Genomic DNA, 72,089 nt, shown 5'->3' on the forward strand with positions numbered 1-72,089 from the left:
ATATTGTTGAAAATAAAAAAACATAGGAACATTATAGCTGAATTATAGCTGAATTACGTTTGTCATCTCACAAATTATTTATTGAAACGGGTTTACACCAGAACAATGTTAGAGATTATCGTAAATGTGTTTTATGCAACCTTAATGATATTGAGGATAAATATCACTTTGTTCTTACATGTCCTTACTATGCCGATGTTAGGAAAACTTTAATTCCAAAGTATTACAGATGTCGCCCAAATATGTTTAAGTTTATCGAATTACTTAATAGTTCAAAGAAAAATGTGTTAAGAAAATTAGCCATGTTTTGTTCAAAAGGCTTTGACATGCGAGAAAATGTCTTATACATGTGAACATGTTTCATTGTAGTATATTTTATTTACTTGATTGTATTTGTAATTCATAGATGCACTTTGACTATACTGTGTTTACTTGTTTGTCAATGGTAAATGGCGTTTTGCCGATTTTTCCAACAAAAAAACTTGAAACTTGCTATATATTATATATCTTTCATAGTGCCACTAAGCGTATAATAATGCAATACGTGTTACAAGCATTAAACAACGTTTTTACAGTATGTGGTCACCCAGTATTAACCTCTTCCATGTGACATTCTCACTTAAACATGTTGTATTTCATTCTTTTTTGAATCGATCTTCCTTCGAATGATGTATATTTTGTATTTAATTGTAAAGCATGCTGTTATTGTATATGAATGTTAACGACGATGAGCTGTATATGCTTAAGTCAAATAAACTATTCTGTTCTGTTCTGTATTATCCTTTAAGAATTACGTGCATTTAGTTTGTTGATTAATAACAATTTTCAATTAGCATAAATATATTTTTCAAATGGGCATAGTGGTTTCCAAACCTCTGTTGTTAAGGCCTGTTTATACTCAATGTCTATAAAAGGGCGTTTAAGTTTGCAATAGTTGTTAAAACAACAGTGATCGGGTGTAATCAAAATGTCCAGCTTTATTGATTTTATCAAGCAATTGTAGTCAACACAATGGCTAAATAAACACACTGCAGAGTAGGTGCTCATTGCTTGCTCATTAATCCACTCCACCCCGATGGTTTACAACTCTAATCGCTTTTGATCCACATGGGTGGTAATTGTCGATAATTTGCGATAAGTTAACCGGATTAGACAATACATTGAAATGAAGTCAAACAAAACTAACAATTAAAGCATTTATTGCATTCAACCAAAAATAGTGTTTTATGCAAGAGTAATCGAATATTAATTTTGTAACCGGTTAACCTCCTTAAGAAACGGATAACCGGTTAACCGATTAACCGTTGTCATCCCTTGTTACTATGATAATCTAAAATGCTTACGGTCTGTTGAAAAACATTGCCGCCAGGGGGCAGGACATTTTTCCTTATATGGTTTATTGTAAAACCTTTGCACATTCTAAAAGTCCCATCTATAGTCCAATCTTTACAAAATTTGGTCAGAACAAATATTCTTGTACTGTCTTGTATGCTATGGCTACAGTAAAACCTTGTTTACTCTCTTTAAGTCACATTTATTGTCCAATCTTTATTAAAGTTTGTCAGAACAGTTGTTTATATGATAGTTTGACTCAGTTAAAAAAAGATATGGTTTGTTGATATAAAATGGTCGCCATGAGGCGGATAAATTTTCCTCAAACGGCTATAGTAAAACTTATTAACACTCACGTTTTTAGTCCAATCTTTTTTAAACTTGGTCAAAACAGTTTGACTAATGATATCTGTACTGATTTCAAAAATGGTTTTACTTCCTTTAAAAAAACATGTCCAGCAGGGTCTGTGCATTTTGTTTTATATGGCTATAGTAAAACCTTCTTAACTCTATAGTTAGTATTTTGGCAAAGTTTAAAAATGGTTTCAGAAACATCTCAAAATTTGCTGATCGTTTCATTGATGTTTAATGTGTGTACAAAGCTCGGCTATTTTACAATTAGCTTTTCTTATTTTCGATGATTTAAAATTACTTATTTATAATAGTTAATAAACATAAAAACCGCATCTGCTCATGCAGTCTTAAAGGGGCCGTCCAACAGATTTTTGCATTTATTGAAGCATGTCATTAAATGCTTTATATTAATAAGTTTGAACATTTGACCTAAAAATCTCCAGCAAAAAAAAACAGAATATAATTTTAAAAAAGGAAAAAAAAGAAATCCTCAACAGGGCTTGAACCACTGACCCCTGGAGTCCTGGAGTAAAATGTCTCCCGCCTAGACCACTCGACCATCCATGCTAATGCTTAGACCGGATGTATTTTGTACCTATATAAGCAATCCTCGTAGTTTCCCAAAATATAACTACAACAACAGAAATTTACAAATTATTCAATCGTTTCGCGGCGCGATGAGCAGATATGTATGTTGTCTGAATTTGTCTGATGATAAAGACGATGTTCATCCTATTTCATCTGCTTTCCATGTACCAATCAGTCGCTCTCAAAAAGCCTTTCGATATTATCTGCGAGGTCCAGGATATAAAGTGCATTAATACAATAACCACGGTTAGTGCAATTATTGATAAGTAAAGTGTTTATGTAATTGATGTAGAATGTACTTAGATGCGGATTCATTGTTGATGTGGACGAAGAAAGAGATTTAATGTTGGAACAAGGCTTGCTATAGTAAGTGACGTTTGCCTTAGCATCACACATTATTGCTGTCGGAGATCGTAAAACATATATAACGTATCATGAAAACGGACTGAACTGACCATGAACTGTGAAGAGCATGTGATACATTATAATAAGTTGCATAATATTCGTTGGGAGGTATAGGAAACAAAACAACAAAAAACACAACCATTGTTAACATTTTGAATTGAAATGTGAATGATTTTTGTAAATGCACCGGCACCAACAACGAAGAACACGAACTCGCAGAATTTCAAGATTTTCTTCATAGACCTATTGATGTTTGACAAATTGACAAGATAAACAGTTTTATATTGTGTGTTCATATGTTGATATCAACAACTAACAAAACGAACTCGCATAATTTCAAGTTTTTACTTGATGGATCTATCAAAGTTCTACAGAGTGACACGAGTTAAATGTTTTAAGTATGTGCCCATTTTTTTGTATTTATTATGTTATGTTTATGCTCGAATTGATCTGGTCTCAGACAATGCTAGGTTTGTTTACATATTATATCGGCGCGTGACATTAATTAGTTAAAAACCTGCAGAACTTACATTGCGGATGCAAGTATCGCCTCAACTGTTTGGTTTCAGTGCTTGCTGGAAATGTATGAGCTCCGTCCATAATTATTGTAACCAATTATTAATTGTATTCGTTGATTATAAATCTTCATAGACATTCATATTTACCGGCTGAGCACATTTCTATTTGTGGACACGTGTATAATTCAAGAAATTTAAAAATGGAAAACCGAACAGCTGAAAAACTTAATGAGGACATGCTTCCTAAAATTATGTGGGTGTTGGTGTTTACAGGAATCGAGATAATTGTGGGCTTGATTGGAAATGTACTCGTTATTTTAGTGTTTGCCTTTCGCTATCACAAATGCAGCTTCAGATATTTTGTGATGTGTTTAGCGTTTTATGACCTTTTGAGTGTGTTAACAACGCTGCCGGGAGAAATGATCACTCAGATATATTAATACGTCTATCCGCCGATAAAAACATTTTGCAAGTTAAAGTCATTCTGTAACATTTTCACAGTGGGTGGAGAAGCATTCTGTCTTCTGATTATTGCCGTCGACAGGTATAGAAAACTGTGCAGGCCGCATGGCTGGCAAATACATGCACGCCATGCTCTGATTGCATGCTTAGGTACTATTCTGATATCTGGACTCATATCTATCCCAATTCCAATTATTTGGGGTATACACACCTTTCAAGATAATGAATTAAACGTATCGATTACCGTCTGTGAAAAGGACGAAGATTATGTTGACAGCGGCGTTCACAAACGGTATGCTTTAACAATTGGAGCTATATTGGTTGTTGTCCTCATCGCTACTGTCGGGTTATATGTACCGATAACTAGTGTACTTGTACGTGTACTGCAACAAAGACTACCCAAGGATCAAAGGCTCTCGAAAAACGACACAACGTCACCTGAAGCAAAACATTCTTCTGCATATGTATCGCATGAAAACCTTCATAAAATTGACCACAGAATCACGAGCTCAGTAACCATGGTTGAAATATGTCCTCTCCCAGACGACAGCTCCGTATTTCATGCAACGGACACCGATATCTGTGAGAATGTGTTATCTCAGAGCATCAGAAGCACTCAAGAATCGTTCGAAGACACCATTGATACAGATGGCAAAACCACTGCCGAGAGTCGGGAAACAAAAGAAACAAAACAAAAACGGAATACTCAAGAGATGAAACAAACTAAACGTCTGCAAGCAACAAAAGGTCCTATTGTACTAAGTATTATTTTCACAGTCACAGTGGTACTGTATTTGGCGTTATTAGCCGTACTAGGTCAAAATCAACGGTTTCTTCGTGATATGTCCGACGACGCCAGATCGGCCTTTTTCTTCGGGCTCCGATTAGTGTTCATAAACCATGTCATCAACCCGTTGGTTTATTTCGTACTAGACAGAGAATTCAAACAGATTGTTAAACGGATTTCTGCCAGATGTTTTGAGAACATAATGGCAATCCTACCAAATGTAAAAGGATCCAAGTGAATAATGTGTTATTATTTTTAAATATTACGTACATTTACCATAGAAAATACTTTCTTGCACTTCACAAGACCAAAATTAGTAGTTGTTTTAATTAGCATGCATAAACACATTTGAGAAAAGTACAGTTTCAATATTCAGCCGACATATGTTTATTTGACCTATTATTTAAAGGGGCCTTTTCACGTTTGGGAAAATTGACAAAATTGAAAAAAGTTGTTTCAGATTCGCAAATTTTCGTTTTAGTTATGATATTTGTGACAAAAAAGTAATACTGAACATTTACCAAGCTCTAAAATAGCCATTATATGCATCTTTTGACGATTTCAAAACCTGAAAATTATAAAGTGTTGCAACGCGAAACGAATTAATAATTTGGAGAGTTCTGTTGTTGTCGTTATATTTTGTGAAACTACGAGGATTGCTTATATGAAGTATAAAATACATCTAATGTTGTATCAAGAAGGATGGCCGAGTGGTCTAAGTCGTTTTTACTTCAGGACTCCAGGGGTCAGTGGTTCGGGTCCTGCTGAGGTTACCCTTTTTTTTCTTTTTTTTAATTTGAATTCTTGAATTTTTACTGGTGCTTTATGAATCCAATGTTTACATTTATCAATATAAAGCATTTAATGACAAACTTCAAAGCATGCCAATATATGTGAAAAGGCCCCTTTAAATAACAAAACAATGAAAATGAAAGTGTGAGTGTCAATCGATTCAAATGATCAATCGTCTGATCGCTTATTTAGGTAAAAACTTAAATGTTCAGTTTTAATGTTTGAGTGCTTAAAACAAAGCAAGTTACACAATTTCACAATGTGAGCGTACGCATGATTTCTGATATGAAAAGCACATAATTATCTGTATAGTATACACAGACATGGTTGATCACAGTTATAAATATTTTGAAGTGTAATTGTCATTGAATATTAACGTTTATATATTAATTATTATTGTTGTTGAGTAATTGGATACTTAACTTAAAATGCTGCAATGTTAACTTCCTGTTATACAATCTTTTTATATACTTGCTAAGTTGGTATGAATATTTTCGACATATTAAGAAGTAATTTGAAGTTTCAATTATTATTTGATGACAATTATTAGTTTAGATTAGTTTAAACCTAATAAAAACCTAATAAATTAGCTCGATTGCATCGAAAGCCTCATGCTTATTGAAACGCTCTTGCGTCGGTTACCCTGGCCTAGAACCAGTGGGGTTCGAACCAGTGACCTCTCGGTCGATAGGCGAACACTATAGCCATGTCACCACGGCGACTGTTATTTTCTTTTAGGCTAATGTGTTTGGCTAAAACTCGTCGTTTAAATAATGGCGTATGACAATATGAAAGTACTTTTACTTTAATAAGTCATGTTTAATTACCAACATATTGTTTCTTATCATTATCATGACACTTCGGCGAGGGCTTTAGCATTTAACTTCCATTTGTTCTATTGTTTAATAATTATTTTTAATGTTCTCAAATCTTATTTTTATTGCTATCATATATTTCACATTCGTTATCGTCTCAAGATGACGAACACTCGAATAAAAAGACACTGACGATTTAAATTGTACTATTATGTTTGTTATTAATAGTATTTTGCCGCATTGTATCATACTGTTAATGTTTGAAACTACTAGACAATCATTTTGTATTTCTAACACTTTGTTTTGTAGACATAATATTACAAAAATTAAATTGCATTATTATATTAAAAGACTGACTTATTTCTGTGTATATAATCTGTGACTTTAAACAGGTGCTGACGTTGAAAGTCGTTTTATATTTTATTTTTTCGTGTTTCCAATTGCATATCATGAAATATAGAATGTCTGCGGCTGTATTTAAATACCCGAATCCTGTTTTGTTGAATGTAAATCATTGCAAACTAGATTATACGTCTTTTCCAGTTGGATAAACTGTAGTTGTTTACTCATTTGAACGATAAATGATGTCATACTGATGCTGCTTAAAACGTTAACCCTTTGCATGCTGGGAAATTTGTCGTCTGCTAAAATGTCGTCTGCTGAATTTCTAAAATTAGCATTTTCTTCGATTTGTTTCAAAGAATATTATCAGAATAGCAAACAGTTTGGATCCTGATGAGACGCCACGTTCTGTGGCGTCTCATCTGGAGCCAAACTGTTTGCAAAGGACTTCAAAATTCGGTTCCCGCACTGAAAGGGTTAAACAGATATGGCGAACTGTGTCCATCATTTATCACAAATAATATTAACCTCATAACAGTGTCACTCATCTGAAGAGCCAATCAAAGAAAATAACAGAGAGTACATATCAAAAAGAATGAACTAATTACTCAAGCATTTAATGTTAACAAGAGTAACATACTTACCGATGTATATATTATTTTGTACCAAATACGATTTCTCAGAGAGCATTTATGTTCTCATAGAGGCTGTGTGATGATAAGGCTTAAATTACTGTTTAAGAAATATCACAAATATAAGTCATAACATCTTTACATGTTAAATCCATCTTCTGAATGGATTTGCACTATGGTATCACTATTTCATTGACATAATTAAAAAACAAAACAAAACATAATACTATTTAAAAAGTGTAAACTTATACCATTATTCTTTCATGCGTCTGAAAAAATTATAAAATGTCTACGAGAAAAGCCTCTTAAGCGTGAGTTTTATGATATAAACTCATTTTAATTAAAATAAAAAATGCCGTTGTTGGAAAATAATGAGTAATAGTATTATCATTTGACTTCTTGTCTTTCATTTGCAAGTCCGATACGGCGCGAACACGCCAAAAGTCTGAAAACTAAGCAAGACGGTACAAACTCGGAAACTATGCAAAAATCGCGGCAAATATAAGACTCTACCAATAACAATTAAACATAAGCTCAGTCTCCATGACATTTGCCCAATCCAATTTCAAAATTAGCTGAGCACATATCGGTTAACATTCTTGGACTGCATTTTGAAAACGCTCCATTATTATAACCAAAGGTAAAAGCTTGGAACGTATGTCGATTTCATACGGAAAACTTTACAAGGATAAGTCGGTTTACAAGTTGTTCCAATGTAATTTCCGAAGTCAAGTTTGGTTTATTGGTTTAAAAACAATTTACTAAATTGTTATTAAACTGGATTATATAGTCTTCTTTTTAAATAAGATTACACAAGCGTTAAAATATTTGTATTTTAGTTCTCCTAAGCAAAATGTGCGCATGGTGTCCTTTTTGATTTCCTTTTGTACGTAGTGCGTCGTACGTCGTGCGACGTCAACGTTTGCATTGGCAACACACTAGAGGCAACATTTCTAGTCCAATCTACATGAAACCTGGTCACAAAATGTGTCCAAATAATGTCTTGGACGAGTTTGAAACTGGTTCCGGTTGGTTGAAAAACATGGCCGACAGGGGCGGGACCTTTTTCTTGTATGGCTTAATGGGGCATTTTCACAGTTTTTTGCATGTTTTGAAGTTTGTCATTAAATGCTTTATATTGATAATTGTAAACATTGGAAATAAAAAGCTCCAGTGAAAAATCGAGCATAAAATTTACAAAAGATAAAAAAAGTAACCCATAACTGGTTCGAAGGACTGACCCCTTCAGTCCTGGAGTAAAAGTATAAACCAAACAGACCACTCGACCATCCATGCTCACGCACTGTAGGAAGTATTTTATACTTTATATAAGCAATCCGCGTAGTTTTACAAAATATAACGACAACAACAGAACTCTCCAAATTATACAATCGTTTCGCGTTGCAACGCTTTATAATTTTCAGGTTTTTAAATCGTCAAAAGATGCATATATTGGCTATTTAAGAGCTTGGTAAATGTTTAGTATTAACGTTTCTTCACAAATATCATAACTTAAACGAAAATTTGCGAATCTGAAACAACTTTTTTAAATGTTGTCAATTTACCAAAGCGTGAAAAGGCCCCTTTAAGTAAAACCTTGTTAACACACTAGAGGCCACATTTATTGTTCGATCTTCATGAAACTTACTCATAAGATTTGTTCCAATGATATCTTTGTGTTTGATAATGTTTCCGGTTGGTTGAAAAACATGGCCACCAGGGGACGGATTATTTTTCCTTTAATGTCAAACCTTGTTAACCCTCAAAAAGTCACATTTATAGTTCAATATTCAAGAATCTTGGTCAGAACATTTCCTCTAAACGATGTTTTAGTAAAACGCGTGTATTTTTCTTTCTTGTTTCACCGTAAACAAACTAGAAAATCAAGGTTTAGATGTTTCTCCTTCAAAAAAAAAACATGTTCATCTCGGTAGACAATTGTGTTTCTCGCGTTTCATGGTAAAAATCTTAGACTCGATGTTATGCGGTTTCATTTTAGATAACAAGCTAAAGACGTTTCTCTTTTTAACCAATCGGTCTAACTAAATGCTTTTCGATGACTGTAAAGTATGAAAGCTTAACAATTTGTATGAATACATACAAATCTAATTTTCTAACTTTTTAGACGTTTATGTTGGTAAATAATACGATTAAATAACCAATTTTGATGCTAACAACCGTATCCTTAAACGACTCGCAAAAAAATCAAGTCCTTCAGCTGGTCTTGACATAAATGGGACCCCGTAAAAAAAGAATTAAACGAAGAATATCGACACCGGAATGTGTTGACGTGATTGATATTCACTGTTTGCTTTTTAAGTTTGTGCTTATCTGCATTCTTGCTTTGCTATTATTGTCATTAAGTTTTAGCGATCTGAAATATGGTTCTCACATAAACGGTCTTGCATACTTAATAATGTATATCCACACAACATAGTTTTAATGTGGTATAGAACTGGAATGTGGAGTCCTGTTTTCCGGGGCATACTTAAACAATTATCAACTTAAAATGTCAAAGTCTATCAGATCTTAAGTAAACGCGGTCATTAATATTGCCTTCCATAGTTAAGACTTATTGTTCGTAATTACTCTTAATGTATATAACTATAAGAGGCATATTTAACCCATTTATGTCAAGCGTCTAGAAAAAAGGCCTTGGCAAACAGCGTAGACCCAGATAAGACGCCGCATGATGCGGCGTCTCATCAGGGTCTGGGCTGTTTTCATAAAGGAATTTCTGTAAGAAATTATCTAAATATAGAAATTAATATACTAGACATCCCTAATTTTGGAAATAAATTGATCCAATTTAGAAGGATGGGAGAGTCCACTAGGCATAAATGGGTTAAAAAGGATATGAAACCAAACTAGTATTGCTTAATAACACAGGTGTAAGCCGCTTGAGGGGGATATAGTTTTTCAGGCAACACATGTTAATGCGTTCACCGTCAACACTACAAAGGGCGAGTTTTCAATGTACTGCAGGTGTATTTTTATGTTGACAACAGATGTGCAAAAGTTGACAGAATATTATCGTGGACACTTATCCTCTCAATACGCGTTTGTTTGTCTTTACAAGACATCTCTCAAGATTCTCGCTGCGTTGTTCATCAAGCCTTAGTATCCAGGGGACCGTTTCAATAAACATCGTAGTACACATTTACGATACGATAATTTTTTTGAAGATACATAATTGCTAAAGTCCATATAATTTTTTTCAGTACTTAATCAATTACATTAGCATCTCAAGCGCCGTATATATTTGACGAGCATTGCGAGTTAGTTCGTCTACTTATTAAGATTACAAAATTCTTTCGGAAGTTTAAATTGCCATACGATTGTTTATGAAACGGCACCCTAGTCGGTGCGAGAATATCTGCAACGCAGTTTTTGTTGTAAATGAATCTGCAAAAAGACGTGACATTGTATCCTGCATATTCGAGATGTACTTTAGGTTAGACAAAGACATGGGTTACAGAGCAGGCTTCGTCAACCTTGCCTGCGTATCACACGATTCATCGGGCCGATGATTAGAACAAATTTGGATTTCAAGAAATATTTCAAGTGCTTTATGTTGGTAACTTGAAAGGAAAAGGATACACAAATGCTTTGCAGTTGTATTATGACGAAACCGCATAATGATGTTTTTGTACATGTATAATAAATTAATGCCATCGATTGCAGAGATGAAAATGCAGTCTCGTTGTTTCTACATTTAGTTTACACAGAAGTGATAGTAATTATAACATAACGTAGCTATATACTTTGTAAGAAAATGTAATATAAGTAAAAACAACAGTAATTTCGCACAATCAATTGAAAATGAAAAAGTGCCAATATGTCATCTGGTTTACATACATGTTTAGAACATTTCCGTAAATACTATTTCCGAGCCGCTTCTCCAGTGATTGCTTTACAACTCATGTCGCATATGCACATAGTTGCATTAATGTGAACGACGACGTTTATGATATGCTTTTTAAATTTTCATATTGCACCGCGAGTATGTTAGAAAAGGCACACTAAAGCAACGTATAAAAGCGTCAAAATTAATAAGATTGGTTATTTATAAAGCACCGAAAGTTCTTTAGAATAATTAACGAATCAAGAAATTGCAAGTTTTTTTAGAACTTTTCCCAGTCTACTCGATACTTTTCTCACAAAATTGACCCAATATTAAGTAAAAAAGGCCTGACATGTACCAAACCGTGAATTGGTAAAAAACCAAGTGGTTGCATAATCCAATCGATACAACATTGAACCGTTGGGCGAACAAACGACATGAAGGCGGTTAAATTTATGGCAACTTGGTGAGTAATATCGCGTTTAAACAGCTGGAATGTGTGGGCTATGTATTCTGACGTCATTGGCGGACACGTGTCATTAACTTAGGGCCAGCTCTCAACCTCTTCGTATTTGTTTAATTAATCGTTAATAGTGCAAACATATCAAACAAATAGGCCCTAAAGGCCCAGTTCGATTAAATGAGGCATGTAGAAAACATACATTGTGTAATAACTGTGTTTGTTTTGAGCTCTTCACTCTGTATGATACACATTTGATATTGTGTGAGACAAAATAACGTTTTCACTATAGGCATGTACAAAACAAAATCAATTAACCTCTATGATGGGGCCAACTTTAACCCTCGGGTTAATACTTAAACAAATTTAGTAGAAGACCAACACATTATCCTTTCGTATCATTGACGATTGTTTAGAGTTCATTACAACTTATACATGGCGTGTTTATTTTGACACCACTGTCATGATTAAAGAGTTGAACAACTTATTAGAGGAAAACCATGCATGTAACACACACAATATTTAATCTCTAGCCATCGCGGTTTCAGAGATGCTGAAGTCATTTACTTTATTAATCTATATTATTCAATTGACAACTGAGGCGTGACAAGTTTTGGTCAAAGGGACATAAATTCAACAAAAGTTCGTAGAGAACTTTTATAAGATGTGACATGCCAAATAACCAACCCCTGGGGCTTTCGGTTTCGGAAAAGATGAAGTTATCACCATATAAATATAAGTAAACCAAATAATCACTTGGGCGGCCAAATTTGGGTATCATTGTAACCAAATTGGTAAAGTGTCACTATACAGACAGACTCTGGTCCCTGGCCGTCTTTGCCTTATATGGCAATCCTAACCATATATGTAACAACACAAACATCTATAAATAAACGTTATGAATGATTGTAGTATGACCATATATGGAGAAATCGTAAACCGATAACGTTCGAGAAGAATCAATCGCAGAATAAAATCAAAGCGCTGAAGGCACTGAAGATGTTCTCTATTGCATAATTTAACACGCAATTCATTTTTCAAAACCAATCGCAAGTTTAAAATGAACACACGCCATTCAACTTTATAAAGTGTGTGCCATAGCGTACGGGTCGAGTTTTGTGTGCACTTTTATCATCCTTATTATTTCATAGAAATAACTTAGACAAAATAAAAACAACATGCTTTTTGGACGTTCTGAAAGCATAGAAAGTATGATGAAAATGGTAATGAGAACTTAATATAAAGAAAATTTGCAGTCACCATCATATTAAAGGAATATTTTTTTCTAATATCAAATAACTATCTTACCAAGAATATAAATTCATAATGAAAGTTCCGTGTACAAAACTATTGATTGTTGACACCATATACAAATTCAAAATATACAATAATCTTCGTATCTTGTATGTGGAGGAATAGAAGTATATAAACATTGCTGTTTATGCTTTACTTGTTACCCGAGCAGTTCACACGGTGTCAACAACGCTGATATAAACATAGGTATAGAGCACTAATGCGCTTTTAGGCATAGCTGTTTTACTCAGTTTTCATCTTAGTGACTTTAACTTAACGCTAACAGACACGCATGAATATATTTTCGAATATTTAATAAGCTGATTCGAGAAACAACCTCTGAAGTTTTGCTACATCACTGCGTATGTGCTCAATTCAAAGGATGTTCAGTGTAAGGAATTCCGAACTACTCTCTGTATGCTCAAACGACACAAATTGTGGCCCTGTTACAATTACGCGTTACAATCCATCTCGCAGAATTTCACTTTCGCCTCCAAGATGAGAAAACAATCATAAGCTAAATAGTATAGTGTCACGATAAGAGAAAATCGTTTAATTATCATACCACAATGTTTGCCGTACTTGGTCAGCACGTCTGGAAATCATTCCTTAATGAGTGGATAGGCTGCCATTATTAACAAGTTTGCTATTTTGAATTCAATTTTGTATCAAAAAGCATTGTTCTTAAATGTGGCATTTTCAGTTCGCAATGAGATTTGTAATGACCCTCGTCATGCGAAAATGGGTCTTATTCCATATGCGCCCATCATATAAATAGCCAACTCAGCTATCTCTCTTTCTGGTAAGGAGAAACATAACATATTGAGTGATTTTATAGCGAACAGCATCGCCTATGGCCTGACTGCGCAAAGCACATGTTGGGTTTAACAAACGCTTTCCGAAACGCATAAGACCCATTTTCGCATGACGGCGCTATTGACGTGTGATTTAAATGTGTCGAAAGAAAACTGCGTTTAAATCAAATATCAACATACGATATATTTCGATAAAGAAGAAAGATGCTCATAACAAGCATATGAGGACACATATGAAGTGCTCTCCCGTAGTATATTTTTTTATCTACTCACACTTATGTGTGGTTTGACAATGTTAACACACATTTCATGCGGTGAATATGCAACTTACAAGTGAAAAACACAACACAATAGTTTAACTTTTGTTTAATTGTATTTATTTATTTAGAAAAGTAAATTGCAAACTTTATTTCAAAGTCAGCGTATACGCCGATTACATTTTTAAAAGATATTTATTGTTATAAATATATTTAATATAATATATTTAGTTGTTTTCGGTTTTAGCGATTATAAAGCATTTTCGAGGTTGCCTATAGTATGCCTGTAGCAATTGATGAACTCATATCCAACTGTCTATGTAATGCGAATTGTGAATATAAACAAGCATAACCTTCTACTAACGTTCTACTATTGCGTTGCTAGCACCCGTAAATACAAAAGATCGCCGCTATCTGTTGAAAACCAAAGAACGTTTTCCAGAAATATCCGCTGTAGTAGCATGAACGAGGTAACGAAACAGGTCTTCGTATTATTATTATAAATTGTTTGTAATATTCGGGTTTATCGATTATGAAACATTTTTTTGTTTTTTCCTATCGTATCGCTGAAGTTATTGTTGAACTTAAGTTCAACGTTTTATAAATTGAGAATATAAATAAGCGATAGCTTTTTACCCGAATCTATTAATAGCCTCAATTTACAAATGACATGTACTACGTCATTGAGGTGTATGTGAGAGCGTAACCTATTGCGTTGTTATCGCCCGTGGACTTTCCTTTGTTTATCGACAGGCGCATCTATTAATAGCCTCATATTATGAATGGACTGAGCAAAAATACTACGTCATGAAGACGCTGCAGACAGTGGACTATTTTATTCATTCATAAACAATCTCCTCCGCGACACGTACAATACGATCATTGTTTATTGATTCTTCTCTATAAAAGCACCGTTCGAAACTATTGCATTTAACATGATATTAATATCATGTTTCCATTTGTGAATGAATATAATTGGTGAACTCAAACCTCTTGCATACATTATACAACTCTTTCTCGCGCGGATACGCGGGTATTGTACTCCTAGTTGCTAAGGCTATCGACCTGACTTTTAGACTAACCCCCTTAGACGGTCGCTATGCGACCATCTAAAAAACTATCGCTGAAATAATCTCCCCTTCTGATTTCCCACGTGCTTTCAAACCGTTGAGATACGAAATCGTATACGTTTGTGACATTATTTTGAGATCAATAAGTCATTTCGGCGGTAAATATATTTCTGTTTTGTTTTTGAACTTGCAATAGCTATTGTTTTATTGTGATTTGGTGTATTTCGACGGTGTGAAGTGTATTATTAAAAGTGGCATTCGATTTCGCGACCTAGTAACCAAGTGTGCGTGAACGAAGGATTTTTGTTTACTTTTCACTTCAAGTTCAACTGTGTGTTTTTTTACCCCTTTCGTGATCTGTTAAAAACACGTGCTTTGCACATTTGGAAACTTAAAGTGCAATAATTGACGCTTTAACGTGTTCAAAGTGATATTTGCATTGAACATTGACCAGTGGCAGTGTATTGCAATTTTAACACTTATTGATTATTGAAAACTAGTGGTTTTTCACTTGTTTGACCTTTATTTTTCTTGAAGTGTGATTGGCCAGTTTGGATTGTATTTTTTTTGTAGTTAGACACACTTACAGGGCTTAACACTAACTTTTTTTCAACTAGCCCATTCGGGCTAGTAAATGCAGAACCTTCTAGCCCTGAACAATTTTTCATGTGCCCCGCCCAAAGTATTATCAAAACCTTTACACGGACAAAAGCCCGCGAAGCGGGCGTTAACCGTTCATACATATGGAAATTTAGACCATAAAATTACATAAGAATACCATATAGGGATGCGTCTAAAAAAAATTTGCCACGCGACATATATTTTCGCGATGCTATTTATGACCTTGAACAAATAAAAAACACTTTGACATATACTAAATCACATGTAAATACATACTTCAGGAAAAATTATATCAATGACATCATATTTGTGTAGCGAATTGCACTAAATATTCTCGTATTATTTGTTTTTCTTCGCAACCGTCCATAATTAAGTCATTACTCAATTATCTCCCCTGAATACTCATCTTCAGCCGAAGACTGGTTCACTACATATAGTGACAGTCTTTACCTAACACAATTTAGGTGAACATAACCCGTCTTTAATATATTGCCCAATCTCAGATTTCTGTCGACTTTATTTGCTTTGATCTTTTCGATATCTTAGTGTTATTATTATCCTGACAAATCACAAACGCTTGTTAAAAAATATTTGTTTTAAACATTAAAGTTGATATCTCTATTCTTCCAGTATTCTCGCGGTATTTCAATAACGACACCCTACTGTTTATTTGTAAGAATTTGTGACGCATTTTCCATTCGCTCTCAGAAAGAAGTTTTACGTGTGGTCATGAGCAACATTCTGGTTAGTTGTCGTTGTTATCCACCAGAAACATATTTATTCACAAAATTTAAAGATATTCCGATCTAACTTTTTAGTCTTTTAGCTTTAATGTTTAAAGTATTTACACCTCGTCTGCTCGCAGTTTACCGATATTCCGAAAGGTTACATGTCACTATGATTAGTTTAGGCCTAAAACCACAAAATCCGATACCGTTGGATTTTCGTACCACAATCTTACGTAAACAATCTTCCAGATTCGAAATCAACAAAAAATAAGACATTTATAAATGGTCTGCATTATTGATCAAATTTTAAGATATTTGTTGGTTTTCCGTTTTTAGAAGCTGTTCTGCGAAGGCAAGATCTGGGCATCATACAAGCCATTCTATCCAGCAAAACTGACAGTTTTGGTTTACAGAAATCAACAAAGGAGGGATTCCTGAACTATCAAAATTTCCAAGCTATACACAGTTATTATCTGTGGTGATCTTTATTGGTTCTGTTGGTTTACTTGGATGGAACATGTGTGAACTTTTATAGAACTTTGAAAAGTCTATATATGTCTATCTATAAACAAAAATCAGCTATGGTATAATAAGATCAGATGTGCAAACAATCTCAAGTGGTTGTTAAATTAACAATTTGAAGGCAATTATGCTGAAAAAATATGAAAGTTCCCATGCAAATTTTGTCTGTATATCGACAAGTGTCTGCCAATAAATGTCAAACTAGTAATACAAAACTTACCACAAGTATGTAAAAGCACTAAGTACCTGTGATCAATTTCAGTAAGATAGTGTAATTCTGAACAGTAGCAAATAGCTTGTTTAGTAAATGCATAATGCAATTAATATGATTTCCGTTCTATTGTGTTATTAATAAATTGGTTGTTACTTGTTAATCCATGATAAATGTTTTATGGCTAGTACAAAGCCAGCAATGTTAATTTTATAAAAGGTAATACAATATCCCCACTTTGTAATTTCATATACTAGTACGTACATATTCTTGTACTGTAGGTTGATGACAGTGTTTTAGTATTAATTATTTTGTAACTATTATTTTATGTGCAAATAAATGATGTGAAGTGTTTTGTATCTCAACACAATACTACATACCAATTTATATATGTACTGTGTTATATGTTATTTGAATGTTTAAATAAAAAAATATGGATGATATAACATGATGCATTCTAATATTTGCATTCAAATTGTAACTATAGAGCTAAGTGTATGCAGTTTAGACTGTGATTTTAGAATTGCTACAAAATGGCTAGTTTTTTAGTGGCGACAAAATTTAAACTTTTCAACAATAGTTTGCGAAAGAAAATTAGAAACCTGCAAGATACCTGTATTTATTAAATATTTTAATTGCGAAACAAGTATGTCGTTATGCTATTACACATAATTATAAATTGATAATAAATAAGAAGACAATAAGTGGTGTTAACGTTTCCCAACAGTAGAAATCATTCTTCTGATGAAGTCAGCGATATACAGACCAAAGCTCCAGGTATGGCTTTCAATACGTAGTGTGTGTTATTTGACAGTCTAAAACTTATTGGATTAAAAAAATCCTGTCAAATTTGTCAATCAAAATTGATTTGACACATCACATGATTTTGATTATGTTAAATCAGTGTACTGTATGCTAAATGCAACTGCTTTAGCAAGCTGTCAAGTTGAATTGAGACATTTGATGAAACAAACTGTTTCCTGGGTAGGACCAGTACTTAGTGTCTATATGACGTACCATGACGTCGAAAGTCTACAAGACCTACTAGGTGGAACGAGAAATGTACTTCGACGTACAATTTTCACCGACCCTTGAGTGTGAGCCAATCAGAAGACACCTTACATCTGTTGCTTTTAGAGATATTTGACATTGAACAATATAATTATTATTATTTATACCGAATTATGCGACTATCGACCGCTTACTCATAGATATTGTGCGTATTTATTAAACATTATTATTATTATAATTTATACCAAATAATGCGACTTACGACCGCTAACTCAAAGATATTGTGCGTATTTATTGACCTGGCGTGGCGGAATTAACCTCTGACTTATGCAAGTTATGGTTATCAAAAAATACGACCACCTAATGTCGGGGATTTTCTGAATTGTCGGCCTCTTTTTGATTGCAATCAGGGGGTTCCAAATCTATTTCGAGTTACGATCTGTTTGTAGTCTCCGACTTCACTCTGGGATTTGATTGTCATCTGACCTTCTGGGACATTGGCTAGCCCGGACCTAGGTACAAGCAGTGAATGTCGTTCGGACGTGCCTTAGTGTTAAGCCTTTACTTTAGACAAGTTTAGTACTCCTTACTAGTGTTGTTTCAATAGTGGTGTTAAGGTAGTATTTGGATTGTTAAGACTTGTCGTTTTATAATTAGTAGATTTATTACGCAGGCTCTTTTGAACAGGATGCAGCGTTGTGTCGGGAAGCGTTTTCCTTTTATTTTTTCAGGTGCCCAAGACAGGAAAAAAGCGAACCTTAATGCTGGGGACTCCAATGTTCATCGGATTAAGGATATTCTTTCTGACTATATAGCTGCCAAATGCCTGCCTATCTCTGGTGAGAATATGTAATGGAAATGGTATAGAACAGTTATTACAGTTACACATTTGTTTCGATAAATGATATAATTATTTCATTTCTTGATACCTAATCAGTTAATATTTCACGTCCTAAGCTTCTTATGATTATAATATTTGTCATCAATGTAAAGTTATACTTATTATGTTGATGTGCAATAATTGCGTTTTCGAACTAATTTGCATGGTTATATATTTAACGCGTGGGCTATTTGTACAGATTTTAGACAATTGTATTTGCAAACTTTTCATTTTAATCCTGAGGAAAGCATGCATTTTCCTTGTGTATTCATTCATTGTATATTTATGATTTATTTACTGAGACATTCTTTAAGAAAATATAATTGCTAACTCTGTTTTCAAAGGTGCCAAATTTTCTGGTGATTGTCGGGGTTTTCGCCATGCATTGTTAAGAGACCTGCGGGAGATGGATGTTCAACAGCTGTATTTTCATCTAGGCTCCAATGACATTCTTACGAATGAAGCGGTATTTTACCGGTACATAAAGTTTATAAAACAATAATTTTAAAACAGCTTATTTTAATTTAATGTAGTTGTTTCCCATAACTACATATATTTGCAATACTAACATTTTACATTCACCAACACTTCTTTAGCAATTCTTAGACTTGAAAATAAAGAAAATTCTTAAGTCTAAGAAAAAATTCTTAAGTCTTATTCACGGGCCCGTATTCACCAACAATTCTTTACTTGAGAATAAAGAATAAAGAAAATTCTTTATTCTTTACTTTTCTAAGAACGTTCTTAGTTCGATTCTTTATCGGTATTCACCAACGCTATTTTTAGCGTTCTTTACTAAGAATTATTTGTTATTGATGTAAGCGACCTTGGTACCCGGCATTTTCGTTAACGCATATAAAACTCGGAACCGTTTACGTGTCTTCTGTCACAACATACAAGATGGCGGACAAGAACGCTAACGTTGCTACTAGTAGAAATCGTTGGTCCGAACAGAAGGAAACTGTAATAGCCCAGGAAATAATTAAAAACTATGATGTCCTGTTCGGCCCAATGACCGGTTGTGGCGCACTCAAAATTGGAGAGGTTCGAAGGAGAGGCTTGGAAGCCGTGGCAAATGTTCTAAACTGGTTTGTACTTTTGGTGTTATCAATTTTCCAAATTTTGGAAATTCTAGCAGAAGGAATATTTGTACAGTTAATTCATTATTTTGTTTTTTAATTATTGATTATAATAAAATTGTTAATTTGTGCAATGTTTAAAAACGAACAGAATGTTAAATAATATGTGACATAAATATAAAAAGCAGTAGATGATTTGAGCACAAAATATTTACCATAATATAAAGTTATAATGCTTCACTATGGTAAAAATATTGTGCTACCCGGTTTCAAATATTCCAAAATATTCAACTAAACCCATATTGTGTCATTTTTCATTAATGATGTATTTCTACTAATTCATTTGTTAATAATTCATCAACAAAATTGTTTGTGTCAAACACACATGAAATGAAGATTGCAATGTGGAAAAATGTTTTGAGGAATAAACAAATCATTTCTTAGACTCAATTTCTGATTTTAAAAAATGTACCTAATTGCATTCCATTTATTTCAGCCAATTTTCCACCTATAAGCGCGCAGGTTCAGAGGTGAAGAAAAAATATTACAACATGAAAGACAAAAGTAAGTGAAATTTAAGAGATGTACTCCTGTCTTATTTTTCTTGCTGCTTCTTATGTTATGAAGATAAAATGTTCCACATTTATTGTATTTCACATGAAAAGTGAAACATCATAGTTACTGTGTAAAAATTAGCTGAAATTTGTAATTGATTTTTTGTTATACATGTAGGTTCATGATTATATTTTAAGCCAATTATGTACATGTAATAATGTTGTTGAAAAATCAATAATTATATTATATATATTGAGGAATTTTATGAAATTTTCAACATTGTTATATTAATAACTATCTGGTACATTGCTATTATCATCGGTCCAGCATACTTAATGTACATACTGTGCAAATCAAGATACATGAAAATTGCTAAAAATAGCATTAAATCAAACATTGGTGTAACTTTTGCTCCTTTTTGCTCCTCATGTTTATTTTGGACTCTTAAATTACACAGTTTCTTCTCAATATAACTATAGCAAAGACAAAAAATGATGAGATGAGGAGGCCAGGCACTGGAGGAGGGCCCCGGGTGAAAGAGTTCACCATTCCGGAGGGGATTCTCCTTCAGCATTTTGGGGATTCCGCCTCTGTGGCAGGGGTCCCCAATGCAATTGACACTGATGGTTTGTACAGTTTATATAGAATATAATACCATTTGTCAATTTTTATTATTATAATATCATTTTTTTTGGCATTATGCTTTGGTATTCATTCTTCAATGAAGGTAATGTTCAACAAAGATACTATTAATTTATGACCAGAATGAAATACATATCATTTTTAAGTGCATTAGAAAAGTATGTTATTAAAGATTCATCATAACTCACCTTAGTCTGTTTGTTGGTATTGTTTTCAGTCATTGTAAAAAGTGATGTGTGATTGTTAATTATAAACTGTTAAATGTTTTAAAATTATATGTATGGCTTTATTTTCTTAGCTCCAGAGGGTGCTTCAATCAACATCATTGAACTGGGCAAGATGCCAATAGGTAAACAATTAATGTAGATTATGCTCTTCATCTTGGTTAATTACATGATGGTGAATGGAGACAGCTTTTGTATTAAACATAGCATGTTAATAAATTTCTATCAATTCATTACTCACTTTGTAATATTGTTAAAATGGGGTGCCAAAGCTATGTGTAATTGAGCAAAATATCTTTTATATGATAATATATACATTTTTTTAATATTGTTGTTAAATACTAGATCATTTTGCTTCGTTTATTACACAGATGGTAGCACTTGCATGACGTTCAAGATAGATGAAAGAGGTAAGTGACAGGGGCCTTATTTTTATGTTAAATTTTTGGTGAATGAAAAATAAATATGAAAAACTTATTAAAGTATGAACGTTGCGTAAGTAAATTCATGACAAATAGGTAAATTGGTTGAAAAAGTCCATTTTAAATTAAACAAATGACACCAAGAATTTTAGCCTTTGAGTTAACTTAGTTTTATGATAAACTTTGTTAATAATACATGAAGGGGTGCATTTCTTTTATTTTCATTATGTTCATTAAAAACAAAAATTGTTTTATATTTGAAGGACTAGGAGCTCAGAAGACGTCAAGTGTATTCCAACGTGCAGTGGAAGATGAAGCTGGGCCATGCTCATCAGGGACCAGTGAGTATTATAAGAACATTATTTCACCAAATGCATACATATTCAATTCATCCCTATCATATGAAGCATTTAATATCTCTGTGTTTTTTCCAAAAATAAAAAAATGAAACATTGAAATATAACTTTCCAATTGAATGCAACATCATTTATGTTATCCATGTAATTGTGTGGGGTCACAAGCTAGTTAGGTCAATTCCACACCAATGTGCAGGTATGAAAGTGAGGTTTAATTTTTGCCAAATCTATAAGTCCATTTCAATGCACTTTCAGGATTCCTATGATTGAATAATTGTTTTACAGAGACCAATACCAAATCAATGAAAATGGCCAACAAAAACCAGAGTAAAAGAGGTAAACAATTATTTATTATTCACATGTACATTTATATGTATTATAATATTCCATTTTTGCAAATCTTTCAATGCTAGCAACATATAGATAATTAACCTGTATATTATTCATGGAACTGAATCATGGAACACACACAAAAATGACAAATATTTATAAATGAGACATGGAACTGAAGCATGGAACACAACATACATATAAACTAGATTAACAACAATAACTAAACTTGTGTAAGTCAATGTTCAAGAAGCACTGCTTTTGATGCAGGTAATGAAATATGTAAATGTTATTATGTCAATATGACAAATGTGAACAAGCAATTACTTAATTTTAATTTAAACCTATTTATTTCAGCTCGATTGCATCGAAAGCCTAAGGCTTATATAAACACTCTCGAGTCTGTTTCCTGGGACTAGAACCAGTACTTGGTGTCTATGGGGGAGATCTAAAGAAAGCTCCCACAGTTGGGATCTAACCCGTGACCTCCCGGTCGCTAGGCGGACACCATATCCATTACACCACGGCAACCTATAAAGCAATTAATTGATGTGCCATTTCTTCAAATGGTTTTCACTATACGTTTTATGAGATATGCATGAAATGGACATAATTAAGAAGGTTAAATCGATTTAGCAAATTTAACTTTTTTTGTATTCCATGATTTATGGTATTTTTTGCATTGATAACAAAAAACCTTATAAATTTTAATACAATGTTGTTATTTGTTTCAGCTAGGGCAAGTTTCAACAAATTGGCTGAGGACAACCTAATAGCAGAAAAGAAGAACATCCATCTGCAACAAGTAAATCTAAGATTGAAGAATCAATTGATACTGGCACAACTGAAAGTTGCTAGATTAACGGCACAAAAAATTGAAGAAGAAATTAAAATGTTAAAAGCAAGCAATGAATGTTAACCCTTTACCACTTAGTTACGCATTTTCACACATTTGTAGTCCCTTAAAAAGTTATATTTAATTTAAGACCTTTATTACTAGATTCAAGTTGTTAAGGCTTCATATCCAAACCTTAGAAACTGATGAGCAGCAAACAGCATAAAACCTGAACAGCCTGCGAGTTACTTGCAGGCTGTTCTGGTTTAATGCTTTTTGCCCATAGCCATTTTCATTTTGCTTCTAAGTGGGAAAGGGTTAAATCTACAATCTCAAATGATGCCATCCAAATTGTTATTATTGATATTTTTACACAAAGTTTTGAAGTTATTTTTGAGTAGATGGATGTTCTTCTTTTCATTATTTAACCCATTTATGCCTAGCGTCTAGAAAAAAGGCCTTGGCAAACAGCGTAGACTCAGATGGGACGCCACATCATGTGGCGTCTCATCTGGGTCTACGCTGTTTTCTTAATAGATTTTTTGTAAGAAATATTATAAATATAGAAATATATAGGCTCATATTCACAAACAGTTCTATAACTATTTGCAGTAACAATAAATTGCTGTGGATATTTGTTAGTAAAACTATCTTGTTTGTACTGTAATTGCATTTTCTGTTAGTGATTATCTAGTACTACATATTTCACAGATTTTCTGGATGTTTTATTCATAATAAATTTCAGAATATCACAACTTAATTAAAGTTTTGTTATGATTTATCTCACAGACCGCTAGATTTTTAACTAAGACATAGATAAGCATGCTTGTTTGCCGTAATTCTTGTAAGCTAATTATTTTATGGTAGACGTACCAAAGGATACTTTCATGAATATAAAAATACACATGCAAATTAATTTTTGTGTGTTGAAAAGTCTTTTTGCTTAGCTCAAGGCAATATTGATAACAACAAGTGAGTGTCTGTAATATTATTACACTGATGTGTGTAATAATTTTAATAGTTTCAGACAAAAAACCCTGGGTAGAACCAGTACTCATTATGAAAGCATATTAATTGAATATAACAATAAATCAAGTAATTTTCCTGGGTATGGTTATTATAACCAGTAGTACCAGTACTTACAAAGTATACATATTAATTTAACAACATATTTACAACATAATAAAGTCATGTTCCTGGGTAGAACCAGTACTTGACATAGAAATACATGAATTCAATGAGAACATAATCAAGTTTCCTGGGTAGGGTTAGTAGAACCGTATTTAGAAAGTATACATATTAATTTTACAACATAATAAAGTCACGTTCTTGGGTAGAATTAGAACTTGACACAGGAAAACATGTTACAGTTTAGAATTAGGCAATAAGAGGTTTCAATGTTGGAAATTGCCGTTCTTAAACAGACAAAGTCATAGCACAACAATTGAAAAGCTTAAATGAAAATTACCGAAAGAAAAGTACATTTACACACATTTCAACAGTGTTGGAAAAACATTGTTCATAAAATATTATAAACAAGCATAACAAGTTTGTAATAATGTGCATTACAATTTTGACATGAAAACCGCTCCATAGTAAAGACATACATGTTATTTTTAAAGTTAAATGTTATTCATCCTGTCTCATAACCAAAATTATTACATCATGTTGAACGAGAAAGTGTTTGTGTTAAACATAAAATGTTGATAAATAGTTGACTAGAACATTACATCAAGATAAGAAGTGCAGTGAAATGAAAGGGAGCTTACCCCTGAGTAAAAATTACAGAAACTGTAAGATGAACTACAGAGTTACCTCTCTTTCAAATAACAAAGTCTCCACTAAAATCTGGAAATCAGTGGAAACAACTTTGTACAATCTTAAAAGTTATGAGACTAATTCACACATAGTACAATACATTTAAAGACTATTAAAAGTTAAACGCATCACACTTTTTAGAGAAGTTTAACTCATCACACATTTTAGAGAAGTTTAACTCATCACACTTTTTAGAGAAGTTTAACTCATCACACTTTTTATAGAAGTTTAACTCATCACACTTTTTAGAGAAGTTTAACTCATCACACTTTTTAGAGAAGTTTAACTCAGTACATTATTTTATTTAATTGAAAAATCTCTGAACTAGTTGTTGCCTTACAATGTTACCAACATGGTTTGCATTTATTTCAACATTTTCATGATAAACTTGTTCTTCAAAAACATCATCCAAATAATCCTCTTCAAGGATATCCCCATGTTCAATTCCAAAATTGTGCATAACTACACACGCAGTGATATAGGTCACTGCTGTCGCCAAGTCAGTCCTTATCCCGTAATGGAGTATTGCGAATCTTCTTTTTATAATACCAAAGGTCTGCTCCACAAGCACTCTTGTTTTGCACAGAGCCAGATTAAACTGCTCTTGATTCTGTGATTCGGGGGTTCGGAAAGGAGTCATCAGGTAGGGTGTACATGGGTACCCCGAGTCTCCAAGAATGAAGCCATTATGAGCTCCTGTTCAGAAATAAAACATTCTTTTGTTAATAAAATTAGTCAACGTGTAAACGCTTAGCAATTTTGAGGTCAAAGGTAAATGACACAAGGGTTTATCCGTTTTAACCAGGTTTTCAGAAGGAAAAAATTAGTTATCAGATTGCTGAATGTCGGCGGGCGGGCAGACTAAAGTATTTTAATTATTCATAAAACATATCATGTTAATTAAATCCTATTGTATTGTTTTAAATGTATTTAACCCTTTATGACACAAGTTGTATGTAATTTGCTAAGTCATAAGTTATGACTCATAACCATAGACATGTGTATCTGATATATAGCTACCTTGTTCAAACTGGTTCCGTAGATGACACTCTCTCCATATTCTCGCATCATGTGTGCTTCCTGGCCATTTAGCTGTTAAGCTCCTCACTTTTTTGCTGTGGTCACATACCATCTAAATATAAAATAATAATACATAATTTATTATACTATTAATTTTTAATTATACTGATATCATAGTGAATAATGTTAGTGCTATTGAAAATAGAATATTTAATATTAGTTATTGTCATACATCAGTGATAAAAACACATAATTATGAGTACTGAAAAACTTTGTTGTGGCAAAAGCAAACAAGATAACATACTTGCACGTTCAAAGAATGGTAGCCTTTTCTATTTATGAAATCGGCTTCGTGGTTCTTTGGCCTTTGAATGCGAACATGAGTTCCATCAATCAGTCCGATTACATTTGGATATCCTGAATAATCAATAAGATTATTATTTAACAATTATGTTCATTTATTTAGGACAGGTAAATGAAATTCAGCTGGCATGACTGAATCATTTCTTCAGCACAACATCTTAATTCCCGTAACATTGGAGTACCATTTGTAATAAAATCTGCAAAAAATGGTCTTATAGACATGGAGCGGAAATAAAATAGGTATTGAGGACCTACAGACTGATGGGAAGACTAACAGCGTTGTTAAAATCCCACACATCCTTTGAGGGGGGACTTTACAAAGACAGATACATATGCAGGTGTGGAGGATAACATGCTAAAACCAAGAGTGAATTGAGATTAAAAGAAGGGTACATAAATGTATAATTATTTAATCATAACACTGTTATATTCCATGGAGTGATATCAAAATGGCATTTACAGTAAAGAGTGAAGATATAATATTACAATAACTGCGAATTAGGAACGTAATGAAACAAAGATTCAATTTGGACTAAACTCGGGTGACATCACCCTTATGTTTATATATGCTAGGCCTCTATCCCCTGTGAACTTGCCCTAGGCATAATTGCATAATGTACCAAGCTATACATAAAACTCTTAGAGAAACACACATAATAAATACTTATATTCTCATTTTGATCGATAACGCTTAACGGCAGATTAATAACCACAATGTCGTAATTATCAAAATGTCATTTTCAGTTAAGAATGAAGATATATAATATTACAATAACTGTGAATAAACGACATGAGAGAAGTATCCACTTTGGACTAAACTCCGGTGACATCGCCCTTCAATTAACGTATGCTTCACCTTTCTGTGAACTTGCATTTGGCCTAATGCAGAATGTATCATACAAAACATGAAATGGATACAGTGATAAAAATTACTGAATAAAAATAGTGTATAAATCATTTGATTAAAAAAATCACATCAAAAAATTGTTGGTCCTAACTGCGTATGTTGTTTATGCAATAACGACGACAATGCCCCCACAAAAATGAAGTGCAAATGAATGATTTCCCTTGGATAAATTTTCTCAGTCAAGGTCATTTAGACAAACACAAATCTGGCACTCACCAGCAATGGACTGAAATCTGGATTTTAGAGTTTTGCACTCTTCCCTGTCAGGAAACCGTACGTAATGGCGAGCTAGTCGAGCTATTGCTCGTCCAACTCGTCGGCAGCATCTTGATACGGATGGCTGACTGACTCGAACAGTGTCTCCTACGACGAGTTGGAAGGATCCAGTCGCCATGGCACGAAGAAATATGCACAGCTGCTGGATCGGCAGGAGAGGAGAATTCCTCAGCGTTCCAAAGTCCAGAGAATCGGCGACCAAATTTAATAAGGTCAGTATAGTTGCCGGAATAAATCGGTATCTCCTATAAACCTCCATTTCCGAAAAACCGTCTAGAGGATTTTCTCTGTCAAACAATCTTCTACGCGGGACATTTTCGACGTTTTCAAACAAGATATTGGCGTAACGCATAACGCGAACGGCCATCTTGGAAGCTTAAAGAATTATTCTAAGAATGCCCCGAATTCTTAAGAATTTTCTTTAGCAAAATGAGTTCGTGAATAAGACTTAAGAATTTTTTCTTAGACTTAAGAATTTTCTTTATTTTCAAGTCTAAGAATTGCTAAAGAATTGTTGGTGAATACGGGCCACGAACTCATTTTGCTAAAGAAAATTCTTAAGAATAAAGAATTTTCTTTAAAATTCTAAGAATGCTTCGGGGCATTCTTAGAATAATTCTTTAAGCTTCCAAGATTGCCGTTCGCGTTATGCGTTACGCCAATATCTTGTTTGAAAACGTCGAAAATGTCCCGCGTAGAAGATTGTTTGACAGAGAAAATCCTCTAGACGGTTTGTCGGAAATGGAGGTTTATAGGAGATACCGATTTATTCCGGCAACTATACTGACCTTATTAAATTTGGTCGCCGATTCTCTGGACTTTGGAACGCTGAGGAATTCTCCTCTCCTGCCGATCCAGCAGCTCTGCATATTTCTTCGTGCCATGGCGACTGGATCCTTCCAACTCGTCGTAGGAGACACTGTTCGAGTCAGTCAGCCATCCGTATCAAGATGCTGCCGACGAGTTGGACGAGCAATAGCTCGACTAGCTCGCCGTTTCGTACGGTTTCCTGACAGGGAAGAGTGCAAAACTCTAAAATCCAGATTTCAGTCCATTGCTGGTGAGTGCCAGATTTGTGTTTGTCTAAATGACCTTGACTGAGAACATTTATCCAAGGGAAATCATTCACTTGCACTTCATTTTTGTGGGGGCATTGTCGTCGTTATTGCATAAACAACATACGCAATTAGGACCAACAATTTTTTGATGTGATTTTTTTAAATCAAATGATTTATACACTATTTTTAATTCAGTAATTTTATCACTGTATCTATTTGATGTTTTGTATGATACATTCTGCATTAGGCCAAATGCAAGTTCACAGAAAGGTGAAGCATACGTTAATTGAAGGGCGATGTCACCGGAGTTTATTCCAAAGTGGATACTTCTCTCATGTCGTTTATTCACAGTTATTGTAATATTATATATCTTCATTCTTAACTGAAAATGACATTTTGATAATTACGACATTGTGGTTATTGCTCTGCCGTTAAGCATTATCGATCAAAATGAGAATATAAGTATTTATTATGTGTGTCTCTCTAAGAGTTTTATGTATAGCTTGGTACATTATGCAATTATGCCTAGGGCAAGTTCACAGGGGATAGAGGCTGAACATATATAAACATAAGGGTGATGTCACCCGAGTTTAGTCCAAATTGTATCTTTGTTTCATTACGTTCCTTATTCGCAGTTATTGTAATATTATATCTTCACTCTTTACTGTAAATGCCATTTTGATATCACTCCATGGAATATAACAGTGTTATGATTAAATAATTATACATTCATGTACCCTTCTTTTAATCTCAATTCACTCTTGGTTTTAGCATGGTATCCTCCACACCTGCATATGTATCTGTCTTTGTAAAGTCCCCCCTCAAAGAATGTGTGGGATTTTAACAACGCTGTTAGTCTTCCCATCAGTCTGTAGGTCCTCGATACCTATTTTATTTCCGCTCCATGTCTATAAGAACTTTTTTTGCAGATTTTATTACAAATTGAACTCCAATGTTACGGGAATTAAGATGTTGTGCTGAAGAAATGATTCAGTCATGCCAGCTGAATTTCATTTACCTGTCCTAAATAAATGAACATAATTGTTAAATAATAATCTTATTGATTATTCAGGATTTCCAAATGTAATCGGACTGATTGATGGAACTCATGTTCGCATTCAAAGGCCAAAGAACCACGAAGCCGATTTCATAAATAGAAAAGGCTACCATTCTTTGAGCGTGCAATTATGTTATCTTGTTTGCTTTTGCCACAACAAAGTTTTTCAGTACTCATAATTATGTGTTTTTTTATCACTGATGTATGACAATAAATAATATTAAATATTCTATTTTCAATAGCACTAACATTATTCACTATGATATCAGTATAATTAAAAATTAATTGTATAATAAATTATGTATTATTATTTTATATTTAGATGGTATGTGACCACAGCAAAAAAGTGAGGAGCTTAACAGCTAAATGGCCAGGAAGCACACATGATGCGAGAATATGGAGAGAGTGTCATCTACGGAACCAGTTCGAACAAGGTAGCTATATATCAGATACACATGTCTATGGTTATGAGTCATAACTTATGACTAAGCAAATTACATACAACTTGTGTCATAAAGGGTTAAATACATTTAAAACAATACAATAGGATTTAATTAACATGATATGTTTTATGAATAATTAAAATACTTTAGTCTGCCCGCCCGCCGACATTCAGCAATCTGATAACTAGTTTTTTTTCTTCTGAAAACCTGGTTAAAATGGATAAACCCTTGTGTCATTTACCTTTTGACCTCAAAATTGCTAAGCGTTTACACGTTGACTAATTTTATTAACAGAAGATTTTTTTATTTCTGAACAGGAGCTCATAATGGCTTCATTCTTGGAGACTCGGGGTACCCATGTACACCCTACCTGATGACTCCTTTCCGAACCCCCGAATCACAGAATCAAGAGCAGTTTAATCTGGCTCTGTGCAAAACAAGAGTACTTGTGGAGCAGACCTTTGGTATTCTAAAAAGAAGATTCGCAATACTCCATTACGGGATAAGGACTGACTTGGCGACAGCAGTGACCTATATCACTGCGTGTGTAGTTATGCACAATTTTGGAATTGAACATGGGGATATCCTTGAAGAGGATTATTTGGATGATGTTTTTGAAGAACATGTTTATCATGAAAATGTTGAAATAAATGCAAACCATGTTGGTAACATTGTAAGGCAACAACTAGTTCAGAGATTTTTCAATTAAATTAAATAATGTACTGAGTTAAACTTCTCTAAAAAGTGTGATGAGTTAAACTTCTCTAAAAAGTGTGATAAGTTAAACTTCTCTAAAAAGTGTGATGAGTTAAACTTCTCTAAAAAGTGTGATGAGTTAAACTTCTCTAAAAAGTGTGATGAGTTAAACTTCTCTAAAAAGTGTGATGAGTTAAACTTCTCTAAAAAGTGTGATGCATTTAACTTTTAATAGTCTTTAACTGTACTGTACTATATGTGATTTAGTCTCATAACTTTTAAAATTGTACAAAGCTGTTTCCACTGATTTCCAGATTTTAGTGGAGACTTTATGTTATTTGAAAGAGAGGAAACTCTGTAGTTCATGTTACAGTTTCTGTAATTTTAACTCAGGGGTAAGCTCCCTTTCATTTCACTGCACTTCTTATCTTGATATAATGTTCTAGTCAACTATTTATCAACATTTTATGTTCAACACAAACACTTTCTCATTCAACATGATGTAATAATTTTGGTTATAAGACAAGATGAATAACATTTAACTTTAAAAATAACATGTATGTCTTTACTATGGAGCGGTTTTCATGTCAAAATTGTAATGCACATTATTATAAACTTGTTATGCTTGTTTATAATCTTTTATGAACAATGTTATTTCCAACACTGTTGAAATGTGTGTAAATGTACTTTTCAATCGGTAATTTTCATTTAAGCTTTTCAATTGTTGTGCTATGAATTTGTCTGTTTAAGAACGGCAATTTGCAATATTGAAACCTCTTATTGCCTAATTCTAAACTGTAACATGTTTTCCTGTGTCGAGTTCTAATTCTACCCAAGAACGTGACTTTATTATGTTGTAAAATTAATATGTATACTTTCTAAGTACGGTTCTACTAACCCTACCCATGAAACTTGATTATGTTCTCATTGAATTCATGTATTTCTGTGTCAAGTACTGGTTCTACCCAGGAACATGACTTTATTATGTTGTAAATATGTTGTTAAATTAATATGTATACTTTGTTAGTACTGGTAATACTGGTTATAATAACCATACCCAGGAAAATTACTTGATTTATTGTTATATTCAATTAATATGCATTCATAATGAGTACTGGTTCTACCCAGGGTTTTTTGTCTGAAACTATTAAAATTATTACACACATCAGTGTAATAATATTACAGACACTCACTTGTTGTTATCAACATTGCCTTGAGCTAAGCAAAAAGACTTTTCAAACACAAAAATTAATTTGCATGTGTATTTTTATATTCATGAAAGTATCCTTTGGTACGTCTACCATAAAATAATTAGCTTACAAGAATTACGGCAAACAAGCATGCTTATCTATGTTTTAGTTAAAAATCGAGCGGTCTGTGAGATAAATCATAACAAAAATTTAATTAAGTTGTGATATTCTGAAATGTTTTATTATGAATAAAACATCCAGAAAATCTGTGAAATATGTAGGACTAGATAATCACTAACAGAAAATGCAATTACAGTACAAACAAGATAGTTTTACTAACAAATATCCACAGCAATTTATTGTTACTGCAAATAGTAATATTTAATTAAACAAGAGAACAACAGAAATGGTAGTTTACAAACATAATTGTCTAATAAGGTACACGATGGGCTGATACTAGCAATAATTCAAACAAATACACTTATAGATAGTAAGCTATTTGAATATTGGCAACAGCAGTGACATATATTACTGTATATAATGTTGACATATATGGAAACCATGTTGGGAACATTGTAAGACAACACTTAGTCAACAGGTTTTTACAATTTAAACAAATAATGAAAAGAATAACATCCATCTATTTAAGTAAGAATAACATTCATCTTCTCAAGTAAAATGACAAATTTATATTAACAATGGCTGTTTGTAAAACATGCATGTCCCCCATATGGGCTGTCCATTGTAGTGGCAGCCATTGTGTGAATACGATTTCTGTCACTGTGACATTGACCTTTGACCTAGTGACATGAAAATCGATAGGGGTCATCTGCGAGTCACGATCAATGTACCTAAGAAGTGTCATGATCCTCGGCAAAAGCGTTCTTTAGTTATCATCCGAAAATCATTTTACTATTTCGGGTCACCGTGACCTTGACCTTTGACCTAGTGACCTCAAAATCGATAGGGGTCATCTGCAAGTCATGATCAATCTACCCATGAAGTTTCATGATCCTAGGCGTATGAGTTCTTGAGTTATCATTCAAAAACCATTTGATTATTTCTGGTCACCGTGACCTTGACCTTTGACCTAGTGAACTCAAAATCAATAGGGGTCATCTGCGAGTCATGATCAATGTACCTATGAAGTTTCATGATCCTAAGCCCAAGCGTTCTTGAGTTATCGTCTGACAACCACCTTGTGGACGGACTTACCGACCGACAGACCGACATGAGCAAAGCAATATACCCCCTATTCTTCGAAGGGGGGCATAAATATCAGCGACATAGTCCTATTCAGGTACACATATAAAGCTTCTTCATAATTACTGGTAACATTTTACATTAATCAACCTGGGTCCGTATTTACCAACCAATTCTTAGACTTAAGAATAACAAATAGACTTAGAACCAAGAAGAAAACACCTAGCATTTAAATATATACATTCTACCACTGGTGATTATGTCATTAACAATGTTTTACATGAAGTATGATGTTGATAGAGGTGGTATATGCCATGTTTGACTCAAAATTCAAGCCATACTTGAATATTCTTATTAACAGAATCTGATTTATTCTTAGACTTAAGTCAAACAAGCAAATTCGTTAAATTGATATCCCCCGCCTAACTGGTGCTTTGTCACATAAAAAGCATTTTTTCAAGATACAAAGGGCCATAACCCCATTATTAACCGGTGGTGTACAATGCCATATGGCAAGCATCATCCTCTTTTCCATATATATACTCATACCGAGTTTCAATGAAATCCGCCAAAGCACTTCCAAGATATGGCTCCGGACACAAAAGTGCCGGATGGACAGCCGGCCGGACGGACAACGCCTAAACAATATCCCTCTGCCCCTGGCGGGGGATAAGAACTGTTTGTGAATATGAGCCTATATATTTCTATATTTATAATATTTCTTACAAAAATTCTATTAAGAAAACAGCGTAGACCCAGATGAGACGCCACATGATGTGGCGTCCCATCTGAGTCTTCGCTGTTTGCCAAGGCCTTTTTTCTAGACGCTAGGCATAAATGGGTTAAATAATGAAAAGAAGAACATCCATCTACTCAAAAATAACTTCAAAACTTTGTGTAAAAATATCAATAATAACAATTTGGATGGCATCATTTGAGACTGTAGATTAAACCCTTTCCCACTTAGAAGCAAAGTGAAAATGGCTATGGGCAAATAGCATAAAACCAGAACAGCCTGCAAGTAACTCGCAGGCTGTTCAGGTTTTATGCTGTTTGCTGCTCATCAGTATCTAAGGTTTGGATATGAAGCCTTAACAACTTGAATCTAGTAATAAAGGTCTTAAATTAAATATAACTTTTAAGGGACTACAAATGTGTGAAAATGCATAACTAAGTGGTAAAGGGTTAACATTCATTGCTTGCTTTTAACATTTTAATTTCTTCTTCAATTTTTTGGGCCGTTAATCTAGCAACTTTCAGTTGTGCCAGTATCAATTGATTCTTCAATCTTAGATTTACTTGTTGCAGATGGATGTTCTTCTTTTCTGCTATTAGGTTGTCCTCAGCCAATTTGTTGAAACTTGCCCTAGCTGAAACAAATACCAACATTGTATTAAAATTTATAAGGTTTTTTGTTATCAATGCTAAAAATACCATAAATCATGGAATAAAAAAAAAGTTAAATTTGCTAAATCGATTTAACCTTCTTAATTATGTCCAGTTCATGCATATCTCATAAAACGTATAGTGAAAACCATTTGAAGAAATGACACATCAATTAATTGCTTTATAGGTTGCCGTGGTGTAATGGATATGGTGTCCGCCTAGCGACCGGGAGGTCACGGGTTAGATCCCCACTGTGGGAGCTTTCTTTAGATCTCCCCCATAGACACCAAGTACTGGTTCTAGTCCCAGGAAACAGACTCGAGAGTGTTTATATAAGCCTTAGGCTTTCGATGCAATCGAGCTAAAATAAATAGGTTTAAATTAAAATTAAGTAATTGCTTGTTCACATTTGTCATATTGACATAATAACATTTACATATTTCATTACCTGCATCAAAATCAGTGCTTCTTGAACATTGACTTACACAAGTTTAGTTATTGTTGTTAATCTAGTTTATATGTATGTGGTGTTCCATGCTTCAGTTCCATGTCTCATTTATAAATATTTGTCATTTTTGTGTGTGTTCCATGATTCAGTTCCATGAATAATATACAGGTTAATTATCTATATTTGGCTAGCATTGAAAGATTTGCAAAAATGGAATATTATAATACATATAAATGTACATGTGAATAATAAATAATTGTTTACCTCTTTTACTCTGGTTTTTGTTGGCCATTTTCATTGATTTGGTATTGGTCTCTGTAAAACAATTATTCAATCATAGGAATCCTGAAAGTGCATTGAAATGGACTTATAGATTTGGCAAAAATTAAACCTCACTTTCATACCTGCACATTGGTGTGGAATTGACCTAACTAGCTTGTGACCCCACACAATTACATGGATAACATAAATGATGTTGCATTCAATTGGAAAGTTATATTTCAATGTTTCATTTTTTTACTTTTGGAAAAAACACAGTGATATTAAATGCTTCATATGATAGGGATGAATTGAATATGTATGCATTTGGTGAAATAATGTTCTTATAATACTCACTGGTCCCTGATGAGCATGGCCCAGCTTCATCTTCCAGTGCACGTTGGAATACACTTGACGTCTTCTGAGCTCCTAGTCCTTCAAATATAAAACAATCTTTGTTTTTAATGAAAATAATGAAAATAAAAGTAATGCACCCCTTCATGTATTATTAACAAAGTTTATCATAAAACTAAGTTAACTCAAAGGCTAAAATTCTTGGTGTCATTTGATTAATATAAAATGGACTTTTTCAAACAATTTACCTATTTGTAATGAATTTACTTACGCAACTTTCATACTTCAATAAGTTTTTCATATTTATTTTTCATTCACCAAAAATTTAACATAAAAATAAGGCCCCTGCCACTTACCTCTTTCATCTATCTTGAACGTCATGCAAGTGCTACCATCTGTGTAATAAACGAAGCAAAATGATCTAGTATATAACAACAATATTAAAAAAATGTATATATTATCATATAAAAGATATTTTGCTCAACTACACATAGCTTTGGCACCCCATTTTAACAATATTACAAAGTGAGTAATGAATTGATAGAAATTTATTAACATGCTATGTTTAATACAAAAGCTGTCTCCATTCACCATCATGTAATTAACCAAGATGAAGAGCATAATCTACATTAATTGTTTACCTATTGGCATCTTGCCCAGTTCAATGATGTTGATTGAAGCACCCTCTGGAGCTAAGAAAATAAAGCCATACATATAATTTTAAAACATTTAACAGTTTATAATTAACAATCACACATCACTTTTTACATGGACTGAAAACAATACCAACAAACAGACTAAGGTGAGTTATGATGAATCTTTAATAACATACTTTTCTAATGCACTTAAAAATTATATGTATTTCATTCTGGTCATAAATTAATAATATCTTTGTTAAACATTACCTTCATTGAAGAATGAATACCAAAGCATAATGCCAAAATAAAAATGATATTATAATAATAAAAATTGACAAATGGTATTATATTCTATATAAACTGTACAAACCATCAGTGTCAATTGCATTGGGGACCCCTGCCACAGAGGCGGAATCCCCAAAATGCTGAAGGAGAATCCCCTCCGGAATGGTGAACTCTTTCACCCGGGGCCCTCCTCCAGTGCCTGGCCTCCTCATCTCATCATTTTTTGTCTTTGCTATAGTTATATTGAGAAGAAACTGTGTAATTTAAGAGTCCAAAATAAACATAAGGAGCAAAAAGGAGCAAAAATTACACCAATGTTATATTTAATGCTATTTTTAGCAATTTTCATGTATCTTGATTTGCACAGTATGTACATTAAGTATGCTGGACCGGTGATAATAGCAATGTACCAGATAGTTATTAATATAACAATGTTGAAAATTTCATAAAATTCCTCAATATATATAATATAATTATGGATTTTTCAACAACATTATTACATGTACATAATAGGCTTAAAATATAATCATGAACCTACATGTATAACAAAAAATCAATTACAAATTTCAGCTAATTTGTACACAGTTACTATGATGTTTCACTTTTCATGTGAAATACAATAAATGTGGAACATTTTATCTTCACTACATAAGAAGCAGCAAGAAAAATAAGACAGGAGTACATTTCTTAAATTTCACTTACTTTTGTCTTTCATGTTATAATATTTTTTCTTCACCTCTGAACCTGAACGCTTAAAGGTGGAAAATTGGCTGAAATAAATGGAATGCAATTAGGTACATTTTTTAAAATCAGAAATTGAGTCTAAGATATGCATAAAAACAAAGAAATGATTTGTTTATTCCTCAAAACATTTTTCCACATTGCAATCTACATTTCATGTGTGTTTGACACAAACGATTTTGTTGATGAATTATTAACAAATGAATTAGTAGAAATACATCATTAATGCAAAAATGACACAATATGGGTTTAGTTGAATATTTTGGAATATTTGAAACCGGGTAGCACAATAATTTTACCATAGTGAATATTATAAATTTATATTATGGTAAATATTTTGTGCTCAAATCATCTACTGCTTTTTATATTTATGTCACATAATATTTAACATTCTGTTCGTTTTTAAACATTGAACAAATTAACAATTTTATTATAATCAATAATTAAAAACAAAATAATGAATTAACTGTACAAATATTCCTTCTGCTAGAATTTCCAAAATTTGGAAAATTGATAACACCAAAAGTACAAACCAGTTTAGAACATTTGCCACGGCTTCCCAGCCTCTCCTTCGAACCTCTCCAATTTTGAGTGCGCCACAACCGGTCATTGGTCCGAACAGGACATAATAGTTTTTAATTATTTCGTTGGCTATAACAGTTTCCTCCTGTTCGGACCAACGATTTCTACTAGTAGCAACGTTAGCGTTGTTGTTCGCCATCTTGTATGTTGTGACAGAAGACACGTAAACGGTTCCGAGTTTTATATGCGTTACCGAAAATGCCGGGTACCAAGGTCGCTTACATCAATAACAAATAATTCTTAGTAAAGAACGCTAAAAATAGCGTTGGTGAATACCGATAAAGAATCGACCTAAGAGCGTTCTTAGAAAAGTAAAGAATAAAGAATTTTCTTTATTCTTTATTCTCAAGTAAAGAATTGTTGGTGAATACGGGCCCAGTGGCAGTGTATTGCAATTTTAACACTTATTGATTATTGAAAACTAGTGGTTTTTCACTTGTTTGACCTTTATTTTTCTTGAAGTGTGATTGGCCAGTTTGGATTGTATTCTTTTTGTCGTTAGGCACACTTTCAGGGCTTAACACTAACTTGTTTTCAACTAGCCCATTCGGGCTAGTAAATGCAGAACCTTCTAGCCCTGACCAATTTTTCATGTGCCCCGCCCAAAGTATTATCAAAACCTTTACACGGACAAAAGCCCGCGAAGCGGGCGTTAACCGTTCATACATATGGAAATTTAGACCATAAAATTACATAAGAATACCATATAGGGATGCGTCTAAAAAAAATTTGCCACGCGACATATATTTTCGCGATGCTATTTATGACCTTGAACAAATAAAAAACGCTTTGACATATACTAAATCACATGTAAATACATACTTCAGGAAAAATTATATCAATGACATCATATTTGTGTAGCGAATTGCACTAAATATTCTCGCATTATTTGTTTTTCTTCGGAACCGTCCATAATTAAGTCATTACTCAATTATCTCCCCTGAATACTCATCTTCAGCCGAAGACTGGTTCACTACATATAGTGACAGTCTTTACCTAACACAATTTAGGTGAACATAACCCGTCTTTAATATATTGCCGAATCTCAGATTTCTGTCGACTTTATTTGCTTTGATCTTTTCGATATCTTAGTGTTATTATTATCCTGACAAATCACAAACGCTTGTTAAAAAATATTTGTTTTAAACATTAAAGTTGATATCTCTATTCTTCCAGTATTCTCGCGGTATTTCAATAACAACACCCTACTGTTTATTTGTAAGAATTTGTGACGCATTTTCCATTCGCTCTCAGAAAGAAGTTCTACGTGTGGTCATGAGCAACATTCTGGTAAGTTGTCGTTGTTATCCACCAGAAACATATTTATTCACAAAATTTAAAGATATTCCGATCTAACTTTTTAGTCTTTTAGCTTTAATGTTTAAAGTATTTACACCTCGTCTGCTCGCAGTTTACCGATATTCCGAAAGGTTACATGTCACTATGATTAGTTTAGGCCTAAAACCACAAAATCCGATACCGTTGGATTTTCGTACCACAATCTTACGTAAAAAATCTTCCAGATTCGAAATCAACAAAAAATAAGACATTTATAAATGGTCTGCATTATTGATCAAATTTTAAGATATTTGTTGGTTTTCCGTTTTTAGAAGCTGTTCTGCGAAGGCAAGATCTGGGCATCATACAAGCCATTCTATCCAGCAAAACTGACAGTTTTGGTTTACAGAGATCAACAAAGGAGGGATTCCTGAACTATCAAAATTTCCAAGCTATACACACAGTTATTATCTGTGGTGATCTTTATTGGTTCTGTTGGTTAACTTGGATGGAACATGTGTTAACTTTTATAGAACTTTGAAAAGTCTATATATGTCTATCTATAAACAAAAATCAGCTATGGTATAATAAGATCAGATGTGCAAACAATGTCAAGGGGTTGTTAAATTAACAATTTGAAGGCAATTATGCTGAAAAAATATGAAAGTTCCCATGCAAATTTTGTCTGTATATCGACAAGTGTCTGCCAATAAATGTCAAACTAGTAATACAAAACTTACCACAAGTATGTAAAAGCACTAAGTACCTGTGATCAATTTCAGTAAGATAGTGTAATTCTAAACAGTAGCAAATAGCTTGTTTAGTAAATGCATAATGCAATTAATATGATTTCCGTTCTATTGTGTTATTAATAAATTGGTTGTTACTTGTTAATCCATGATAAATGTTTTATGGCTAGTACAAAGCCAGCAATGTTAATTTTATAAAAGGTAATACAATATCCCCACTTTGTAATTTCATATACTAGTACGTACATATTCTTGTACTGTAGGTTGATGACAGTGTTTTAGTATTAATTATTTTGTAACTATTATTTTATGTGCAAATAAATGATGTGAAGTGTTTTGTATCTCAACACAATACTACATACCAATTTATATATGTACTGTGTTATATGTTATTTGAATGTTTAAATAAAAAAATATGGATGATATAACATGATGCATTCTAATATTTGCATTCAAATTGTAACTATAGAGCTAAGTGTATGCAGTTTAGACTGTGATTTTAGAATTGCTACAAAATGGCTAGTTTTTTAGTGGCGACAAAATTTAAACTTTTCAACAATAGTTTGCGAAAGAAAATTAGAAACCTGCAAGATACCTGTATTTATTAAATATTTTAATTGCGAAACAAGTATGTCGTTATGCTATTACACATAATTATAAATTGATAATAAATAAGAAGACAATAAGTGGTGTTAACGTTTCCCAACAGTAGAAATCATTCTTCTGATGAAGTCAGCGATATACAGACAAAAGCTCCAGGTATGGCTTTCAATACGTAGTGTGTGTTATTTGACAGTCTAAAACTTATTGGATTAAAAAAATCCTGCCAAATTTGTCAATCAAAATTGATTTGACGCATCACATGATTCTGATTATGTTAAATCAGTGTACAGTATGCTAAATGCAAATGCTTTAGCAAGCTGTCAAGTTGAATTGAGACATTTGATGAAACAAACTGTTTCCTGGGTAGGACCAGTACTTAGTGTCTATATGACGTACCATGACGTCGAAAGTCTACAAGACCTACTAGGTAGAACGAGAAATGTACTTCGACGTACAATTTTCACCGACCCTTGAGTGTGAGCCAATCAGAAGACACCTTACATCTGTTGCTTTTAGAGATATTTGACATTGAACAATATAATTATTATTATTTATACCGAATTATGCGACTATCGACCGCTTACTCATAGATATTGTGCGTATTTATTAAACATTATTATTATTATAATTTATACCAAATCATGCGACTTACGACCGCTAACTCAAAGATATTGTGCGTATTTATTGACCTGGCGTGGCGGAATTAACCTCTGACTTATGCAAGTTATGGTTATCAAAAAATACGACCACCTAATGTCGGGGATTTTCTGAATTATCGGCCTCTTTTTGATTGCAATCAGGGGGTTCCAAATCTATTTCGAGTTATGATCTGTTTGTAGTCTCCGACTTCACTCTGGGATTTGATTGTCATCTGACCTTCTGGGACATTGAGTAGCCCGGACCTAGGTACAAGCAGTGAATGTCGTTCGGACGTGCCTTAGTGTTAAGCCTTGACTTTAGACAAGTTTAGTAGTCTTTACTAGTGTTGTTTCAATAGTGGTGTTAAGGTAGTATTTGGATTGTTAAGACTTGTCGTTTTATAATTAGTAGATTTATTACGCAGGCTCTTTTGAACAGGATGCAGCGTTGTGTCGGGAAGCGTTTTCCTTTTATTTTTTCAGGTGCCCAAGACAGGAAAAAAGCGAACCTTAATGCTGGGGACTCCAATGTTCATCGGATTAAGGATATTCTTTCTGACTATATAGCTGCCAAATGCCTGCCTATCTCTGGTGAGAATATGTAATGGAAATGGTATAGAACAGTTATTACAGTTACACATTTGTTTCGATAAATGATATAATTATTTCATTTCTTGATACCTAATCAGTTAATATTTCACGTCCTAAGCTTCTTATGATTATAATATTTGTCATCAATGTAAAGTTATACTTATTATGTTGATGTGCAATAATTGCGTTTTCGAACTAATTTGCATGGTTATATATTTAACGCGTGGGCTATTTGTACAGATTTTAGACAATTGTATTTGCAAACTTTTCATTTTAATCCTGAGGCAAAGCATGCATTTTCCTTGTGTATTCATTCATTGTATATTTATGATTTATTTACTGAGACATTCTTTAAGAAAATATAATTGCTAACTCTGTTTTCAAAGGTGCCAAATTTTCTGGTGATTGTCGGGGTTTTCGCAATGCATTGTTAAGAGACCTGCGGGAGATGGATGTTCAACAGCTGTATTTTCATCTAGGCTCCAATGACATTCTTACGAATGAAGCGGTATTTTACCGGTACATAAAGTTTATAAAACAATAATTTTAAAACAGCTTATTTTAATTTAATGTAGTTGTTTCCCATAACTACATATATTTGCAATACTAACATTTTACATGGTTTTTTCCTCATGGAAAACTTACAATCATTGTTAAAGTGTGATCTAGTTTCTAATTTATAAATAAAGCATTACACAATATTTATGCCCCCCTTCGAAGAAGAGGGGGTATATTGTTTTGCACATGTCGGTCCGTCAACCAGATGGTTTCCGGATGATAACTCAAGAACGGTTAGGCATAGGATCATGAAATTTTATAGGTACACTGATCATGACTGGTAGATGACCCCTATTGATTTTCAAGTCATTAGGTCAAAGGTCGAGGTCACAGTGATTCGAAATAGTGAAATGGTTTCCGGATGATAACTCAATAATGCTTAGGCCTAGGATCATGAAACTTCATAGGTACATTGATCATGACTGGCAAATAACCCCTATTAATTTTCAGGTCACTAGGTCAAAGATCAAGGTCACAGTGACTTAAAATAGTAAAATGATTTCCGGATGATAACTCAAGAATGCTTATGCCTAGGATCTTGAAACTTCATAGATACATTGATCATGACTGGCAAATGACCCCTATTAATTTTTAGGTCACTAGGTCAAAGGTCAAGGTCACAGTTACAAAAAACGTATTCACACAATGGCTGCCACTACAACTTACAGCCCATATGGGGGGGGGCATGCATGTTTCACAAACAGCCCTTGTTTTTATAATCCATGTTAATTTTACTGTTTTTTATTATTTGCTGTCTACAATTAATTTTACCTGAAATAGCAATAAATGTTTTATTTACGCGCATACTATTAACAATATAATTATACATATTTGTTTATGTAACTATGTTGGTTGGTTAGTCAGTCAGCAAAGAAAAAGAACATATTTGTGTACTTTACTCCACATTTTTTTAACAATTTAATTCAAAATAATATGTTGTCACCATAAAGTGCATATTCTCAGTAACAAAAACTATTTAATTATTGATTGTATTTTTGCATATTATTATTAAGAGAATGATTGTATCGAATACATCAGGTCAGTCCAGACACCCAGGTTGTCTTTTGCGAAGTGTTTTCTCGGTGTGCAGATAACATACACGGTTGTTGGATACCAGAAGGACGTCTGACTGCCATGCAGAAATGGATTAAAAGAACCAACTCACTACTTCAGGACTACTGTGGTAGGGTTTTGTTTGTTAGATTTCTGGTGTACCAGAAGGTAATTGACTTCTTTAACATGTTTCTATGTTTTTCAGATCATTAAAAAAATGTCTGCTTCACCTTTGAAAGCGACACAAAGCAATCTTGTCTGTTTGTATTTTCTTTCCCAAAGCTTTATTGTCCCTTACCGGTTCAACCGGAGGGGACTTATGGTTTGCACTCCGTTCGTCTGTCAGTCTGTCTGTCTGTCAGTCAGTCTGTCACACTTTTCTGGATCCTGCGATAACTTTAAAAGTTCTAAATATTTTTTCATGAAACTTAAAACATGGATAGATGGCAATATGGAGATTATGAACGTCATTTCATTTTTTTTCTACGTCAAAAATTCTGGTTGCTATGGCAACAAATATATATATATTTTTATAATATTTTTTTACTGACAATGGTGGAGTTTCACCGGTAGGGGACCATATTGCTTGGCAATCTCTGGTTCAATAAATTATAATCATTTTTTTTTTCAACTTAATGATGTAATGATTTGCTAAAATGCTAAAAAATATGAGTTTATTGAATTTAATCAAATGCTTGCATGTATATTCAATCATAGACAAGAAACATGTTCACCCGGGATGGCCTTTATCTTAATGCCAGTGGTGCTCGTGGCTGTTTAGAGACGGTCCTCGACGACATGCAGCCAGTGCCTGATGTCCAACAGATTGAAGCTGAGCCTGTTGTTATTGATTATGTCTGGCCTCCAGTTTCCACTCCAGCCATGGTGTCTGATGCAAATACGAAATCATACGCAGATGTTGTTCGAATGGTATACTTATTTATATGAAAACAAGTTATAATAAAAATGTTGTTTTATGAAAGTGTTTATGCCACATTTGTCACTTACCATGTATTGACAGCATTGTGGTCATGTGTTGATAGCATTTTGGCTTTTATGAAAAATGTACTTCAACACACTTGTTAATCAAATTTCTTTCTTCTCAACTCATTATAATATTAAATGCATTTTGTTGATTATTCAAGTCATTTAGTATTTTAGAGCATTCTTTCAGCTTGAAGGTTTATCACTAGCCCTCCCCCCCTCCCATGTGGTAGGTATTAAGCACGTCTCTTGCTTCGCAATCTGCAAGTTTGTAAAGTCAATATTTCACTAACAGTGGAAGTACTTAGCTGATATTTCCACAGCTGAATTGCGATTAAGGTGATAGAGATTGGTAAAAAGAAGATTTAGCTGTAACTGATTATGTCATAATTATGTTTTTACAAGTTTTGAGAATATATAGCATGGCCTTTGCATGGATGCATTTAATCTTTAACTGACCATTGGATTTGTCCATGTCCGGATAAATTCCGTGGTGGGAATTAATGTCTGGTTGTCATCTAGTTTGTATTTAAACAAATAATTTCAGGCTCCTGCTGCAACTACTGTCATCAAGCCATTTCAAAAGACTTCACTACATCCCAAGATTACGAAGAAGGTATTAGCAATTATACCATTGTCATTGTTAGTCTTTTTCATGGCTTTTTTACAGAATGAAAAAAAACATAAACAATGTGAAGTTAAAAAAAGCAAAGAAGCATTAAACTTATATTATAAGTTTTAATTCTTTAATTTAAGTTAAACTGTTTTAATTTTTTTATAATTCTGTCATTTTATAAAGAATGTGTCTTTTGCAGATAGTGGTTGTCTGCAAGGAACGGAGACGTCAACTAAGACCATTTTTAGGCCGGAAGGAGGTAAGCAGTTTACGGAGACTAATGTTAAACTTCTCAATATGACAGTTTTTATATAAGCCATCTTTTATTCAAGCTTTCTTTTGAATGTAATATGGAATTATCTAAAAGTCCCCTATTGATTTCACCGAAGTAGACTATATGTTAAACTCTCCATTTGCCCTGTGGTTTCATTCTGAACACTTTTGGATCCTGCAATAAATCAACAAGTATGTAAGCCAGCTTCATTCAAACTTGGTTGTGGACCGCGGGCCACATCATAAATGTGTTCTTTATTTGCAGTACTTGTAAAACTTTATTATAATGTTTTGTTTAACATGATTTAATCAAATGAAGAATGATGGTATAATACTGCTTTTATGTTTGTTTTACACAAGTTGGTGGTTGTGCTTTGAAGTAGGCTACAAAATACTTTTTGGACACATGTATTGCAACTTTGAATATCAGCTACTCTGTGACAGTTTCAGTTATAGATGCCTTTGTCAATTATATTGCCAGCAGCAATATAAACATGTTTTTTCCATTTTCAGATAAAAGTGGATCAGAAACCTCTAGTGAACCACTGCACACTGCAAATGATCATAAAACAATGTAATTAATTAGTTTAGAGATTCAGTTTTTAGCTCACCTGAGCTTCACACTGGGTGTCATTTATAATTTATGCTTGGATTTAAATTGAGCTTGTCTCCTATATAAATCAGAATTTCCTTCAGTAAAGTGAATATTAATTTTAAATGAAAATGTAGTGGATAAGGTGTACGCCTAGCAATAGGGAGTTTGTAGGTTCGATCCCTACTTGGGGAGCGTCTCATTATCTCCGCAATAGACACCAAGTACTGGTTCTTCCCAGGAAACGGACTCGAAAGTGTCTCAATAAGCCTAAGGCTTACGATGCAATCGAGGTAAAATCCTTTGGTTTAAAGAAAACAAAACAAACCCTCAGGCATATTTGCATAATCACTTATTATTCTTTTTGAAGATAACTTACAGCCACTAGGTGTCTAAATTGAATGCCAGTATATTCTCTTTACCATTGAATGTTTTTTACATGTACTGTACATGTTTAGCACATAGGCTATACTAACATTTTCTGGCACGTATTAATTATTTATATATGTACAATTAAGTTTGTCTGTTTTTTCCCTAGCCATGATACCAAGCTGCAAATAGTAAATGAGAGAGCAGATGGCGGGAGTTCCTCTTCTGGAGATGTTATTAGTAAGTATCACTATTCAGTTTTTTGTTTTGTTTTTGTTATCTGAACTGTTTAAAAGAAAATAGGACTGTTTATACTGGCAACAATTAAAGTAAATAATTGTTGTTCTTATCAATGTTTTAAAAAATTATCATGTCTCCCCCATTCTTGGGAGACAAATCGGTTTTGCCTTAGCTGTCTGCCCGTTTGTCTGTCTGTCCACCTTTTTTGGGGCGGACAAAATCTCATATTCTACTTGTATTCAAGTAGTTTTCATCCAATCTTCACAAAATTTGGTCAGAAGATTTATCCACAGGATCTCTAGTGTTTCAAGGGAGTTATGCCCCTTTAGAATTCAGAATGATACATTTTTTTCCTAACGTAATCTCCTGAACTCTTTTCTGATTTTGATAAAATTTTACAGGAATGATGACTATTTTGCGTAGTTGTGCAAAAGATAAAAATTTTCAGACTTTCTTATTTATCCTCAGAATTGTGCCTTTTTGTCCATATAAATTCTTCTATACTGTTGGTCTTATTCGGTTAAATTTTATAGGTATGATGAGTATCTAACATAGTTGTGGTGAATGTCAAAAAAAATTTGATCTGCTTATTACTGGGGAGTTACGTCCCTTTGAATTTTCGGTGATCATTTCTTGTCCGGATAAAATCTCATTGGTAAATGCCAAATAGTTCACTTAAGTTCGTTTTCAATTAAGGTCCTTACACCTAGTTAATCTGAGACTTTAATACAATGCTGGCCATTTTGTTCATGAAGAGCTATATGGGAAAGACATATCATTTCTCCAAAAAAACATGTCTAGTTATTATATAAAAAATCTTTTATACTTTGGTCATAATTTAAATTAGCAAAGTTCTTGCATATTTAAATCCTAGTAACTGGCAGCTTAATTTATACCATTTTTGTAAAGTTTCCTGGGACCATTTTAAAATTTTGGTTTAAAGATTTAAACAAAAACCCTGTGGCCTAGGGAGAAGTGATATAGATAATTGATCTTCATTTCAAATAAGAGATGATGTTCTATAGATAATTGGTATGGTGCAATTCTAATGTTCTGTTGCTCATCTCTGAGCATCAGCGTAGGGAGGAGGACTTTCGAAAACAATCTGTGAAGAAAAAGATGTTATGGTTAAAGATAGCTTCGGAGTTCAACAAGGCATCCGATGGACATTTTTCTGGAGCTCAGTTTGAGCAAAAATGGAAAAACATAACTTAAGTGTTTATAGACACTATGGATCATAACTCAAAATCGGGCAATGAAAGAAAAGAGTGTCCTTTCTTTCAAGAGCTGCAGAAGACATACGGATATATTGGGAGCTCAGTGGCGTCATTCAATGAGTCATCAGTAGAAACTGAAGATGATTCAAGCTCACAAACAGACGGTTTGCACACTCCAAATTCGTCATCAAAAAGGATGAAGAAGAACCGCAAAGATGCAGTTATAGAGATGCTTAATGAAATGCGTGAAGACATGAAGAAGGAAAATAAACAGTTAATGGAAGTTTTGGCGAAACAACATGAAGACCGTATGGCAAATGGAAAAACAAAAACTTGATCGTTTTGAAAAATTTGTCAATGCCTTTTCTAAATCTAATGATGTGACAAAGTAAGATTGTAAAAAACTTCATGTAGGTTGTTGTATATCTTAAAGCCCCAAACATTGAAATGAAATACATGTCAATCAATACATGTAGATGCAATTTGAAAGTGTGCAAAATTGTCATTAAATCTATAGCCTAGTTAGCAAGTAAATTATTAAAAAAATAAACCGAAAGTAAGATTTCCATACATATATGCCCATTTCGACAAACGCGATTATTTTTAAGTTTTAAAGTGCAAAAAAGACGGATTTCTACCTTGAAACCAACATATATATTGTAATTGGCATAGATAAAATTGAATATATATCCTAGTTAGCAAGTAATTTATTATTTTTCAAATGGTACAGTTTTTAAAAACGAAAGAAGGATTTCTAGACGTTTACGTCCATTTCGAAAAACATAATTATTTTTAAGTTGTAAATATGTGAACAGATCTTATTTGGGGAAGTGCAGTGAAGTATTCTAGCTAGTGTCAGTTCTAGTCAGTTATTATTTAACAACATTGCCACACATTTTTTGGTTTGTTGTTTATATGTACGTCCAAATATATCTTGTAAAGGCCAATACTTATAAAAGTTGGATTGTATGATTTTATAATTACTTTGCACTAATGTATACACTCATAAGACAGGATTGTTGCTTACAATAGATGCATCCATACCTCAAAGGGTGTTGTAACACTTTACGTAAACTGATAGAATTCACAGTTTTAGAAGTTTAATATAGAAGTGCATTTTTTGCGGAGGATGATTTGTAAAACAACAAATTAGAAAATTGCAATACTACTTGATTTTGATAAGAATATATTTTATTATTTTCATTTGGAACTGTATATCAATTGCAGACAGTAAACATGATATTATTGTTCTTGCTTTGTGGCACCAGTATTGAATGTTTCTGCTGGTTTTTCTTTTTGACAACAATTATTGATTTTTTTAAGTTTCATATGTAAATTATATTTCTTGGGAGGAGGAATTGTACAATCAAAAGAGTACAAAAGATATTTGTGATAGAATATTATTTTGAAATTTATAATTTAATACCTGTGTAATTTTATGTACTATTTACTCAGTATGTCCCTGTATTACAGTCACTGCCTTTTCTATGCAAGAACAATCAATACAACTAATAATTTTAACAATTAATGTAACTAAAGACTTTTTAGCTTTTGTCCGTCGTGCGTTGTCCGCTGTGCGTTGTCCATTTTGCGGCGTCAACATTTACCTTGTTAACTATCTAGAGGCCACATTAATTGTCCAATCGTCATGAAATTTGGTTAGAAGATTGGTCTTTATGATATCTTGGATGAGTTCAAAAATGGTTACGTTTACTTGAAAAACATGGCTGCAAAGGGGCGGGGCATTTTTTCCTTATATGGCTTTAGTAAGACCTTGTTAACACTCTAGAGGCCACATTTATTGTCTGATCTTCATGAAACTTGGTCAGAAGTTTCATCCCAATAATATCTTGGACGAGTTTGAAAATGATGCCGGTTGGTAGAAAAACATGTCCGCCAGGGGGCGGGGCATTTTTCTGTATATGGCTATAGTAAAACCTTGTTAACACTCTAGAGGCCACATTTATTTTCCGATCTTCGTGAAACTTGCACAGAAGATTTGTCCCAATAATATCTTGTTAACTCAGGTGAGCGACTTTGGGCCTTTCAGGCCCTCTTGTTTCATAAGTACAACCATTATACCCTTTGTTAAATGAGGAAATTGATTAAATGTCTTAAAGTGAAAATTGATTAACTTATTTAATTGAACAACCTTTGTGTGTTGGGCATACCACTGATAGCAACCGTATGTTGACCATTGTTACTGTTTAAAAGGTAACGAATGTTTTGTTTTAAGAAATGCTGAAATGCTGTACTTTTTGTTAAGGCAGACTATTCAAATAATAGCGAGAACTATTCAAGTTGTTGGGCATACCACTGATAGCAACCACATGTTGACCATTGTTACTATTTAAAAGGTATCAACAGTTTTGTTTTAAGAAATGCTTTACTTTTTGTTAAGGCAGACTATTCGAATAATAGCGAGAACTGTTTCGGTTGTTGGGCATAACACTGATAGCAACCATATGTTGCCAAATGTTACTGTTTAAAAGGTAACCACTGTTTTGTTTTAAGAAATGCTGTACTTTTTGTTAAGTCAGACCATTCGAATAATAGCGAGAACTATTCAGGTTGTTGGGCATACCACTGATAGCAACCATGTGTTGACCATTGTTACTGTTTAAAAGGTAACCACTGTTTTGTTTTAAGAAATGCTGTACTTTTTGTTAAGTCAGACTATTCGAATAATATCGAGAACTATTCAGGTTGTTGGGCATACCACTGATAGCAACCGTATGTTGACCATTGTTATTGTTTAAAAGGTAACCACTGTTTTGTTTTAAGAAATGCTGTACTTTTTGTTAAGTCAGACTATTCGAATAATAGCGAGAACTATTCAGGTTATTTGGCATACCACTGATAGCAACCATATGTTGACCATTGTTACTGTTAAAAAGGTAACCACTGTTTTGTTTTAAGAAATGTTGTACTTTTTGTTAAGGCAGACTATTTGAAAAATAGCGAGAAATATTCCGGTTAGCCTGTCATCCACATGTGTATTTTCATTGACTTCAGCGTCTGATCTTTAGTTAAGTTTTTGTAAATAAGACAAAGATACCGTAAACAAATTTGGTACACCTGTTTGGCATCAATATCTAATTGCATGTACATTACAATGTCATAAACCACTAATGCTATTATATGGAAACTTCTTTAAATTGTAAAGCATCAATATCTCAGTAAACTTACTGGTAACTCTGAATCGCATTGTGACAGAATATCTTCTATTTTTATTATTTTTAATTATAAGCTATTGTCTTTGTTTTTCATTTGTTTAGCACGTTTATTAAGTCTTTGTTGTTTTTATTAACATGTTTGCTTTAGTACAGATAGTACTCGACAAAGAAAGTAAATGACAGAAAAGATATGAAGGATGACCGTATTTTGTTTGTCTGTTTTTCATCTGATTTCAACCTTTTAATAACCTAAGATTTTATAGTGATGTTATGAACTATGTTATATATGTAAATGCTCACCAATTGGAGATTATGTAAATTAGTGATTACCTGATGTCTATAGTCCATCCTTTTTCAACAAACCAACATTTTCCCAGCAAAAATAAAAAACATATTCTTTATTTGAGTATTTTCTATTTGTTTAAAAAAACAACACAGAATCAGTATGTTGACAGTCTTTTCTTGGTAAATTTGTGACCATTAATGCTTCTAAAGCAAGAGAGTTCATAAAATTGGAAGCAATTGAAATATTGATTTGTTGTCATTGTTTATATTTTACTCTTTAATAAAAATTATATCTTCATATCTGATTTTTTATTTGTTACCTTGTCTTCTACCAGAGTATATTGTGGAAATTATTTTACCTGCATTATTTTCGTAATCAGTAGAACTGAGTTGATATTTATGCCCCCTTCGAAGAAGAGGGGGTATATTGTTTATTGTTGTGCAGATGTTGGTTGGTCGCGTCGGTCGGTAGACCACTTCATTTCCGCTCAATAACAAAAGAACGTTTTAACCTAGGATGGTCAAACTTCATAGTAAGATTGCCTGTGGTGAGTAGATGAACCCTATTGTTTTGGGGTCAGTAGGTCAAGGTTACTGTGACCTCATGAAAATTGGTCCCCGCTCAATAACTGAAGAACAGTTTAACCTAGGATGGTCAAACTTCGTAAGATAATTGCCTGTGGCTAGTAGATGAATCCTATTGTTTTGGGAGTCAGTAGGTCAAAGGTCAAGGTCATTGACCTCATCATGAAAAATGGTTTCCGCTCAATAACTGAAGAATGGTTTAACCTAATATAAACAAACTAAGTATGATGATTGCATCTGGTGAGAGTAGATGAACCCTATTGATTAAGGGGTCAGTATATCAAAGGTCAAGGTCACTGTGACCTTATGAGAGATGGTTTTCGCTCAAAAAATGAAGAACGGTTCAACCTATGGTAGTAAAATGTTATAGGGTGATTGCCTGTGGTGAATAGATAAACTTATTTGATTTGGGGGTCCGAAGGTCAAAGGTCACTGTGACTTAAAATGAAAGACAGTGTCTTTTTAATAACTTTAGAATGTTGCATTCTAGTTAAACTTCATAGGATTATCAACTGAGGATGACTCATATGGCTTTGGGAGTCATTAGGTCCAAGGTCAATGTCATATTTATGACAGGTCACCGAGGGGAGCATGCGTGTTTTACAAACAACCCTTGTTTATACTGGAGTGCTATTGCAGGGATACTTTTGGTTAAACCTAGTACTCAAATGATCTCCGTTATGTGATTTCCAACAGTAGGGTCAAAATATCACATTTTATACTAAAGGTGTTACTTTATCATTTCAGAAATTTTGAACAATGTATTATGTCTAAATGACAGCTACCTCAGCCCCTTTTTACGAATAGAATCATTCATAAAAACAATAAAAAAGTAATTATAATGTAAACGTTGGAAATCGCATAGCAGAGCTCAAATATACATGTGCAACTAACGAGTATTGGAACATATTTAAAAGTCCACCTTAATACAATTACAAATTTAATGTTTTCTTACAAACAACAGTTTCACTGGAAAGAGAATGTATTAAGATTCTATTGGAAACACAGTGCAGCAAGTTTATTAAAATACATGTGAACAAACTCATCTGAAAATTTGTCTCAATTTAACTTCGTTCACATACAAACTGTAAATTTCTGTTGCATTACAGTATCTGATTATTGTCGTTGCATAGCGAAAGAGTAAAGACTGGACATTGTAAAATTAGAACGTGACACAACACACATATATGGCTTTCATTTCAGAGTGCTGGCAATAGCATGCCTTTTAACTTCTGCGCTGCTACAAATAGGCATCAGGTTTTCATACTGGTTATCTGTAGAAGCTTCACTCAACCCTTCAGAAATATAATATAATAAGTCTTCATTACATATCACACACAGCTGATGTAGGGCGCAACAACTAAGCGCAATAGTACTATGCAGGTGATGTCTTTCAAGTCGACGAATTTCAGTCTTCGAAAGCGCCCCTTCAGTGCGCCAAACGACCGCTCAATGCTCATTCTTGTGGAACTGTGTATATAGTTATACTTCCTTTGAGTTTTATTATGGTTGCCAGTATCTTTATACGGAACCATTATCCACTGTTGCAGTGCATATGATGTTCTCCTAGGAGATGTGTGTTCCCTGGGAAAACTATGGGATTGTCAGTCTGAATCTTATCCATAAGTGTTGAGTTCTTAAAAATCATTGAGTCGTGGACAGAACCCGGCCAGCCGCAAAATACATCGGTGAATTTCAGACTGCTGTCACAAACAGCTTGCAAAACAATTGAAGGAAACTGTAGTATTGATATAATTTTCTGGAAATTCTGAAGGTGTGCGGACAGGCACGTGGCTGCCATCAATGGCCCCTACCACCCCGGGAAATCCAGACAGTTGTTGAAATCCTTCTAACGTCTCCTTGATTCTTTTACCTGTTGGCCACTTAACTAAGCTGGGCAAATCTCTGTGCAAATAATTTCAGACAAACAATGGACAATATCATATACACTAGTTTCGCACACACCAAAGATGTCTGCAAGTCGCTGAAAGGTACTTTGAGTGGAGAGGTATTTGATAAACAATAGTAGTTTTTTCTCTACAGTTATCTTTTGTACACAATTAGGTTTGTTCAGATAAGGTGTCATTACATCTAACAGTTTTTCAAACGTATCTCTGTTCATGTGAAATCGGTCTTTTAAGTCGTCAAGGCTGTACTGACGGTATTCAGTCTTAACATAACCAACAATTCTACTTTTTTCATGACGATGTGTATAAAATGATGCCACACCACTGATCTGGGTATATGCAAGATGTCTAGAAGACAAAATAACATGATAACTGTCTAATATTTAGTCATTTTCAAACTCCTCACGCAAAGCAACTACAAACTCCGCCATATTGGTAAAAACCTGTAGAAAAACCATGCATTTGTTTGTCAAGTTCAAAACCGTTGAAACTAATTTTGGTTTTGAGAAAGTTAGAAAACAAACCAAAACCGTATTCCGAAACCGGTTTAACCTCAACAAACGCGCCCATAGACTTATAACGCTTTCAGATTTTGATTAGTTTATAGTAAAAGAATGGCGGCGTTCATCTACCTCGTTGTGTCGGCGAAAGATGTGAATAGAAATACAATTTTTCCGCCCGTTGCAATAAATCATCTCATTGCTGATGATGCCCGTGCTTTGTTCCTCGCAGCAGCAACTGCATCTTCCTGATCTATCGCAAGTTCGTGGATATAACAAATAGAACAGTTTTATCAGTAATTATATTTTTATTTTGATAAAATTAATATAATTAAGCATAAATTAAATCCTCACCAGTGTGAATAATAACAAAGAATCAAATTAAATTGTAATCTTGTCTTCCAAATTCAAGTTAAAAAACATCATCCATCAGTATGATCTGCCATTTTGAATTCATGTAAGTTCGTGGATGACACATGCGACGTCATTACTCCAGAACAGCTGATTAGGCCAAATGTAGAAATGTGTGCTTTCTAAACATTTCTTAATACATTATATAAAGAAGTGAATGAATGAAAACAATAACAAAAAATACATGTTACTGAACATTGAACATTTATAAAGAACATTATTGTATGAAATATTTAATGTTTCAATGGAGTTGGTTTGGCCTGTAAATTAACACAGGTAGTTAGCGTGTGGCTATGATATGAATGAAATCTCAAGTTGTAAAGACACACCTCCGCATTGGACCAATGAAATCACTCGTATGTTTAAAATGTCAGTTAGTTGAAATGTATGTAAACAAAGGTTTCAAACGGCGCTGGACAGTTAGTCTTGATGCATAATGTAACGACAAGAACGGTAATAATGATTTTTCATACGTTTTATTGAATTATGGTATCGAGCTACACGAACTTTGTAGGATAGTTGCCCTTTACTCCGTGAAGATTTCAGTCTTAAAGACTTCATGATCATTGTCAACTGGGCCATGCGAGTTGTGTATCGTGTTATTTCTTAAAAGTTGACCCAGCATTTGTAAAATTATTGCAAGACATATACATTTCATTTCCAGAAAGGAAATTCATTTCTGCGTTGAATAAGACCGAGATCGTGAAAATCGCTGCACAATTGATGAAGATATGGCTGTTCAAAGCGATGCACCCCGTTTTGGGGTGATTTTGAGTTGCATACCTTGTTATATATATATATTTGATAATGAAATTGTTATTTTCAGAAAAGTTAATTTTTCGTTATAATATGATTATTTATCATTCAAAATGATGTTTTTACTAATTAATATCATAGCCACACGCTAACCACCTGTGTAAGGAATCAGGTACCGTAAAACACTTCTTGTTTTACGTTGCCTAAAAAGCATTTAAAAATCGAGTATGAGGCTGTGTACATACAGTGTCAATAGAACGCTGTATATAAACAAAGTGAGCAAAATAGGTTTTATGTATTTTGTTACGGATTTTTATGGCAATGGAAATTTGTGCATTATGAAAATGGAGGTAAAATACACTTATGGCCATTATTCAATGTGTTTGCCTGTTAAGAACGCATTTCATTCAAATATTTTGTTCTCAGTTGTAAAAAGATAGTTTGCAATACACAATTCCGGTTTTCGTCTCCAGGATGTCAAAATCTAGCGCGTGTAGTTATTCCAAACTGGCAATCCACGAACTTACGCTATCCACGAACTTAGACTATGCAACGATAATGGCACTTGATTAAAGCTTCTCAAAGTTTTGTTTGGAAAAAATAGTGGAAATAAAAGTAGAATTTTTTTTCTGTTTAATGAATTTTACAAGCACATCAGGTCGGTAAAAATGGGAATTTTTGTAAACTTTATAAAATACACTAGATTTTTGCTGTTGAAATAGTGAGAATTTTTATGACTGTCAATTTTGTGAAATAGGTCCATAACATTTCACCTTTTTGCAGGAGGCATCTTGCAGAACATCAAGACATGCCAGTCGTATATCTGTGGAGATCAGTTAGAAGATGCACCTGGCCTGTAAGTTCGGAGATTACTAAGCCAAGTGTCGGCATTACCTTCCGCCAGTATGCATCCACTGTGGAACTCCTGACAGTTTGTTAGATGACAATGATGCATATGTTGCAAATTTGTATTGAAAATATTCCATAGACAGACCAATGTGAGTGTCTTGTCGACATTCTGAAAAGGGGCGCCAAGAAGTTTGTTAAAAAGCAAAAAGTCAAATTAACTCATACCTGCTTTGTTTTGGTTTAAAAATGACACCAAAGCAAAATTATGTTCATATGATGTATTAGTGTTGACATGTTGTGATTAAAAATGGAGAATCATGGATTGGATTAAACAGCAAATGCTTTAACTTTAAAAATATAAGTGTTTAGTCTTTACCAGTTTTCTTCTATTTCTACAGATTTTATTTGTTTTGCCATAAGATTTAAGCTGATTCTAGTCATTCTTGATTGCGTGTTTCTTGGAAAAAAAGTATGTCGTTTTTATCCCTCGCCATAGGCGGAGGGATATTGTTTTGGCGTTCACCGTCTGTCCGTCTTTCCGGCCTGCACTTTTGTGTATGGAGCCATATCTTGGAAGTTCTTCGTGGATTTCATTGAAACTTGGTATGAGTATATATATATATATATATATATATATATATATATATATATATATATATATATATATATATATATATATATATATATATATTGCCCTAATACAACTATGGTTTCATGTTTGTAAATAAGTGTCTATGTATGTAACATTGTCCATTCTGTGTATGTAAAAATTGTTCCCACGTCGAGATGTGTTGCGGTGTAAGTGCGAGATATATAACTGTGAATGAACCATCCTTTTCTGGGGGATGGGGATTTCATAGTGTGTATGTCTCGTTCTGCACCGTAGCTAGGCGCACACGCCGAAGTCGCAAATGGGAATATGTATGTCTGTTTGTATGTCTGTGTATCTGGTTGTTCATACACCTTTCTCCCTATATATAAATTATCGACTGTGAACGAGTATCTATTAATAGATCCCAGAAATAAAATAGGAAAAGAAGTTGTTGTGAAATATAATTATCTCCCTGTTAATACACACATATATTCATGATTTCACTGTATCTTCTTGATCCAACGGATTTCCGCGGTGTCTCTAACATAGTGTGAGGGTAGTTTAGAATCCTTATCGGATCTTGCCCTAATACAACTATGGTTTCATGTTTGTAAATAAGTGTCTATGTATGTAACATTGTCCATTCTGTGTATGTAAAAATTGTTCCCACGTCGAGATGTGTTGCGGTGTAAGTGCGAGATATATACTGTGAATGAACCATCCTTTTTTTGGGGATGGGGATTTCATAGTGTCTCGTTCTGCACCGTAGCTAGGCGCACACGCCGAAGTCTCAAATGGGAATATGTATGTCTGTTTGTATGTCTGTGTATCTGGTTGTTCATACACCTTTCTCCCTATATATATTATATATATAACAAAGTCTCTATTAACCTTGTTGTATTTAAACAAAAGCGCTGTATTTATTTTTTGCCGAAGCTTTCGACCTCACGGTCTTCATCAGCGGCCATTTTTTATTTTCAGATGTTTTATTATGAACGGAAATGACGTCGTGCATTTCCGGCGTCAACATTGTTTACGCGCCCTTTTATTAACGTTTATTCTTGCACGTTGATGCCGTATGGTCGGTATGTCCTTAGTTTTGACTTCCACAATTGCTCCATGGTTTTGCGGTACTCGTCCGACCCGCTGAGTTTTTCGAGTCCCATTATTTGGAAATCATCCATGGAATGTCCGTCGGTGTAGAAATGTTCAGCTACCGGGTCACTGTGCTGTGTGCGAATACGCGACAGATTCAACAGATGTCGCTGGTAGTGCATAGAACATCACTCCACTTAATGTCGTAGGGTATTGCTGTTTGTGACCGGATTTTGCGTGAGGTTATCAACTTGAAAAACGAATATTCAAATAAGATGTCTTCCTCAATTACTAAACATAAATTCGAAAAGCTACAGAAAGAAATGTAACAATTTTCACTTGAAACACAAATTAAACTTTTAAGAACAAAGAAAAAGAAATTGAGCGTCCTTAAAAAAGACAACACACATTCTAAAAACAGTTTAATACTTGAAGATAAGAATGTCGCTGTTGACAAACCGGAAGTGCAGTGTAACCACACCGGAAAAGGTTCAATGACTGCAGAAAGCTTCCATGTCGGCACAGAGGAACCGGAAGTGGGATCTATTGGTTCAGAAAGACTATCCATGCCTACAAAAAACATGCATGTGTTGTTAGACAAGCCGAAAGTGCAACGCCGCTATACAGCAAACGGTTCAACGTCTAAAAATTGTGTTATCGTCACTGAGGGACCTTCGGTCCAACCGGATGTAGTGACTAACCTGTCTAAGAAGCAACTTACTGCCTCACAAATAAGAGTTCTATCTAAGGGATTGAAATTTGTTCCAACAAGAAGAGTCGTTGACAAAGGCAAGTTGTTGACGGACCTCACTGCATGGGAACGTCGCATGCGTCTCAGAGAATATTTCTACGCTGAAGAGAGAGACGGACATCCTAATCAAGAGAAACCGTACAGGAAGAAGACGCCGTCAACATGGACTCGAAAAGCAGGCCGCGATAAATGGTTGGATGCGTATATCAAGGCTGTAAAGGATGACATCATCAAGGGTCTCAAAAGAATGTTTAGGCTCAATATGAGTAAATCTGAATAATACGCTCTGAAAGAACTTCTTAACGACGATGAAATTGTCATTCGGCCTGCTGATAAAGGTTCTGGTATAGTCGTAATGGATAGCACAGATTACATACACAAATTAAAAGTTGAAATTTCCGATAGCGACACATATGCGGAAGTTACCGACGACAAAACAAAATCAGTGCAAAACAAGGTAAAAAAAGGTGGTAGACAACCTGTAAAAAAGAGGTTCCATAGACAGTGATCTCCGACAATACAGGACAGGGAACGATGGCACTTCCGGTAAGCTTCAAGGGAACCCGAAGTTACATAAGCCAGGAATGCCGAAACGAACCATTGTGAATGGTAGAAGCCACCCGACAGAGAAAATGGCGGAAATTGTTGAGGACCAGTTGCGAAGCCATGTGACGTCACTTCCGTTGTTTGTAAGAGACACTATGGACTTCTTAAAAAAATACAAAAATTAAAACAACCTCTCCCGGAAGGTACGCTAATATTCTTTTTAGATGTGAAGGCCCTGTATCCAAGTGTCCCGAGAGATGAGGCCCGTGCTGCTGCTATAGACGCTTTAAACAGGCGAACGGACCCGGAAATTCCTACAGAGGACGTCATCGTGATGATGGACACTGTGATGGAAAAACAACACCTTCTCATTCAACGACGAACACTTTATACAGACAGAAGGGACGGCTATTGGCTCTCGCTTCGGGCTGAACTATGCATCAACCTACATGGGTGCTTGGAAAGAGGAACTGTTCCGGCGGTCAGAAAAGCAACCACTCGCATACTTCCGGTTTGTGGATGATGTGTGGGGCTTATGGACGCATGGTATCGAGGCACTTAAAACTTTCCACACACAAGGAAATGGAATCAACCCTCGCATTAAACTCGAGCTCCGCTATTCTTCAGAAAAACTAGAGTTCCTGGACACTGTGACATCAATACGGAACAGGCAAATGTGGTGGTTATCTTTCCTAGCAGACGCTCTATATAACATTTGTCGTCTGCTGCAACAGGCAGTGGTTGTCTTTCCATACCTTACCTAAGGCTTCTAAGCACATACTGATTTGCAAAATATGGTCTGTCACATTAGTTAGTTAAACCGTGTTTTAGTTATCATAAATAGCAAAATACGAAAGTGATGTGATCGTTTCTTGATATACAGAAATTATTATACCGGTAAATTATAGTGATGGTAAATTCGGATAGGGTGAATTTCAGATACACGTATATTGTGTCTGTAGTAATGAACTAAAACAGTGTATTGATCCCATGGCAGTGTATTGATCCCATGGCGTCTCTTTTCGTTTCAAAGTTATTTGCGTTACTACACTAATTGCTGTGCAGTTTAATATATTCTAAGCCAGGGTTCCGATGTTTGAAAGTGTCCAATTATAAACAAGTGGCGTTACCATCTTGATGCTTGAATCAAGACAAAACAAGGAAAATATGCAACATTAATGCAACATAAATTAATTCACACACACACACACTCACCGGTAACTTATTTTTTAGTCTAGGCTACCCAGATTTGAAACTGACTGTGATACTGTCAATCCAATTAAATATTCTGATCCAGTTTCATTCCTGTTCGCCAATATAGGATAAGCAATCCAAACAATTTCATTTCAGTTTAAAAACTTGACTTTGTAATCTATATCAAACTGACCCAAATTATCAATTGACCTAGATATGGTTAACAGAGAAAATACATGGACAATGTGTCAAAAATATCAGTAAATATATATATAGCATATACAGCATCTAAATAAAAATAATTTACATTTGATCTTATTGCCCATTTCTTACCCATGTACTCAATACCTAAACATGAACTAAATATTGGCAATGCAACATCCTGAACAAGTTTCATTAAGTGTTTAAGATTATTGTACGTAATCCTTGCACACAATTTAACTGTTGCAGATTCTATGTCAGAACAACTTCAAAAATATGTTTGTTTAGCATTGTACATATTTGAACAGAGATGTAGAACATATTTGTGTTGTAATCATCATTAACTGTTCAGCAAAAGTTTGAAGTTCCCACTTACATGCCTGGACAATTATAACCTGTGCCTCATCCACATTTTCTGTGAGCAAAAACTGTTTGAACAGCATGAAGAATCCCTGCGAATAATGTAAATATATCATACCAATAAGTACTCAAATTGCCTAAACGACTTCTCTTATCATCATGAAAAGCACTACAAATGTTGGAAAATAATAAATTAGTTGATATTTTGTTTCTTTAAATTTACACTCATTTGAAATGGAAGTTATATCCTATTACATGGGGAAAATAAAATATTCAAAACCATTAACTAGTATCAGTATTGCCCAAAGAATATGGGTTTTTATAGCACAAAGACAAAAATCATTTTATGTGTAAACATTTTTTAACAGTCGCATTATTCTAGTGGAAATTAATAATAGCAAGGAAAATACCTTAGTTATTTGGTCGAATGTCACAAAAAAAGACTTTGGTTAGGAAATCAGGCACACATGGCAATGGGGACTCAATGGTTGTTTTCACTTTACTTCCCACCTCATAGACCAGATCGTCATCAGCCTGTAAAAGTGCAAAAGTAACAAGGGCTGTTTGTAAAACATGCATTCCCCCCATATGGGCTGTCAGTTGTAGTGGCAGCCATTATGTTAATACGTTTTTTGGCACTGTGACCTTAACCTTTTACCTAGTGACCTGAAAATCAATAGGGGTCATCTGCGAGTCATGATCAATGTACCTATGAAGTTTCATGGTCCTAGGCGTAAGCTTTCTTAGGTTATCATCCGGAAACCATTTTACTGTGTCAAGTCACCATTACCTTGACCTTTGACCTAGTGACCTGAAAGTCAATAGGGGTCATCTGCGAGTCATGATCAATGTACATATGAAGTTTTATGATCCTAGGCATAAGCGTTCTTGAGTTATCATCCGGAAACCATTTTTCTAAGTTGAGTCACCGTGACCTTGACCTTTGACCTAGTGACCTGAAAATCAATAGGGGTCATCTGCGAGTCATGGTCAATGTACCAATGAAGTTTCATGATCCTAGGCATAAGTGTTCTTATATTATCATCCAGAAACCATTTTACTATTTCGGGTCACCGTGACCTTGACCTTTGATCTAGTGACCTCAAAATCAATAGGGGTCATCTGTGAGTCATGATCAATGTACCTATGAAGTTTCATGACCCTAGGCATAAGCGTTCTTCAGTTATCATCCGAAAACCTATTTTACTATTTCGGGTCACCGTGACCTTGACCTTTGACCTAGTGACCTGAAAATCAATAGGGGTTATCTGCGAGTCATGAGAAATGTACCTATGGAGTTTCATGATCCTAGAAAAGGATAATTATAAACATAGTCAATAACCTTTCGTCTTTATATTTGTTGCTTTTTTCAAATGTTAATAGTCTCTAATAATAATAACTTATCGTGTCTTGATGGTGGCAACCCGCCATCTTGAAAACAGATTTCTTGTTGAGACGTGCATTTTGATTGGCTATGCCAATTTCGAGATTTGCATACACTGACACGGCAGGGGAGGTTAATTTCTTGTGAAAAATGTCAACATACGATGTAGTATGACAAGCACTCATTAATAAACGATTGTGTGTTACTTGAGAACATTATATGAACAAAACATAAAAGAGGAAATATTTGATGAATTACAATCTATTTACCTGTTTTGCTCAGAAAAACGATGGTATCAAAACATTTTCCGTAACGAACTCCATCATATGCGAACATTCTATCATTCTATTTTATATAGTATACCTAGGACTTCCTGGATTCATTGAATTCCGAGTATACCTCTGACTTCCTGTTTTCATTGAATTCCGAGTATACCTCAGACTTCCGGGTTTCATTGAATTCCGAGTATACCTCAGACTTCCTGGATTCATTGAATTCCGAGTATAACTCAGACTTCCTGTTTTCATTTAATTCCTAGTACACCTCAGACTTCCTGGATTCATTGAATTCCGAGTATAACTCAGACTTCCTGTTTTCATTGAATTCCTAGTTCACCTCAGACTTCCGGGTTTTATTGAATACCGAGTATACCTCAGACATCCTGGATTCTTTAAATGCCGAGTATACCTCAGACTTCCTGTTTTCATTGAATTCCGCGTACACCTCAGACTTCCTGTTTTCGTTGAATTCCGAGTACACTGCTTGGTTTCATATTCCGAGTATAACCATGACTTCCAGGTTTCAATTTACTCCGAGTGCACCCGAGAATTTATGGTTTCATAAAATTCGAAATTATACTTCCTGGTTTCATTTTGTTCTGAGTGCTCCCCAGCCTCTCGGTTCAATTCAAATCATTTTGCACACATTTTCGACAGGTTTAGTTACATAATGTGTATATTGTATTTTCAAGATTGCACTGATGTTCAAAATATATTTTAATAAAATTTTTAATATACAGTTTTTGTCATTTGTACATGAAAACAATATATTATTGTTAATCAAATTGTAATGTCGCACTCATCGAATATATATTAAATATTTACATTAAACAGTCCATTGCTGTTAAGAATATTATTGCAATTCAAGAATCTCATATGAATAATCATACGCTCATGAATACTTATAATATAGTTAAGCAACACCACACATTGTCATGTATTGTGGTATTTAAACAAATTCATGAAGAATTTGTGTATTTGCATCTCAAATCTAGCTAAACCAGTTGTTCGTTTCCAGTAATGCTACAATGTAGTGTTATCGGATATATAATACACCATTCATTTGAAGCACGATTGCTCAAAATACTGCAGCATGAGTCGGCTATTAGTGCACTATCAATAAAGCTATGTTTGTGTCTTTCTTGATATGCAAATGATGAATTCAAGTATTTGATATCAAATCATGAATGGAAAAAAACAACTATTAATCTTGGTCCCTATACAAAAATATAAATATTGATAAGAATAATATGTTTAAAAAGCATTCTACATAAAAAATGTATCTTAAAACATTTCGATTACATGTTTTTAGTTGTTATAATTATACCATATTTATAATTACAAGAAATATGCATTTATTTAAATGTTGGGATATTAAGGTGTTATTTCAGAAAGCAGCTCACTACCCCATTTGTTAACCAAGATTCGTTTCATTCATCTGGTTAGAGTTATTTGAATAATTACTACGAAAATCAACTTCGTCAATAACATTTTTATTACAATTCTTAAATGTGTTACATAACGTTAACACAATTTGATATTCTATTGTTGAACCATACACTATATCAAAGGAACAATACAAAAAGAAAAATGGAATTTATTATTTACACCTCAGCTATAGACTAACACTTCAACTGAGACAGGTCGCGGAGGCGACCGGAAGAACTGCCCTAAAGGTAACCCCAACCCAGTTGCACTATTAATTTAGTTTCTCGTTTATGCAATCACCGCCACCAAATAATGCGCCGCATTCTATGTTATTTTGCAAGAGCCCCACAACGTGCTCAAATTTATTTATGCAATTCCTATTTCAACGAACACCTGACTGGTTCGGAAATATATATCATTATACACGCGCAATTGCTAAGGCCAACGCAACCGGCCAACTAAATTCTAGGTACGCAGTACCTGCGATTGTCAAGTGCAACATATCATACAATATTCGCAATGCCACAATTTCCAAAGCCAAAAAGAGCTATTCCAAGTACGTCTAAGCACGCAGTGCCATCGAGCGAGTATCAGAACACACAGAACTGTCCGAAAATAATTTTGAAAGCATTCCTGCCATCCTCACACAGACTAGCACTACGTGATGGATGACGACGAAATGCAAAGTGTATCTCCTCTAGACAAATGTATATTATCCTATAGTTAATTATTTATACCTTTAATACTTCCGATCACCTTCCAAGACATAGAATTTCCGCCACAAAAATACATTTATTTATTTTCTCCCAAATTCTATGACGTATTTTAGACTAAGCTTAATAGACACTCGCGCACTGAATCTAAGTACATGGCGAGCCCAACGTCAGACAAATGAACGCCATCATTTCTGAAAAATCCTGGTGTTTTTAAATCTATGTCAATTTTTAACTCAAGCCCTGCCAAACGCGCATCATTTTATGGCAAAATTGATTTACGCGTTTCCGTTTTTTTTCAATTTGTTTTTTTCTGTTTCCGAAGCCCTCCAATTAAATCTTGGCAAAATGTTTGCCCAGACTATATTGCTCGCCGGAAATGCCCGATGTAAATATTCAATCGAATCTTGAATGTGTTTAAAACAGACCTGAAGGTTATGCCAGACCAAATCATTACACCCCAGGTGGACCACAAGTACCCTCGGTGGCATCCGGAATAGAGCGGGGAGCTGAATGTGGTGTACGGCGTCTGCCCACCCCATACAGTAAACGCCCATCCAAACCACTCGTGTCCCACCCGGGAGGTTAAGGTCCGGCATCCCTTGCAACTCCGCCCGCTGACCGGTTCAATAGGGGATCGAATGTCCCATAATCGAAACTACTGAAATAATATTTATACAGGAGGATTTACCTTATATATGACATATACGCATTCGAGTTCCACCTGCCCATCCGCATAATTTGATTGTTTGACACCCCTGTACTTGCTAAATGTGTCGCTCTGCCTATTCTAAAACTGTGTGATTTAAATACATCGCAATCAAAGCCAGACTGAATTAAACATTTTTTACGCACTGCTGAAAATTGATAACGCGTGACTGGTCTATAGTTATTGTGCACAAAAAGCCGACCCGATGTTACGGGCCGAATGCCAAAGTATAGTTTGAGGTTTCAAACTGGGCATATTCATTTGTTTCACAAGGAAGTCTAAAATTAATAGGATTTCCAAACTAATTAGTTTTGACTGTCTTAAACATATCAAAATCTGCTGATGACCGGCGGCCAGCCGCACGTCTTCAAACAAAAGTGACATATTGCCATTATGTGTAAAAACTAATTCGCTGATTTCAAATAAACCAAAAAATGCCAATGTAAAGATAGCCTTGAACAATAACGATTCGTAATGATCATGAGCGACCATTGGAAGAATTGAACATATTTTTTCCATCATAGAGATCGTGATATGGGGCTCTTTTATCCACGACAGGCCTTCGACAACCCTGCAGTATTTTGCTAACAACAAATATGTCCGAAATGCAGTACCAACCAATAATCCTATGATAAAATGACAACCCAGATATGTATGTTGTTATAGAAGACGGTGAATAATGCTTCTCGAAACAATACGTAACAAACATAATTACATGGCTACATGGAGCTGGCCATACAACAGCTAATCTATACAACTCCATGAATTTATTAAATGAACATATCGCCGTTTTACATGCTAATTGCGTGTTTTAGAAATGCCTGCGAGTACCAATTCGTTACTTCTATATTGAATATATTCCAGAGATAGGCCGGCATTGGAGTTGCTGCCGTGTCCGCCAACGGGGCCAGTCTCCGAAAGCGCTCTTGCTGAAACCGTGATAATGCATCTGCAAACTCGTTTTTGCTACCGGGAATATGGTCCGCTTTAAATACACAATTGTGAAAAATTTCTTGCATGGTCAATACTCTCAATAAAGCAAGAACGCGAACCGACTTGGACGGCATAGTATTCAAAATGTAAACAACGGCCTTATTGTCACAATAAAAGCGAATTTTCTTGTTAGTCATATGTTTACCGAACACGACCGTGGCTACCACTATAGAAAACAATTCCAGCAATGTTATATCTTTAGTTAGCCCTTTCCGAACCCAATCTGCATGCCACTTTTCTTGACACCAGTGGCCGTTTAACCAGATACCGATATCAGTAAATAACAGGATGTCGTCATTTGATAGCCAATATCTATCGTGAACAACGGAAACCCCGTTAAAATGTTCAAAGAAATCCAGCCACATAATTAAGTCACGCATCATGGCGTTTGTGATTATAACGTGATGGTGTGATTGTTTTATACCGCATGTAGCGTTAATCAAACGTCCGCAAAAGGGTCTTCCAATAACAATTGCCCGACAACAAAAATTTAATAAGTCGATGAGAGACTGCATTACTTTAAACTTAACCTTTTTGCTGTGAAGAACAACGTGAATTTTTTCGACAACCTCTTTTATTTTATCAGGGATCATAACAACCATATTAACAGTGTCAAATTCGAGCCCTAAAAATACTAAAACGTGCGTCGGTCCATCCGTCTTCTCGTTAGCTAATGGAACGCCTATTTCTTGCTTGGCTTCAGTAAATATTTCCATATTCCGAAGACAACCCTGTTCTGATATATGCCCAGAAAGGAAGTAATCCAAGTAATGCAAAAACTTCCGGTTTGTTAAACGGGCCTTGATAACATAGTCTAGAAATGTCTAAAACGTTTCAAACAATTTAGGTAACCACTGCAACCAAAAGCCGCACATTTATCAAAATAGTATTTCTCATTTAAATAAAATCCAAGCAATTCAAAGTCACAAGGATGGATTGGCAACAATCTAAATGCACTCTTTATGTCCATTTTAAACAAAAAACAATTTTTACCCAGATCCTGAACCATATAAATTGCTTCGTCAAAATTAAAAAAAATAACTGAACATGTTTTGGGATCAATATAATCATTTACTGAATTACCAGACGGATATGACAAATGATGGATTAATCTGTACTCGCCCGGTGATTTTTTCGGTACTATTCCTATTGGAGAAACTTGAAGATTTTTTGTTGAACTACTGATGAATATTGAGCCGCATATTTAAGGTTTTTGGAAAATCTGGCCTTTCCTTCGCCTTCATAGCTTAGCCTGAAGCCATCTTTGAAACCTGACAAAATTTCATGTTTATTAACTGAATTATAATTCTTTAGCCATGACTCTAAAACTTCTACTTTGATTGGTGATGGAGCTAATGAAAAGGCCCGGCTATTAGCGACCAAAGCCGCCCCTTCCGGGCCTATGAAACGGCATTGACCTTGGGGCACCACGTGGTTGACCGCGAAAGCGACTGACCTCTAGACCTTGAACGTTTGGCTGGCGATATATATTTGACAGACCAGAATGCTCCCTATTGCCCGGAGAACATGAAGTGAAGGGGTGACTGCCACCGCAGTTGACACACACGTGTTCAAATTTACAACTATGACCAAAGCGACATGAACTTGTGAGAAAATCCCGACAAAAGTACCGTCCCGATTTCATTTGTGCGACACCCGTTTCTCTAAATGACATGCATCTAAGCCACAAATCCAGATTGAGCGCCGACCATGAAGAAGGCATGACGACCTGTCTAGACCGAAACTGGTGGTCATATTCCCTCCAGGACATTCCCCCTGCCGTGCTGCGCACTCTCTTATTGTTTAGAAAAAGTGTAACATTTCGTGAAGCCTCTGAGGTTGAGCAGATAAATATATATCCATGAAAATTATAAATGAATCTAACCAAAGTTCGATTGAACTAATAACATCTTTGCACTCCTTTGGACGACTTTTTAACGACCCATTATTCAAAACGAAATCAGAACCCCCGTTTGTTTAGTCCGCTAGCTGAACTGGACCCTTTAAGCAATAATGCAAGATTTATGTATTCTCCACGACAAATACGCTGTTTAAGCGACGCTGGCACGTGGATTGAAACATCATCATAAGCTTGTCTAGGCAATATAGAAATGCTCTGAAAGTTATTCATTCGAGACAGACATGAATTATCGTTTGCATTTTACGTCGCCTCGTGCTCAACCACGTTGTGCCCACGTGGTTGACCTTCGGCTGTGCTAAAAATGTCGCAAAAATCAATTATCTCACCATTTCCGGCGCTCTCGTCTGCGCGTAGACGCTTTGCAGGAAGCGCTGCTGTGGGTGCCGCCTATGAATCTGGCCCAGGTACCGGGGTTGGTGCCGGATCTCGTACCGGCGCCGTTTCGGCCGCAGCCCTTCTACGCCGTCTGGCCATTGGTTCCACCGCCGGTGCCGGATTGACCGCCGCTCGCATCCCCCTTTCCCCGCACGCCTTTGCCTCTACCCGACATTGTAGATATATGAATGTGTATACACAAGTTGTTTCAGCGACAGCTATTTCGAAAAGAATGAGAATGCATGGTGCTCTGGTTTATATACATATGAGTGACGTCAGAAAGTCACTGAGTGACGTCAGAAGGTCACTATTAAATCGATTCCGTCATGGATTATTATCATATGCTAGTATCTTATAATCGCACGAGATTTAAACCTTTCTTTACCGAAGACATATTCGCTACTTCAAATAAATAAAATTAATTTTTTATATAAATTAATTTTTATTATTATAAATTTTATGTTATTTAAAAGTTGGTTGCATCATACATGCACAACAATTACATACACTTAAATGTGAAAAGTATCGAATAGTCCTACCATTTCTAGGGCGGACAGTTAGCATCGTCTCTAAAAAAAATAAGCTTAATACGATTTTGCAATAATGTGCTGTGTATACAAGTGAAGTAAACATTGATTAATATCTTTTTTGATTAGCAGTAAATAACAGCTGATTATGGAATTGTCTTGCTTACACAAACAATGTTTTAAGAAATCTCATAACTTTCCTTTTAAAAGCTCTACGGCTATTTATCTAGCACAACGTAAGTTTACTTGAAGCAGAGGCTTTTAAACCTGATTTCCATATGGATGGTTCGATGTGTCTGTCGATAGTCTGATATCGATTTCAACGGTTATTTTGTAAGAAGTTTGAAATAGAAAATGATTGTTTGGAAAAGCGCCCTTTTATCGGTCTGTTGTATACTCTAAGAAGACAAAACGAGACATTAAAACGACATAATTATCTATTTGCTAATTTTCTAGTTGTGCATTGCAGATGCCTACAATCGGTGTAATCACGAGAATTCTTGTTCTATCTCTGGTAACCATAGGTAAGGAATTAACATTACATTTTCAATGAACTTATATAAAGTTTCACTATCAAATATTAATAATTAACGATACTAGCAATGGAAATGCGGTCAATGTGTTTTATAACATCTTTTTGTTTTAAAGGTATTTGCAGTTATCCTGTCCAAAATCAAGGTCCCACAACGAGTACTGCTGCTCCTAAGTAAAACTTTGTATTGACTAGTATAACATTATGTAGATAATCTAGTATGTATCTTTACGACCGGAAACTGCTGTCAGCCGTAATAGCTCAGTTTGGAGTATGGGATACCAAAGGGGTCGAAACTTGAACTTCTGCTCGAGCAGAAAAAAATGCTGCTTGAGCAGCATTTAAATGCTGCTCGACCAGCAAAATGCTGCTCGAGCAGCAAATTTACAGCTCGACCAGCATTTATTTTTAGATTATGGCATTAGCCAATCAGAACTCTTGTTATATTTGCCATTTGCTGCGAAACTGGTTTGTTTGGAAAAAATGGCTGCCGCCATGATGGTGCCTTTTTCACATCTTCTGCAAGTTAATGTGACGACCTTTTTAAAGTTAAACATTGATACGCGGTAAGTGCTTTATATTTTGGCTGCAAACTAGTCGATCAAAAAAATTGCCATTCGCTAAATTTGAAAATCGATCAAAAATTGCTAACGGCTGTTAAAACTTTTGCGAAAATCACGACGATGACTGAAAAGAATGGCTCAATGGGTGCGCAAGTGTAGGTTCTCTGTTTCCATCGATTTACTTACTTAATGATTCTTAATAATTGCTTTCGATTGTGCCTTTCTGGTTAACATTGTTAACGTTTCTCGTTTTCCCCATACATGTATATCTGCTGGCCTAACTTTTACAATTATCCAAAATATCATGTCTGTTAACCAGTTCTCAGTGCCCCAGATAAGCTGCGTATCTGCGTCTTTCACCCTATTAAAATGTTTAAAAATGCAAAGAAATACAACATCATGCGTATTGAAAACGCAACCAATTAGACTTTTACGAAAATTTGTCAAATTTACGATACAAAAGCTTCAATTAAAAATGCTTTGCTCATTTTAGGTATTTTCTCTTTGGAATAATTATCGTCACGCGGTGACGCTTACATTCAGCAAGCTCAGCAAACGGTCATAGTTATTCAAACGCTATGCGTTTTCAATCTGACTTAATTCGTCGCTCAATGTGCATGTATTTGTAAAGTGTCTGTACTTTCAGTTTCTATTACGATGCGAAATAAAAATAGCTAAGAGAGGTCGAAAGACGTCCGAGATTGTTGGCCAAAATATCAGCCGATCACTAACTTTTTCGAATCAAGAAAGCAAGAGCCAATAAGTGCCGAATCATTCGTGTTATCGATTTTGTTAGAAACTGTGTATACAGAAGTTGAGTTGACATCCAAAAAACATGATGGAAAGTCTGTGACTTAACAAACCTGTCAAAAGTATAAAAAGGCATGTCATTGGTTAGACATTGTCGACATTTTTTTAAGTTTATATCATGGACAGTTTCAAGGATTAAAGATATTACGAAACATCAGTTTATAAAAAAATATGATGATAGTTTACAGTTCTTTTGAATCAATACAAGCGTGCAGCGTCAACAGAAGTAAATCAGCAATTATGTTAAGGTATGCATTTTTATTACTCATTTCACTCTATATGAAGAATGGAATCACCCTATTTTTCAAAATCAATGGTTGAAACCCTATTTCCCAAATAATTATCTGGGGCACTAAGTTCTCGAGGACTTTTCTCAATTTCAATGTAAATTATTTTTCACCGAGGCCAATTAGCTTTTTCAAAGCAAACAACAGGTAAAATGTGAGTTGTGTCTGAATTACAAGTTGTTTAATTTTTCATAATTGAAATGTTTACAATTTACCATTTATTGAATAACTTGACAGTGCATAATTAAGTTCTAGAATGTTATTTTCAGCTCTGAACTGCGAAAAAAATGAATAATAATTACACTGGTGGCACTATAATGAGTTACCTTTCATCTTTCCTTCCATTTAAATGTCCCTAAAGCAGACTTCCCAAACTTTGCAGAAAGAGCTTAGGCATTGTATTACACACTCATTTTAACCATGGCATGCTATTGTACAACATGTCTCGTCGGAAATAATTTTGATAAGAATATTTGCAGGAAATAATTTTTCCATTGCGAATCGTTTGTATCTTTTTATCTTTATTCTGAAATGCCCCTCTTAAGAATAATGTAATGTATAGCTGGTTTAGAATTAAGGATGATGATATGTCCTAACAGCATTTGTCATGTCATTTACTAAACTTCTTAACCTACATGTATTTGAATAATCAGTCCTCATATAACTACGCCCATATTTTGTGGACATTTTCATAC

At 34.4% G+C, this 72,089-nt stretch overlaps 2 protein-coding genes and 1 long non-coding RNA gene across 3 annotated transcripts; 1 reads left to right on the forward strand and 2 right to left on the reverse strand.

Moving 5' to 3' along the window:
* Window positions 1–4,177: 4,177 nt before the first annotated feature.
* Window positions 4,178–23,371, forward strand: LOC127840418 (uncharacterized). The gene is made up of 10 exons (XM_052368833.1): window positions 4,178–4,406; window positions 18,591–18,698; window positions 19,084–19,216; window positions 20,315–20,382; window positions 20,853–20,999; window positions 21,314–21,364; window positions 21,611–21,649; window positions 21,925–22,002; window positions 22,303–22,353; window positions 23,082–23,371. Exons 1-10 carry the CDS (start codon window positions 4,178–4,180, stop codon window positions 23,264–23,266), a joined length of 1,089 nt encoding a protein of 362 aa, XP_052224793.1. The 3' UTR covers window positions 23,267–23,371.
* A 2,657-nt stretch (window positions 23,372–26,028) lies between these two features.
* LOC127842776 (uncharacterized) lies at window positions 26,029–27,568 on the reverse strand. The gene is made up of 3 exons (XR_008031871.1): window positions 27,507–27,568; window positions 26,325–26,437; window positions 26,029–26,132 (listed from the first exon to the last, which is right to left on the reverse strand). It is a non-coding gene; the product is annotated as an uncharacterized LOC127842776 (long non-coding RNA).
* Window positions 27,569–33,661: 6,093 nt separating this feature from the next.
* On the reverse strand, window positions 33,662–37,319 carry LOC127842771 (uncharacterized). The gene is made up of 7 exons (XM_052372481.1): window positions 37,285–37,319; window positions 36,668–36,814; window positions 36,301–36,351; window positions 36,016–36,054; window positions 35,663–35,740; window positions 35,312–35,362; window positions 33,662–34,583 (listed from the first exon to the last, which is right to left on the reverse strand). The coding sequence occupies exons 1-7, from the start codon at window positions 37,295–37,297 to the stop codon at window positions 34,399–34,401; spliced, it is 564 nt and encodes a 187-aa protein (XP_052228441.1). The 5' UTR covers window positions 37,298–37,319; the 3' UTR covers window positions 33,662–34,398.
* Between the last annotated feature and the right edge of the window lie 34,770 nt (window positions 37,320–72,089).

Source organism: Dreissena polymorpha, chromosome 8 (assembly GCF_020536995.1).
Source record: "Dreissena polymorpha isolate Duluth1 chromosome 8, UMN_Dpol_1.0, whole genome shotgun sequence".
Classification (NCBI taxonomy): Eukaryota; Metazoa; Mollusca; class Bivalvia; order Myida; family Dreissenidae; genus Dreissena; species Dreissena polymorpha.

Coding starts and splice junctions, on each gene's coding strand:
- LOC127840418 (XM_052368833.1), top strand. CDS start 4,178: ATGGTTGAAATATGTCCTCTCCCAGACGACAGCTCCGTATTTCATGCA. Junction 21,365..21,610: donor ACTGGGCAAGATGCCAATAG/GTAAACAATTAA, acceptor TTTATTACACAG/ATGGTAGCACTTGCATGACG. Junction 21,650..21,924: donor GTTCAAGATAGATGAAAGAG/GTAAGTGACAGG, acceptor TTATATTTGAAG/GACTAGGAGCTCAGAAGACG.
- LOC127842771 (XM_052372481.1), bottom strand. Junction 35,741..36,015: donor GTTCAAGATAGATGAAAGAG/GTAAGTGGCAGG, acceptor TTATATTTGAAG/GACTAGGAGCTCAGAAGACG. Junction 35,363..35,662: donor GCCATGCTCATCAGGGACCA/GTGAGTATTATA, acceptor ATTGTTTTACAG/AGACCAATACCAAATCAATG.